The sequence below is a fragment of the Ylistrum balloti genome, unplaced genomic scaffold, assembly GCF_031769215.1.
Source record: "Ylistrum balloti isolate Yb309-2 unplaced genomic scaffold, AGI_CSIRO_Ybal_v1 Utg370122, whole genome shotgun sequence".
NCBI classification, from domain to species: Eukaryota; Metazoa; Mollusca; class Bivalvia; order Pectinida; family Pectinidae; genus Ylistrum; species Ylistrum balloti.
Genome location: NW_026782138.1, coordinates 41,727 through 102,674, shown reverse-complemented (window position 1 = coordinate 102,674; position 60,948 = coordinate 41,727). Strand labels below are relative to the sequence as shown.

The 60,948-nt window shown below is 34.5% G+C and overlaps 5 protein-coding genes and 1 pseudogene across 5 annotated transcripts in view; 3 read left to right on the top strand and 3 right to left on the bottom strand.

The window, feature by feature from the left end:
• Positions 1-8,577: 8,577 nt before the first annotated feature.
• LOC132550405 (sulfotransferase 1C2-like) lies at positions 8,578-20,571 on the bottom strand. The gene is made up of 7 exons (XM_060214467.1): positions 20,400-20,571; positions 17,424-17,735; positions 17,095-17,201; positions 16,727-16,913; positions 15,266-15,365; positions 13,629-13,662; positions 8,578-8,790 (listed from the first exon to the last, which is right to left on the bottom strand). The coding sequence occupies exons 1-7, from the start codon at positions 20,569-20,571 to the stop codon at positions 8,578-8,580; spliced, it is 1,125 nt and encodes a 374-aa protein (XP_060070450.1).
• Positions 20,572-21,797: 1,226 nt separating this feature from the next.
• Positions 21,798-29,283, bottom strand: LOC132550404 (sulfotransferase 1C2-like; annotated as a pseudogene).
• A 1,455-nt stretch (positions 29,284-30,738) lies between these two features.
• On the bottom strand, positions 30,739-34,447 carry LOC132550415 (sulfotransferase 4A1-like). Its single transcript, XM_060214476.1, has 5 exons — positions 34,276-34,447; positions 33,050-33,364; positions 31,551-31,642; positions 31,185-31,371; positions 30,739-30,854 (listed from the first exon to the last, which is right to left on the bottom strand). The coding sequence occupies exons 1-5, from the start codon at positions 34,445-34,447 to the stop codon at positions 30,739-30,741; spliced, it is 882 nt and encodes a 293-aa protein (XP_060070459.1).
• Positions 34,448-42,968: 8,521 nt separating this feature from the next.
• LOC132550417 (sulfotransferase 4A1-like) lies at positions 42,969-47,874 on the top strand. Its single transcript, XM_060214479.1, has 5 exons — positions 42,969-43,140; positions 44,135-44,446; positions 45,365-45,462; positions 47,129-47,315; positions 47,759-47,874. The coding sequence occupies exons 1-5, from the start codon at positions 42,969-42,971 to the stop codon at positions 47,872-47,874; spliced, it is 885 nt and encodes a 294-aa protein (XP_060070462.1).
• Positions 47,875-55,098: 7,224 nt separating this feature from the next.
• Positions 55,099-57,491, top strand: LOC132550416 (sulfotransferase 4A1-like). Its single transcript, XM_060214478.1, has 5 exons — positions 55,099-55,270; positions 55,608-55,919; positions 56,263-56,360; positions 57,048-57,234; positions 57,376-57,491. The coding sequence occupies exons 1-5, from the start codon at positions 55,099-55,101 to the stop codon at positions 57,489-57,491; spliced, it is 885 nt and encodes a 294-aa protein (XP_060070461.1).
• A 3,436-nt stretch (positions 57,492-60,927) lies between these two features.
• LOC132550399 (sulfotransferase 2A1-like) overlaps positions 60,928-60,948 on the top strand; it is a 3,874-nt gene continuing 3,853 nt past the window's right edge. The window contains exon 1 of the mRNA XM_060214462.1: positions 60,928-60,948. This exon is cut by the window's right edge and continues 151 nt beyond it. Within this exon, the coding sequence (XP_060070445.1) occupies positions 60,928-60,948 (21 nt within the window).

Here is a 60,948-nt window from a genome sequence, read left to right as displayed (position 1 = left end):
AGATTAAATGGACACATGCTGAATCACAGCCTGAGCTATTAGAAATGAGTTTACAAACATAGTAGCTTGTAAAGAAAATACATGATGCATGAATTGTATTATACAGCAAATATCGCAAGGATATTAATTAAACAAATATCAGCAACAGCATTAGAAGCAATTTTCAGATATGATGAATGTCTATTTAATTAGTTCGGTTCTCCCTGAATGGATCATTGACTCATTATAGAAATTGTTATTGGATGTTAGCGCCATAAAATGTCACCATGAATGTGGTAAATTATGAAAGATGGAAAGGAATATTTTCATTACATAACCATCACATGACATTGTCTTTGCATTGCTTTTACTATCAGAACTTAAGTTTGGTGATACATAATCCATGTAAACCGTAAATGATATTAGACAAACAGAAGACGCTGATTGGGTTTTGCTGAACACCTGAACTGATTCCCTTAATAGTTTAAAATTCTTTCCCTGTCTAATTAATCATACTCTATCAGAATTGCAAAAAGGGAAACAAAGATGCCTTATCTGTTTCCTTTATAAAAGACAGTGACTAGCACATTTTAACACAAATTCAGAGTTAGATAAAGTAGAGCCAAATAATGAATTAAACTTCATTTCCAATTCTGATGGGTATACCTGATAATAAATTTCTTGTAAAGTAAAGACAAGACGTCATCTATATATCTAAAAGTGAAATTAAACGACTTTGCAAGGTCTTTGTGACCTGTTTTGATAAGCTCTTCGATAAATTCAGCCTCGTATGAAAACAAAGACAAGTAAGCCAACAGAGGGGTACAGTTACTTCCCATATGTATGTTAGTAATCTGTTGGAAGATCCCTCTACCAAACGCTTTAGTATAGTTCACAACAATTAATTTGTACCACATTCGCCTTTTTTTGGGAAAAGTAAACCCTGATAACAAGAGAATGAATGTGTTCTTTCAGCTTAGCAAGGGATATGGTGATGTATAGAATGGAAAAATCAACTGTTCTAATAGAAAAAAACGGTTTATATAATATTTATTATTGGATAATTTGTCTTCTAGTCTGAAGTATAAAGAGTGAGGACTAAATCCTGATCTGTCTCGTTACATTGAGAGACCAGAGTTACTACTATTCTATAATTTTGAGGACAATTTCTGTCAGTCTGCCAGATAGAATCTGAGTAAAGATCATATCATTTTTTATGTTTTCCTGTAAAATCTTAACGTGACGTTGTTTTGGGATAATAAATTGAAATCGAATTTGATAACTTTCAAATTTAACGAAGACTAAGCTAACGGGACCTAGTTACATATATTATATTTTAGTGTCAAACATATACAGTGATGCTATGAGTACCTCACGATTAGCAGTATCTCATCTTAATTCATTATTCGGCTAACAATTACACATGTTTTAGTTTGGTTTCATTGCTTTGCGTCCCATCATCCACCCCATACATGCGAGATGAGTGCATATGTTGAGTACGTGGACCCGAATTCGGGAGCAGCTATAAACGCGAAACTGATTTCGACTTTAGATGCTATCTCAACGTAAAATACTATACAACCTCGCGTGAGATTTATTAAATATATGTCTACATGACGATATCTTGCTCTATAACCTCAAGTGAGACTTACCTCGCGTGTGATTTATCAAATCCACGGTCCTAGGACGGATACTTTCTCTATAACCCCGAGCGAGAGGTATGATATGCATCTTGTTAACAACGATATTTACCCCGCTCTTGTATTCCGGAGTCAATTTTATTACCAAATCGTTAGCATCTTTCATATTCATTGAAGATGGTTCGACTGACAATTGTCATTAAACTTTCACATCAGTTAAGGCGATGGATGAAAGGAACTTGTGAGTGAAGACAATGGCGGTGAAGTATATTAGACGTACCTGTGTATAAGTAATGAAAGCGTTGGCATCCCTCATTTCCACCGGAACGGCACCAGTAGTGACGCGATTTGATAGGCACTGCTGCTTGGTTTTGTCTTTTTGCATCTCTCAAGTGAAACCTACTGAATCACCAATGCACTCTTTCACCCGAGCGAAGTGTCGCCTGCTTGTCGCCTTTAATCCCTTGTTCAATACCAGAAACGTCTAGTGTCTGGTACCAGTGCTTTCCAAACTGAGATCCGTTCTACGTCACTGACAAACCAAATCAAACCAGGGCGCGTCCAGTATTAGCACATGTCAAACTGAACTAGGGTGCTTTCGCTACTAAAAGTCTACAAGGGACTGACTTCGGACCATTAGGTTGATGATATGAGTAAACATTTCTGACGCCGGTAGACCTAGCGAAGTCTCTGACTCTATCTCATCACACGTATTGTATATAAAGTATCCAGTACTTTCTCTTTCCGCAAACATCGTCTATCGTGTATGTATAGTATTATAAGTATACATATCTGAAGAGGATAGGTAAACTCATCGATTTTTTTGTCTTTGTTTTGCAGTGCTCAGTCCTCCATTATCCATCTGGTGTTATTAACACACAAAACATCCAGTGTATCTTGGTAATTAGGCAATAAAGACCATAGAGCACGGAACACACCACAGGACAGGTAGGTAAATACTGGATAGGTATTACCTACACCTGTCGACACCCAGGTTACGGTACGGGTGGGCTAAGTTTTATCTGTCCATGTTACCTGAAAGTGTTTTACCTAGCATATCAAACAACGTAAATGTTTCATTCTCACCTGGCAGCGTTGACTATGATTTTCACGTAAGCTATTCAGCACGATTCACTAAACATCATACAATGTACCATACTTCCTCAGTCTATGATTAATTATTGATACGATATTCCAGGTATCCCAGGACACAAAGAAACAGACGGTTCATAGTAATAAAACTAATAGACACATATATAACTATGTTGCATTATGGATAGGGCTGTGTATTAAAATAAACCATATGTGAAATTATGAATGTTTGAAATAAATTGGAAAAAGGGATGAAAGGCATCTGCTAATAGATATATTGTAAAATTATACAATCGCAATCATGAAGTTGAATTACAATGTAGTGGATCTATATTCTTCTGCAAACTTTGAGTTCAGCAGATCTATGAAGTCTAATAATATTTTCAGTGCACTCAAAAAAAATAATAATGATCACAACTACATAGTATTCAGTTTAATTTATTTTTAATTTATTTAGTCTATAAGAGTCAAAATGTAAAAATGACATTAGTATCATCTTGATCAAAGAGCGTGCTACTTCATTACATGTAATATAATCGCTAATTAAAGTATAATTAGGGTATATTTTTGTCATTTTCTAAGTAGAAACGGTCGATTTAATACACAGGATATCTTAATTAAATTTTCATAAGTTCAATCACCGATGGGTTTCTCGACAATATTGTAACATTTACATCCAGAGACATTCTGTTAATATAGACTTATCTACTTTTACATCATAGCCGCATTATACATTGAATGTTATTCACCATGGCATGCATTGCTGTATCATATATCGCGATGTCTAGTCGTTTTGTTTTATACACTGAAATATTTCATATTGTTCAGATAAAACTAGAGTGCTCTGCTCTTTGAAAGATCCTGTTTAAACCGTGACATTATACCCTTATGTTTTAATTACCTTCACATGCTGTTTTTGTAGGATTTTAAACCAGAAGTATCTTCTATTGTATTTATGAAATCAAACATTAACTCAATGTTTGAGAGAGAGGGGAGAGAGAGAGCGAATGAGAGAGAGAGAGAGAGAGAGAGAGAGAGACAGAGACAGAGACAGAGACAGAGAGAGACAGAGAGAGACAGACAGACAGAGAGAGAGACAGACAGACAGAGAGAGAGAGGGGGGGAGGGAGGGAGAGAGAGAGAGAGGGGGGGGGGGAGAGTGGGGGGGGGGGGAAGAGTGCCATCTAGGTAATTAAATTTCCGTAATACCACGGATACCACCCTCCATAGCCCCGAGCGACAGGTATATATGAGATGCGTTTGGCGAACAAATTACAAATAGCTATAGCAAACATTGCGGGGATGAATAAAATGTGGTGAAGTTTGATTCGACGAATCTCGGAAGAAAAGAGCAAAATGATTGAAGAAGTCAAGAAGGTGTGATAAGTATTGATTTCAAATTGAAATCAAACTTCACCAAATCTTAAAATGATAACTAGCTAAATAAGTATGCAGTGGCTGACTGGCCAGAACTTTCCACCGGTTGAACTCTGACCTTGTCTGAATCTATTGATCGGAAAAAAGGAATTCAGACCTAAAAACATCCCTTTAAACAATCTGTAGAAATTACAACTTACTAAATGATTTAAATAATTAATAGAAACGCGTTGAAATAAGTACATTAAAAGTTTTAAAACTTTTTACGCCAAAATCTTGTTCTAGAAAGTAGATTTCCTGTTGATCTACTTTCCAGATTAAAGCGTCGGACATACTTAAAGACGATACGATAGGGAACAAAACCATACTAAACACTGAAATCTATCACAGCTGGCGCCTGTGAGAATTACCACGAGCATCTTATACTGAATGTGGTGTCAAATGGACAAATATTGATGTATCGAAGGATGTCTCAAATTTAAGAAAATACAAATACGCCGTTAGCGGGGACGTCACGTCAGTTAGCTAAATTACTATCTCATAGATTGAACATATAGCACTCACTCTCAGGCTTGACAAATTCACATGACATTTATAGATAGATTTTCATATATACGTGTGTAACTTTCTCTTCATTGTTTATAAAAGGGTATCATTAATAATTTGAAAATAAAATATTATGTGATGGAGAGAAACAACTTTGATGAATCAAAACGATCATAAAACTGTGCAAATTCTATAATTACATACGGTTATCTACTTTGAATATGGAATGTAATCAAATACCTTAGTTATTAATATTATTCATCTGTTAGGAGATTAAAATGTGTATCAATTATGATTTTTACTCATCTGTTAGGAGATATATATATATAGATATATATATATTGGTTATGATTATCACTTATCTGTTAGGAGATTAACATATATATTAGTTGTAATTATTGCTTATCTGTTAGGAGATTTCTATTTATATATATTATTTATGATTATAACTTATCAGTTAGGTTACATATATATATATATATATATATATATATATATATAAGTTACAATTATTACTTATCTGCTTGGAGATTTATATATATATACATTAGTTATAAGCATGACTTACCTGCTTAGTGATCTGTATGTCTACTTCTGTAAGTTTAACGTAAGTTAAACAAATACATTGTATTTCCGGTAAATGTGTAATAATTAGATAATGTTATTTTATCGACAAGATCTCCGAGGCTTACATGCATGATAACTAACGGTTGCTAAGAGACAATGTAAGATATACCTATGAGAAATGATTAAATACAACCGCACACAGTATAGTTACAGCATTGTTTTTCTCACCTCCCCACGAGTCGCTAATGTGTGACACAAGAGTATTTAGAGCGGTGTGTTATGCTTGACAAATAGCAATAATGAACTTCATTACCAATTACTATGAAACATGAATACTTATCTTGTTTATCAAGCGAAACGTTTACATCTCAAAGTTGTATCATCGCAACGTTATCAACAAAATTTGGCGTTCAATTAAACATTAATACAACCTATTACACATAGTGGTCACCCTGTTCTTACGAGAATCACATTATGTGCACTGTAGGTGTGACACAGTCAGGTCGCAAAAGTTAAAAATTATGTTGCCTTTCATTTATTAATTAGCTACCAAATGTAATGTATCTGTGATTTAGAACCAACATTGATTTTCCTGGATATATAGATAGATAGATTAGTCCATAGTGTACTCCGAGTTGGGTGGTTCGACGACACGTGTTTTGTGCGGTTTGCGTTTTTAGTTTCAGGAAGTATAGAAATTATCGGTCTGTGCAATAGCTGTTGTGTTCTTTGGCAAGACGATTCGCTCTGGATGACATCCACACACAATGGTATATAAACAGTGAACACAAAGACCTAAATCACCTCATTCCCTTCTCACAGGAACTACCGCTCACTACACGTAGACATACATACTGACAAACAAAATAAACATACGAACAGACAGACAGAGTCATACAGACACACGCAGACGACAAATTTACTAACCTAAATCAAAACAAATAGACAAACAAACAGAGTCATACTAACCTAAATCAAGACAATAGACAGACATACACAGTCATACTAACCTTAATCTAGACAATAGACAGACATTCAGTCATACTAACCTAAATCTAGACAATAGACAGACAAACAGAGTCATACTAACCTAAATCAAGACAAACAGGCCGAATTCAGTCATACTAACCTAAATCTAGACAGACAAACAAAGCCATACTAACCTTAATCTAGACAATAGACAGACATACACTCATACTAACCTTAATCTAGACAATAGACAGACATACACTCATACTAACCTAAATCTAGACAATAGACAAACAGAGTCATACTAACCTAAATCTAGACAGATATACACTCATACTAACCTAAATCTAGACAATAGACAAACAGAGTCATACTAACCTAAATCTAGACAGATATACACTCATACTAACCTTAATCTAGACAATAGACAGACATACACAGTCATACTAACCTAAGTCTAGACAATAGACAGACCGACATTCAGTCATACTAACCTAAATCTAGATAGACAAACAAAGTCATACTAACCTAAATCTAGACAATAGACAGACCGACATTCAGTCATACTAACCTAAATCTAGACAGACAAACAAAGTCATACTAACCTTAATCTAGACAATAGACAGACATACAGTACCATACAGACATAGGCAGATGACAAACTTACTAACATAAATCAGTATCTAAAATTATTAAAAGAAAACGTTTATCCGATTTAATCATTTCAATGTGGTATCTGAATGTAAGAAACTCATTTCAATTGTTTCTTTCTCTAGATAGTGTATATCAAAAATATTTTATTTGTATACATAATTATGACGTTTATGAATACAGAGACATTTAAGTGTCTCTACAAATTATTGTCTCTAATTGGAAATCAACAACTTCGCTTTTTTTGTAATTTCTCTTTTATCCTTTTCCAGTACTTCAAAGACAAGAAGAGATGATTTGTATTTTTTTCTATCTGTACTCAGTCACAGAAAAGATGATCTGTATTTTCTATCTGTACTCAGTCACAGAAGAGATGATCTGTATTTTCTATCTTTACTCAGTCACAGAAGAGATGATCTGTATTTTCTATCTTTACTCAGTCACAGAAGAGAGGATCTATATTTTTATCTGTACTCAGTAACAGAAGAGATGATCTGTATTTTCTATCTGTACTCAGTCACAGAAGACGTGATCTGTATTTTCTATCTGTACTCAGTCACAGAAGAGATGATCTGTATTTTCTATCTGTACTCAGTCACAGAAGAGATGATCTGTATTTGATCTGTATTTTCTATCTGTACTCAGTCACAGAAGACGTGATCTGTATTTTCTATCTGTACTCAGTCACAGAAGACGTGATCTGTATTTTCTATCTGTACTCGGTCACAGAAGAGATGATCTGTATTTTCTATCTGTACTCAGTCACAGAAGACGTGATCTGTATTTTCTATCTGTACTCAGTCACAGAAAAGATGATCTGTATTTTCTATCTGTACTCAGTCACAGAAGAGATGATCTGTATTTTCTATCTGTACTCGGTCACAGAAGACGTGATCTGTATTTTCTATCTGTACTCGGTCACAGAAGACGTGATCTGTATTTTCTATCTGTACTCAGTCACAGAAGACGTGATCTGTATTTTCTATCTGTACTCAGTCACAGAAGAGATGATCTGTATTTTCTATCTGTACTCGGTCACAGAAGAGATGATCTGTATTTTCTATCTGTACTCGGTCACAGAAGAGATGATCTGTATTTTCTATCTGTACTCGGTCACAGAAGAGATGATCTGTATTTTCTATCTGTACTCAGTCACAGAAGACGTGATCTGTATTTTCTATCTGTACTCAGTCACAGAAGAGATGATCTGTATTTTCTATCTGTACTCAGTCACAGAAGAGATGATCTGTATTTTCTATCTGTACTCAGTCACAGAAGACGTGATCTGTATTTTCTATCTGTACTCAGTCACAGAAGACGTGATCTGTATTTTCTATCTGTACTCAGTCACAGAAGAGATGATCTGTATTTTCTATCTGTACTCAGTCACAGAAGACGTGATCTGTATTTTCTATCTGTACTCAGTCACAGAAGAGATGATCTGTAAGTCACAGAAGACGTGATCTATATTTTCTATTTATACTCGGTCACAGAAGAGATGATCTATATTTTCTATCTGTACTCGGTCACAGAAGAGATGATCTGTATTTTCTATCTGTACTCAGTAACAGAAGAGATGATCTGTATTTTCTATCTGTACTCAGTCACAGAAGAGATGATCTGTATTTTCTATCTGTACTCAGTCACAGAAGACGTGATCTGTATTTTCTATCTGTACTCAGTCACAGAAGAGATGATCTGTATTTTCTATCTGTACTCAGTCACAGAAGACGTGATCTGTATTTTCTATCTGTACTCAGTCACAGAAGAGATGATCTGTATTTTCTATCTGTACTCGGTCACAGAAGAGATGATCTGTATTTTCTATCTGTACTCGGTCACAGAAGAGATGATCTGTATTTTCTATCTGTACTCGGTCACAGAAGACGTGATCTGTATTTTCTATCTGTACTCGGTCACAGAAGAGATGATCTGTATTTTCTATCTGTACTCGGTCTGTATTTTCTATCTGTCACAGAAGAGATGATCTGTATTTTCACAGAAGAAGATGATCTGTATTTTCTATCTGTACTCAGTCACAGAAGAGATGATCTGTATTTTCTATCTTTACTCAGTCACAGAAGAGATGATCTGTATTTTCTATCTGTACTCGGTCACAGAAGAGATGATCTGTATTTTCTATCTGTACTCAGTCACAGAAGACGTGATCTGTATTTTCTATCTGTACTCGGTCACAGAAGAGATGATCTGTATTTTCTATCTGTACTCGGTCACAGAAGAGATGATCTGTATTTTCTATCTGTACTCAGTCACAGAAGAGATGATCTGTATTTTCTATCAATACTCGGTCACAGAAGACGTGATCTGTATTTTCTATCTGTACTCAGTCACAGAAGAGATGATCTGTATTTTCTATCTGTACTCAGTCATAGAAGAGATGATCTATATTTTCTATCTGTACTCGGTCACAGAAGAGATTGTCTGTATTTTCTATCTGTACTCAGTCACAGAAGACGTGATCTGTATTTTCTATCTGTACTCAGTCACATAAGTGTGATCTGTATTTTCTATCTGTACTCAGTCACAGAAGAGATGATCTGTATTTTCTATCTGTACTCGTTCACAGAAGAGATTGTCTGTATTTTCTATCTGTACACAGTCACATAAGTGTGATCTGTATTTTCTATCTGTACACAGTCACATAAGTGTGATCTGTATTTTCTATCTGTACACAGTCACATAAGTGTGATCTGTATTTTCTATCTGTACTCGGTCACAGAAGAGATGATCTGTATTTTCTATCTGTACTCAGTCACAGAAGAAATGATCTGTATTTTCTATCTGTACTCAGTCACAGAAGACGTGATCTGTATTTTCTATCTGTACTCAGTCACAGAAGAAATGATCTGTATTTTCTATTTGTACTCAGTCATTGATTGATCTAGTGTGTTCACCAACCTATCTTCCACTTAAAAAGCCAGTTTGTCTTTCTGAAATAATGTTATCATGAAAAATTTTAGTCTTTTGACTGTACATGCTGATGCTGGTTGGTTATTTGTAAAAATCCTGTACCTCAATAAAGATGGCATCTTGACTTGACATTTCACTATTGTCTTTTTCAATTTTAACTATGGCTTTATTAACATAATTGTAAGCAAAACTACTTTTGAACGAATCATGTGTCCTTTAATTTTGTCTTTTTTTTATTCAGATAGATCTAGATTCGATGCCAACGTATTGTTACCTTCAAGTTGTTCAAAATCTAATTTTAATTCCTCATCTATCACTGTCTCAGGGCAGCACCGCACATGCGTATAACCACGTCATGTTGAACTGATAATGGGATGGCTGTTCGTACTGCAATCAAATTTAAACCTGAATGTCAAGAGGATTACTGTAAGTAGTAAAGATTGAAAGGACTTTAACAAGGTCGGAATTCATAGACTTACTTAACAAATGTCGTGACATACGGTGTATTGATAAGACAGGTGTTAAGACAATAATGAGAGGGAACAACAAAATCCCACTGTCAATATCATGTGACCGGTTGGAGCCTCATGTTACAACTCCGTTTCAGTAACATTTGACATTTCAATGTGATCGCTCTTCAATAAAAACAGTCTGCTGCAGGATCTTCGGATCTTCTGTGGAATTTGTCAAATATCTTTTACTTGCAACTGAGTCAGCGGGTTCAAATACAGAATCATGCATGCACATTTTTCATGGTCTAGATGTTTCAAATCAAGTTTGTTAATAATTTAACCCGGTACAGGATTGAAAAAGAAGCTTAGATCTACAATTGAGATATTTTCCAGGGTATGATAATAGTTATTATACAAAAAATATCCGTTCTTCTTCTTCAGAAAATTAAAGTATATTTCACATATATCTCTGCAGCAAATCACTTCTAGATTGAGTGGAATACCTTCCGCAGTAGTAGTGGACAATGAAGAAATCACAAACATTATTTTTTATATATGCTTAGAATCAGAAAATGTATAATATAGGTATCTTCTTTGCACTTCAAATCACATATACTCCTAATAGGGTGTGTTTGTATTTGAAATATAAACAAGTCAATATTGCTGGTGTTATTTTGCCTGATTTTCACCAATGATAAATAACCCAACATCATTATAATGATACAGATTGATAAAACCCCTCCAAGGGAAAGACAAAATATGTTTATTATGAAACAATAACATTCAATTGTAGTAAACGAATGAAGGGAGTTAACTCCCAAATGTTCCAACGACTTTGATGCCGCATGTTAGTGTGATTGTTTTCAGTGCCTATGAAAAGTTCGTCTTTCGTTTATTCGTCTAGCAGTTTGAGATTTTATCCCCGATATTTCTAATGGAGAATAATTGACTCGACAACCTTTTGATGCCAATTATCATTAAACATCGACAAAGCTATTTCCTCTGTTACAAATGGTGATGTGCATTTACATATTAACATCGTGGCGATTCCACTTTTCTGGACACTGAAGGAACAATATTCACAATTTCCTATCCCAAAGCGTCTGTTGTATATATATGCTTTTCTGTCGGAGATATTGGCAGATTCTTCATTCATTAACACTGGCAAACAACAATTTTGTAATCTTAGACTTTGTCTTACTGTAAGAAATACGTTATTAGTATTTAGGAATTGTAACATATGAAGCCATCCGCATAGGTAGAAGAATTAACGAAAACCTCTTTCTCAAAAGGCAAAGTCCTTAAATATTTAGACCCATTTTCATTTTCATCAGGCACCTCCAAGGACGGAACAGCTGTACGTCTCTTATCGTTGTTTGACAACGCTGAATTTAGTTCCTACTTTGTAGTGAGCGTAACTATTCAATTGTATAGTTTGTACAATCTTTGCAGGATATCAAAATATTGACATTTTCTGTGACAAGTAGACGGCAGTGAGGTAGTGTCATTAGATCATCAGAAGGGAAAGGTCTTTGAAAGGGTGAGAAAATATGAAGATTCGGCTTGTACGAACATGCGACGGAGACATATTTTATTCGTTGTGTATATACATAAAAGAATAGAATTAACTAGATATCTCTGTGGAAGAGCGACATAGCCTTGCCAGGCAATGACAACACAATAGTACACTCTTTAGCATATATACATATATATTTACGCTACATATACATATAATGTACACCACAGCTTACTTAAAACATTCACACTCACGCCCTCACAGAACACTTATATATGATATACAGATTCTATAAATGTACCGTTTACTCTTTCGTCCTCTTTATAACCAACTCTTCCGGGTTGACTTTATATATCTCAATTTGTTACCTTCAGGGCTTCTCGGGTTTCCATGTTATCCATGCCCTTCAATTTATATTTATGTATTCTGGTTTTTTTTTTTTTTTTTATAATAAATCACCTCTAACCTCAATATGTGAGGGAACATCAATGGTCTCAGTATTAATACCAATGTCATAACTTGCTTGTTCAGAATTTAACTTCCTCCTAACAATCGAAATAAACTAGGAAATTATCGAAGAAACTAAATCAAAATGAACGCCTTTGTTAGTCTTTTACAAAGATTACAATTTTAAACAGCATCAAGTCGTATATCCATCTAATCACATAGTTTTCGTTTTAGGTAATCATACAATACATTTTAGTACATCAAACATCCTTTCCCCCCTGAAAATGTGTATGCACTCACACTCACACGCACACGCACACCCTCATATACACACTCACCCACCCATCCTACCACCCACCCACCCTACCACTCACCCACAGATTCAAACCCGACCAAGATTAAGATAAAATATTCCTACTATGTTTTATCCGTCGTCGTCCACTTCATAAACTTCTAATGAGGGATTCAGCTCAATCTTGTCTTGTTTGATTCTGAAATGATTTTGGCCATGTGCTGTTTTTGATTTGGTTCGAAATCCAATATGGCCACCATCATAAAAACATGTTTCAAAATTGTCGACCTTGTCAAAACTTCAATAAAGCTGTGATGACAGCTATGTTGTGTATTGATTGCGCAATTATGGTTTTCCTCAACACCACATTTTTTTTATTTCTCAAGCATCGCCAGTTATATTTAGTCCAAACTCCCTGAAATGACCCCGAGTCGGTCCTAACCAAATATTGTTATTTCGGGTCGGTCTGGCCTTCATCGTGAAATACACATTTTAGAATAAATTGTTTGCGTCTGCGATAATACCATTTACAGTTCTTTACAGTCAGATGATCGATGAAGCCCAAAGGCCTCATGTTAGCACTCAATACTGGGACATCGTACGGAAGTCGATATTATTTCATATTGTAACTTGTCTACAATACGGAAATAACCATTAAATTAAATGGATTTATGAGAAATTATTTTGCACTAAGCAATGTAATTGTAAACACAAGAGTTTTATGTGACGAATGAAATAATAAGATAGCGATAAAGACATTTATTTTAGTGTGATTCCACTTTAAAATGACCATTCAGGACAGTCTTATTGCAAAAACATATGAGCAAATCGATGTATCGATTTCCGCTATCTTCTTATTTGTTCTTTACTGCAGGCGTAGCACTTGTCGATCGAGGTCGGTGAGTTCACATATATGTTGCTTATTCACGCTAATTGAGTTCAATCTTCGATCTGTGATAAGTTCAAGCTGAATATAGAACTATCTAGCTAGGCAAAGATAGGGTCTTCTCAACTTCCAGCCACAACGGTCATTCAGCAGAGGTCACTATCTTAGGTGCCTTATGCTGACTTTGGTCTAATTCCCTTTCTGAACTGCAACTATCATGCAGACACATTTATTAACAAGAGATTGTTGCTCAATACAGCTCAGTTATATTTTATTATCTCACCTGTAATTTAAACTCAGAAAGGGACCTTTTTCCCCTATTAAAGAACAGTTCATTCAATTAATTTATAATTACTTGACCTTAAAATCCATAACCATATAAAGAATGCTTCACTTCTTCTATCTAATACATAATCTGTAACTGACCAATTGCTTCACGATCTTGGCTCAACCTCATCACCACATCACTCATTAAAATGTTGTTACACGGTGCCATAATACACCCCAAAAAGACTCCAGCTCTAGGACTGAACTTAATGCGCAGGGGCTCGCAATTATGGTGTCTGAGACAAGACTGTCTCTGTCCGCATCATTCAAACACATTCGCTTTAACCCCTTCAAATATGTCATTCTCTGTCTCACACCTTGTAAGACTGTCTAGATTTCACACGACCTAGCTGTACAGCCGCCAGTCATTCTCTGCCTCAGTCTGTCCGCCGGCGAGTTTCCATGACCCAACCAAGTTACCACAGACTTAAAGGAGGTCAACTTTGATCACAGGCAACCTTATTTTCTGCATGCTTGAATATAATTTCAGAAGTTTAATTGTATCGTTGCATTCTATTGGGTATTTTAATGAATCCGTGCTACAGCTCGGTACAAAAATTGAAGGAGGAGCTACAGAGTTAAGGTTTCATGGCTTGAATTTTACAGTGTGATATTTGTAAATGTTGACTATCTTCTTCTAAATTCATTGCACTTTTCACTAATTCTGTTCTCAAAAGCAAACTTTCTTCTCACCCCGGCCTGATTTTACCATATCACAAAATATTGTTGTATATTTTTCCAATAAAAGTTTAGCATCAACTGGTATAAATAAGCAAGAGCGAGTAGCAACGTACAAAACTTGTAATCATTTACTGTAGTACTTACTCCTGTATTAAAAATACATTAATCCCATTATCATTCAGTTTGAAGTTGCCAATGTATTGTTAAGCATTTCAGTAATTAAATAGGAATGAAAAAGTAACAGTTTAAGCGAATATTTACTACATGACTGAATAAAGTAAGATAAAAAAAATTACACGCGGTACTGAAAGCATGTTTTTCTATCCGAGTTGACACTGGAAAAGGGATCGTTGTCATATTCGAGGGAAATTCTTGAAGTTATCATTAACGAAAACAATAAATGATTAATATTCACCAAATCTGAAACCTTTTATATGCAGCGTTCGATTGACGTTATCAATTGTAAGTTTTGTTTTTGCTTTCGTTTATGTACTATACCTTAGAATAATGATGTTCCGATGAAGGAACCAACACTTGGGAAATCCAGTCTTCGTAAAGAATTATGAAGAAGCACGAGATTTATGTATTATCAAAACATTACTTAGACCTCACCACGTTGTATTCCAACGTACAAAACAATGCCAATGCATAGGTGCCTGATTTCATATTTAATGAATGTATTGTGATACCTGCGCCTCATTCACCGAGAGCACTTGCGAATTTAAGTTTTAATTACATGTATTATTTTTTCTGCATACATTTATAATTTCTATAACAATTCTGGTCAAGAAAAATTACCAACAGTATGTCGAGTGAACATATAATCACTGTACATATATTTTCATCAAGAGGTTAATACTCCCAGGCGTAACAGAGTCGTTCGTGTTTTGATGGCATCACATCTACTCGTACCTCAAATTTAAATTATATCCAGCAAGTTTTTCCTTGATCATTGAATCAATCAGTTCATTCTGTGCAACAGTCAGCTCGTTTTTCCAATCTCCGATCACACCTACAAAACAAATGTAAATGTTAAAGGGCCAGACCCACTCCATTATAGATATTTTTTCATATTTTATTGACTGGTGACCGGAAATGTTGTTGTATACCAATAGATAATATATAAATAAAGACTTGTATAAAGTTTCGAACTTGAAATTGAAAGGGTACGGGAGATATCGGTGCCGGAGTTAGTATCATTAATCAACATCAGGATATGAATATTGATGAGGAAAAGTCAATGCTTAGATATGACACAAAAACGTGCAGATTACGATGAAAACTACGATTAATTGCAAAGAGGCCCTCAAATGGGGGCTACGATACGGTAACGAACATACAGAACATCGCAAAAAGGATCTATCTAAAGCGAATATTCGATGATAAGAGTATTTATGAATATGATTTTAGAGTGATACTACACGAGAGAGCAAAACAGAGTGTGATACAGAGTATGAACCAGCTATCTTCCTTCTTTTCACCTCAGATTCCGTTAAAACACGTTTTCTTCCTCGCTTCCCTCAAACGCTTTCTGCCATGTTGGAGGACGGTAGATTTATTTACAGTTATTTGCGCATGTGTCAGTGGGTAGGACTTCCCGCATAATAATGAATTAGCACCGAGTCGTTTCGAATTCTTATTTAGAACTATTTATTGCGTTAGATTGGTAGCGATTTACTTTAAAATTGCGGTATTTCAGGATTAGTCAGAATTTTTGCTACCCGAGAAAGATAGAAAATCATGATTTTTTTATATGAAATAATATCGGTCGAGGAGTGGGTCTGGCTCTTTAAAGAATGCATGCTCGGCTGCAAGTACAGTAGCAAGCCATCCCATCCAGTACTATTGTCTTTCTGGTCTTTGTAGCTTACTAATTTTGCCCTATTTAGCAATGAACAACAATAGCAGTCCCATAAGGAGATAAATACAGGACATTTAAACTATCAAAAAAGAAAAACACACACTCGCTGATAACACTTTCACTAATCTCGCATACACTGATATGCAACCGTGAATGACTACAGCTGTTCATAGGACGTTGCATAATATTAAACCAAAGCAATCCACAAAACACGTACACTCTAGACATGCACGCACCTCGCATACAGCAGAAGGACTTTATCGAATTACTTAAGATGTTGATAGAACATTGATCAACATCAGTACGAAAGCAATTGCGACCAAAGTAGCTATGTGTGAATGTGAAAAGTGACATTTTCCACACAATAACGTTTTACTGGTAACGGCTTAATCGGTGTTTACCGGTATTAATTCAAAGTTGAAGCAAGTAATGTGGAACGTAATTTTTTGATGTCTTCATAATATAATTGGAAAAGAACTTATGACGTTCTTATACGATAACAAAATACTGACCTTTTCTATAAATGGGTAGACGTCCATCCTTACAAATGTCTTTCCACCGATCAACGGCTCCAGCGTCTGTTTCATGTGCAGTCTTTAAACTTTGAAAGGAGACAATGCTTTCTACTTCACGGAGAAACTTTTCATCATTGCGTGTGCCTAAAAACTTGGATATTTTGCTCACTTCACTGTAAAGATCCTGAAAAGATAACATATTTTGTGAACAATGCGACTTACTAGCGAAACCTACAATAACATCTGCGTCTTGTAACATAACAAAATATCGTTATATAGTTCCTATGTATTGGGCGAATTCAATTGTCGATGTTATAATGTACTTATTTGTTCTCTGTCTATGAGTATTCATCAAAGATATATACCGCTTTCAGATCTTCGTACCACACCGTATGGACTTGCATATTAGGATTGTTGGCTTTTCCGTCCGTCCATTCCTTTACATAGTTAAACCATGATGCGGACATGTAGACTGAAAAAAAATTGCTTTCTGTATTGTTTACATTGTAAATCATAATCATACATCATAACTATTTCAACAAATAATAGAACACGACATGGAATTATCTATTAAGATGACTATCGAAATCCAAATTGGTGTTTTCGAATTAATTGCCATTGTTAATTCCTCTTCACAAGTGTTGAATATTTACTATAACAATTTGTAGTAGACTTGCAGTAATTCTATTCTTACATTCATCCGACAAGAAAAATCGAAAAAATCCATCCATGTTTCCCGCATAGCCTATATTCACCATGGAACTAAAGAATTTCCAAGCAGAGACAAACGTATCTTTTGGATTTCTCAGCACGTTGATGACTTTTCCTGTCCCTGCCTTGACAGCTGCTGGGATGAAAGGGTAGGAGAGATGTGTGCAGATAATGCGTTGATTTTTATCCTCGTCGGCAGTCGTCAAGTCATGGAATTCCAGAGTTAAAGGTCCTTCCAAATATTTCGACGATTCAGTGATTAAAGCATTAATAATGTTCCCTACCCAGTGAGAGCCTGAAACACAAAAATATAATTATCTTAAGCACTTGTTCAGCAGTGTTACCGATTATAATTAACACATTTTGTCAGCATATATCAAACGTCAAATAATTTGAACAAATGATTCACAATTGTCTGAATAATACATCTTGCAACCCTCTAGTATGGATGTGTTAGAAAACGGTTCACTGTTTTCGTCCGTCTGTCATTTTGATTCCTAATGTTATATCTCATCAATTAACACATGTATCCTGTCGTGTTTTATTTCAAAAGTAATGCAATCCAATTATCGTTGTGTGGATATTGCTTATAATCCGTTTTTATCCCGTTCGAAAAGCATATTATTTTTTTTACTGTATGTTTATGGATTCGCAATAACGATTGATAACGATTGACAAAAGGGACACTCAAAATCCAACAATAAAACTCAAAGAAAAAAAAGAATTTGGGATTGAGTCGTATGTTTATCGCCCTATAACACGTAAGTTTTCATGTTAAATCTATTTGGTCAAGTGCTTTAGGATCTGCTCTGGTGACGTGGTCGAGTTGTGAAGAGCTCTGGTGTAAGGGAGATAACTTTGTCATCGAGGCGAAGTGACGTAAATGGGAAGTTGATTATTTTGACTTAAAATGTTATTTTTGTTTAAAATCATCACTTCAGCATAGAAAAAGATTTTTGTTTTGTTTAAATCATGCAAAATTGTAATGTTTACGACATAAGTCGCCCTGTGACTGGCAGACGATTAACGTAAACAAAACCACGCTAATGCTGTCAAACAACAGGGTAGCGTGACTAGATCAAGACATGTCCACAAGAATTATGTACACGCAAACTATAGCCGGGTTTTGGTTACTAACAACAGTTACTTTGTGCCTGTAATGCGAAGAAACTCGATGTGAAGAGGTTACACAGAGCTGAAAACTATCCTGTTTACTCGGTCTGAGATTCGTGATTGCCGGTCCAACGTCGGTTATTTGATTCCAATCATCATTGTTTATATATAGTTGATAATGACCATTTGTATACCAATTCATAATCAAGTCAATATAGTGACTATACAGAAGAAATCACAACCAAATGTACAAGACATGGGCAGAAAATAGATGCACTGTTGAGCTGGTGTAGATGTATGTTCATGTTTGCCCTCTAGATCCGACAGACATGCTGTCCTGTCTATATAAAGGTATGTGTCAGATAGATGTAAATCGTATGACATTTGACTTTTCATTCTAATCCCTCTACCTCAATAATAGTTCCTACTGAATCCCCCAAAATCACTGTAAAAATCACATGACACACTCGTGCATAAATGTAGGTCTACTGTTCAGTCATAAAGGTATACAAAATTATATCCACTACTACCTTTAACATATAGGAGTATGTTAGAATTTACTTTAGTCAAAACTATACATGTGGATTGAAAAGATAAATAAATACTTAGGAAAAATTAATATATATGCAATGTTGCAATGTACTCTCCAGTAGGCTCTGTGTTGGCTTGTTTTAGTTTATTATGTTTTTGACAATAGCAATGTCGAAATTATTTCATATATAACAAAGATTGGTACATTTGTATGTTATAATCTTGTACCTCAATGTATTGTTTACTTAGTTTCAGGTTCCATGTTAAAATAATTATACACTGTCAACATTAATGTTCACACACACAATCAAAAGACACAGCAGGATATGGGGTGCATCAGGTATTGTCACCAATTATGTAATTGTGTTTTTTGTGAATAAAACTGGTTTTACGTGACAATTTAAAGAAATTGAAATCTGGAATGTACGCTGTATATTAGAAAATAATTAAGATACAATAGAGATACAAGGAGCAATATTTCCTATTTTTTAAAAAAAAATCTTCAGGAAAATGACTAACAATTTTCATCTTTCAATATATGTTAAACTCGATAACGATTAAAGAAAGAAATTTCAAGACCAAATCAAATTCAAATTTTATCACTATATTTGAAGTGGTGAAAAATGCTAATACTCACAAAATAAACAAACGTTTATATGGTATATTGTTTTGAAAAGTACAACAGCGTATCCTACTTATGTACACGCACAATGTGTATCTACCACAAATATTTGATTAATATATTATATAAATCAGCAGTTCAAACTGCCTTAGAGTTAATTTTGATATTATAAAATACGTACTAACTATTCTCTCTGTATGTCTCTCTGTGTATATTATGTGTGCCTCATATGTATGTACTGTCATGACTATGTCACCGGTCAAAGCACGTGACAAGACCAAACTACGCAAATGAAATTTAATATTCATTAACCACTTATTTGATACATATTTTTAACAGGCAGACTGACCAAAGTAGTTTGTTTATTACAATAGTCGCTGTCTAACCATCGCTTATGAAATGATGAAAAAGCAGACATACAAGACCTCCTCCCTCCCTGCAGTGAGCTCACAATTAGCAGAAACTGATTATATTGTGTTGTACTCATGCAGCGAGATGCATTAACTAGAAAATAGACAGATGGGAATGTATGACAAAAGAACTTAATCTTTTAATGTTGAATACAAAAGCCAGACTTTAAAATTCATTCCATTAAGAAGGACTTTTTACCCAGTATTGTTTTGCAGCCATCTTTTCATACATGCATATTGACTACTTAAAATATTTCATTTTAACTACAAAAGTTTAACTTACCGGATTTTGGAAAGGTGCAGAGGAACACATCATCAGGTCGGACTTTGAAAGTATCCACCATTCGGAGCTGGTTTCCAACATCTCCGAACGTTTGCAAGTGAAATGCTCTTCCTTTGTATTTTTTGTATTTAATCTTGTTTCCTTCATAGTCTGTAGTCTCCACAATTTCCATGTTGCCCAGTATCTTACAGTGTTATGTGTGGAGTCACCGATAGCACTTTAAACCCTATCAGAAGGTTGATGTCTATATATCTTGTAAAAAAAATATACAAAAAAATCCTTAAGTTTAAAGTTCTATGCTATGTGTTATTATCGACAACGACGAGATGATACTGGAAGTTTGGGTTGTATCTCTCTCGTATATATATAGTAGTGACACACCTACACGTTCTAATCATAAGGTAAATTATCAAATCATATTAGTATTTATGGGTGTATGTGGAGGAATATATATATATCTTTGTGTGTGTGTATATCACGTAGTCCCAAATTGATCATGTGTCATAGTATTTGTAAACAAAGTCAAATTGTATAGGGCACATATATGCAATCTGTCAGCATTGTTATCAATCTATACTTCTTGATCGCGCTGGTGTTTAACCAGTAAACTCTATCATGGATGAAACTGTCCAGTAAATACATGATGTTGCTGGTACTGAAATACAATACATGAGGTAACTGAAGTAATAGGATGTGTTTGTATAGGTATTTGGGAGGGGCAGGCATGTATTGAGGGCGATGATGGAAAAGTTCTCCAAGTTGTATGATTTACACAAATTATGTATATGTCTATACAGGTACATACAAACAAATTATAAATATTGATAAATATAATGTATCAATAGTAGCAGGGAAATCTTTTTATCTTTCGTGAAACGCTTATGACAGTTAAATATGGGAACTAACTGTAGCTTGTCGAGGTTTATCAGAATGCATTAAAAGACACACCAATGAATAACCTTTTAATAGTAAAGTTAGATACAGCAGAGCCACACAATGAATATATTAAGTGATTCTTCATTGACAGCACAGCAGACTGATGACAAGGAATACAGCTTTTCACTGAAAGTGATGAACAACTGGATTTTTTTACCAGATGAAATTTTTGTGTGCTGAAACTTCTTCAAATCTGCAATCCACGAACATAGGAAAGAACTGAGTATGACATTTATGCTTTATTGCTTCTCGACTGAATACAGCTAACAAGAAATCAGCCAAAAGGCTCAGAGAAACTCCCCAGCCAACTCGGAAGAGCTCAACGACAAGTGAAAAGTAACATGGAAAGAAGAATACTTAGGTCAATATATATGTGTGTGTACAGTATGCTAGTGGATGGCGAATATCAACATTTGTTTAATATTTGCAGAAACGTCAGGACGAAATCTACCAACAAAAGCATCAATTGTCGACTTTTATCTTGATTGACATCACTTGTATTTTGTCTTCACAAATTTTATCGAACCATTCATTTTGAGCAACTGTAAAAGTATTTTTTCATTTTTCAATTTGGCCTGGAAAGAAAAGCAAAACATATGACTATTAATAATGAACGAAAAAAGTTTATTTGTGAAAGGATGCTGTATATCATTCAATATACGAGTTTTTTTATCACTGAAATATCAACTTTTTTCATTTTACTCCCGTAAAATAATTGAAACGTACTATTCCGATGTCGTTCTAAATACTTTTGAATAATTGATTTATTTCTTATCAAATAAGCTTTGTGTAATTAAACATGATGTGTGTTGTGTAAGTAGGCTGAACAACAGCTGTCACTATCACCGACGCTTGTGATCTTCGACACCATTTGGATGATTATTTGGGATTTAGATAGTCTGATGAAAAACCATTCGATCTATTTTCATCACAAATGATTGTCAATATACCTTTCCTGTAGATTGAAAGTCGACCATTCTGTTATCTCTTTCCATCGGACACTGGTCGGGTTTACAATATTGTGTTGCTCCTTTAATTTATCGAAGCTGATGTTTTGTTCTACCTTTCTCAGGACGTCTTCGTTGTGATCAAGCTCTAAAAACTTGGCTAACTTAACAACGTTTTCGTATGTGTTCTGAAGCAAACAGTTTGAATTTAAACATGAAGGACGGTCTGAATAACAAACTATCGGAAAACGAATTTAAATAATTTTAAAGTAATGATTGAACACATAATTACTTGAAGAATTGTTACAATGAATACTTATTAAATCGGACTTTGTTATTCATTATATATACATTTGTATTCAATTCAAAACAACATTACATTCTTGAAATCTTCATATGAAAACATAGCAGGTTTTGACTCTTCCATTCTTCCATGTCCTTGATCCAAGAAAATCATGATCCATTTCTCAGGAAGCCTAAATATATATAATCAATAAACAACAGATCGTACAATAAGGACAATTAAGTCGATCTCTTAGTGGCATTATCAGTTGAGGATCTGCACTCATTTACCATACGGTTTTCGTAAATTAATCGGAACGTTAGTTACAAAACTTTATAGACCTCAAGTTAATTCAACTCTTACAATCATGTAATGGATGCATGTTGGAAAAAAAGAAAATATTAACATCTCAACATAACCATTATCCATATTCAAATTTTAGAAAACTAAGGCAAAATATGAAGAAAAGAAAGATTTACACAGAGTCTCCTGAAAAATTACAAGGAGAATAAGGAAAGATGTTCCAGAAAAATAAACGTCTTCTGCTACATCGACCATGTAAATCCTGGTCAATCCCAGTAGGCTATGCTAATGTGGTATTAACAACGGAACCTTCAGGCAAACTAACATGCATCAAACACGTCCAGATTCATAGCTCAAAGAAATAGACTATTTCTTAATGAGATCACTATGACAAATGTATTTTTTTAAACATGTGTTTCTATAATGAAAGTCGTCTGGGCATTATTCTTAAAACTTTTCTCCTACTTCTTCCAAATTTTGCGAAAATATCCCTATCGCCAAGACAGGTTTCATACATCAATGCAATGCGAGTGCATGCGTCTGCGATATGTTTGTGTAGGCCTCCTTGTGATGGCGCGAAAACAGATGCCTTCACACTGTATTACACTACCGAAAGCACGACGCAAAAGGGACACCCATGCGGTCATACCATATTGGGCCAGCCGTTACAATAAGGCAATACTGAGTGATAAACACAAAAGAGACAACTACTATTTTGTTAGGCTCCAAATTAAGCCGCTTCTGACGAATCGTGAAATGGGGTACAACTCTACATAAGGGTTAGACAATGATGGAGTAATAATCTAGAAAAATGTATTTCGATTAAACAAGCCTCTGTTAAGACATAATATAGTGTAAAATATTTCTATACCCTTTTTCCATTGGTGTCCCCGCAACATCTTACCTCGTAGTGTTGCCAGGATATTAGGCCATAAACAAACAGGAGATTATAAGACATTCGTTGATTGACTGTGCAATTTCGTCTAAATCGATTTCCATAGGGCACATGTCCCATTCAAAATGCAATTACATAATTTGAGTTATTATAAAATACATACAAATGAAACACTGAGTAGAAGACATTTATGCACACAAAAATTAGATTTTGAACTGTACCGTTGTGATAGATTCAGTCAAGTAATAAATGCCACGTAACAGATAATATCAATATGTGAATAAAATACTGAAAGAAAATAATTAATACTTATATTCTTCTGAGACAAAACGTTTTAAAAACACGTCAAATGTTCCTTGGTACCAAATATCTTCCATGTCACGCATCATATGATAAACAGAAACCACCAAATTTTAAGGGTTGCGGATTGTGGTAACAACCTTCCCTGTACCAAGCTTCATTTCCTCGGGGAGAAACCGGAATCGAAGGAGAGAGCCAAATGTTCGCGGCGTCTGCATTTCTTCTACAATCGAAATCTCTTGAAACTGAAGCAGAGTTGTTGTGACGTGGTACTTCAAAGTACCGGAGCCCAACATCATCACCGTGTTATAGAGACAGTGAATGCCTAGAAAGATATTTTGCGTATTTTTTTAAAATTGTGAACATTCAACACTTGGATTCGCTCCCATTTTACGGTTCTCTGAGACAACTATGTAAAGAAACAAAGGAAAATAATTGTATAAATATTATAAAAATAGGCACAATATATTGAAAGATGCTTATGATTTGTGTCATCTGTACAATCCTCGGAGACAATCAGATTATGAAAAGCGTTACCTTTTCTGTATATTGGCAGTCGTCCTTCGTCGCAAATTTCTTTCCACCGGTCATTGGATGGTGTTGTTTCTATATGACTTTTTTTTCAGATTGAATATTTTGGGTGACAGATCGCAGAAAGTCTTCGTCACGATTCAATCCTAAAAAAATCGCTATTTTGACCACGTTATCAAATGTATTCTACAGCATATGAGGTTGTATGTAAATACCTATATAAGCAAATTAATGTTGATATAAATACATTAGTAAAGATTAAACATCTGTTTTTTCTTAATGAGATAAATGACGACAGGTTACCGTCTGTGAAGTTGCTTTGGCAACAGACCTTACATCACCTCTAACTCTATGTTTGATGTTTTGCAAAAACCACCTTTCCAAGATGGTTGTGCGAAAGGCGCAGCAATTAGGAGTTTTCCATTCCTCCATGTATTTTATCCAAGTAAACCACGATCCTGCAAAATCTAATTTGAGAGAAAAATGAATTTTGTCTGCATTTACATTAACCTTACGAAACGTTTTTTTTTTTTTTTTTTTTGCTGTTGTCGATTTTTCACATGTTAGAACCTTATTTGTACTGATTAAAATGTATAGCACCTCTCATAAGAAAAATAGATAAGAAGCTCATACGGCTTTCATCGTTCACCTATCTAGGGTCGGTCGCAATTGCTTTATCCACAATAAGGAGTAGAATTTTGGAAGTCGATCAAAATGTTAATGGACAATCAAGTTTTTACTCTATAAAAGTACTTAGCATGAAAGATGTGTGTGGTATTTCTAGGACAGGGGACAGTACCCAAGCAAAACATGGGCGGGAAAACTCAAATGACATACAACTAGGGCCAAATATACTCAACAAAAAAAGAAAGGTGAACATGTTTCCTTGGCGAATACCTGTAAATGAGTGAAAACAAAATGACGTTTGTGCAATATTAGGAAATGGTAATGTTTTACGTTACAAAATCCAAGGGGGTTACCAAAATCATTCAAGTCTGTATTAGCGAAAGAGCTGCACGAGGTTTTCTGCGACTAACTTGTATCTTCGCTTGAATTTCATAAACATTCAAACTGACAACTGTTCTTTAGATCCTTAGGACTTCGAAATCACCGAATCTTGCTATCTATCAACTTTATCATTATGCCCCGGCTGTCACAAGTACAGAGAGAAAGGGCTGTAGGCATGATCCAGGCTGGGGAGTCTCGCCGTCGAGTTGCACGGCATTTTGGTTGCAGTGTTAAGACAATTTGCCAGGTAGTAAGTCGTTTAAACCAAACTGGGTCAACATCCGATCGTCCCCGAAGCGGCCGACCCCGTAAAACGACCGCCAGGGATGACCGTCGTATACGATTGATACACTTGCGCTATCGATTCGTAACCGCAGTAGAGACTACAAGGACATTGTTTGAGCGTCGTGTGTCTCCCCAAACAGTCCGCAACAGGTTGAGGGCCTACCAATTGAAAGCGCGGCGTCCCTACACTGGACCCAATTTGTTGCGACGTCACCGTAATAATCGGCGTAACTGGACCCGTGTTCACCGTCGTTGGGCCTTACGACAATGGAACAATGTTCTGTTTTCAGATGAGTCCAGGTTTTTGTCTGCAACACGGTGACGGAAGGCGCAGAGTGTGGAGGCGACGAGGGGAGCGTTTTGCGAACTGCTGCATCGCAGAACGGGACCGCTTTGGCGGAAAAGTGTAATGGTTTGGGGTGGTATTTGTGGGTGGACTCGTACCAGGCTTGTTGTGTTAAATGGCAATTTAACCGGCATTCGATATCGGGACGAAATTTTAAGACCAGTGGTTCTGCCATTCTTTAGACGCCATGGCGTTGGCGCCATTTTTCAACAGGATAACGCATCAGCGCACACCAGTCGCGTCAGCAGAACTTTCTTGCAGCAGAATAACGTACAGGTGTTAGATTAGCCTTCTTAACCACCTGATTTGTCACCGATTGAGCATGTCTGGGACGTTCTTGGGCGACGCGTGAGAGAACGTCAAAAACAGCCGTCAAACTTTCAGGAGCTGGCCCAAGCCTTGATCGCTGAATGAAACAACATCTCTCCTCGAATTATCCGCCGGTTTACGAGTTCCATGCGACGACGCTGCAATGCTGTTTACTTCGCAAACAGTGGCCATACCCGTTACTAATGGTGTTACCTTTGAAATTGACCCCAAAGTCCTTTACAGTCGAATAAAATCAACTGAACGCAAAGTTTTATAATGAACCATGACTGCTGTTTTATCAGAATTGATAAATTACTTTATTCGTACATGATTGGTAAGGATTTATGAAGGGGTTAATTAATTAATCACAGAATAAAGTAGTGTTACCTTTCTTTTTTTGTTTAGTATATGTACAAAAGAAAGATTTACACGAAGATTTCTGAAAAAAAAGGTGTTCCGGAAGAGTAAGCGTCTTCTGCTTTATCGACGACACCCGCCATGTAAACATTAGTCAATCCAAGTAAGTAATGTCACGTTCTCAAATGAGAGCAAGGTATACAACAACGGAACCAACAGGCAAACTTACGAGCATTATGTGTTGTGTTTTCTTGTTTGCTTGTGTTGTGTTTGTCAGTCAATTGACGACTTCTTGCACGAAAATCGTAAAATAATATAAATGTCAAAAAATTTTATTGATTTTGTAAATATTATATGATTAATTGTAAGATTTAGAATTAATTATTAACAATAGTTTTCCAATGCTAAGTCTATATCACGATGACAGTTCAATTACTTTACATAAGAATCTCAGATATGTGTAAAAAAAAAAACATAAATAAACAGAAACGAAAAATAAAACTGTTTTCTTTAGCCTTATGGTGAAACCATGTTTTAGCATATCATATGTAGTTGTAGATTTCGTTACATACTTCATTTTACATCATATCACAGGGAACAAATGTTACTAAAATTATTTGGATAAATTCATTGTTATTTTATGGTTCTGATATGATCAGAAGTCATCAATTCCTTAAATTTAATTGCATTTGGACTTGTGTAATGACATATCATATTCTGATATTTTTCTTATGTCCGGGTGTAGACTGACATTAGCTTTCAGCTTGATCTATTCGGGACATCTATGTCGTTTGTATTACAATGTGAGCACTTTTATTTTAGTATCCTACATATATTTCAAAATTACAATCATTTTTTATATATGGCATAACAAACTGATGTTAAAGACTTACAACTAATTTTGTGAAAATTGATGATGTCACATCTGCTTAATAATTTTATCTTTTGTGGATTATTTTAAATTAAGGATTTTATGTACTTTAGACCATGTTCATTTGAATTATTTTGTTTTAAACTTTGAATTTCCTTAATCGCCCTTAGCATCACTGACATTTTTATTCATTGTTTGGCTCTGCTGTATCTCACTCTAAGTTATGAAATGGTGCTGTTCATTTGTGTATCTTTTACACAATCTTTGTATTAAACTTAAGTATGGAACAACTTTATTTTCATTTAATGATATGACAACGATTTATTGTGCAATTGCAATAGCTTGTAGTCTTTCTTAAGTTTAATATTTTTCGCTATTAATTTCACTCTTGTTATACCAATTAAAACGGAAATGTGAACTTGCTGGTGTACTGTTCACGATAAACATGTGATTTTTTTGAACTTGCAAAACTAAATTACAATAATAATAATAATAATAATAATAATTAAATATTGTTAGTCATCCCCTTTTTGCTGGCTATTACAATACATAGAAGTCTTGACACTTAATGTTATATGTATTAAGTGTTTGTAACCTACGTAATTATTAGGTGCGTTTCTCTTACTTTCTATTACTTGAGTCTCATTATTCCTGCAAAAAAATCAGTTTGTAGTATTTCTTTACGTTGTAAGGTGCTTAATCATCAGATACAATATTTTGTTTCTGTACATGTATATATAATAATATAATTCAGTACTGAATTGTCAAAGTAAATTATTCACTTTTCCCTATTGAAATTTCACGTATGTATCGCTTTAAATAACAGCATTTCAATGTCGTCAAAAATACCATTTATCTAATACGAAGAAATTACTTGGATGAAACATGGGTAAATCTTACGTGAAAATGAGAGGGAAAAAAGACAGCTTATATGAAACGGTATAAAATTAACTTGCCATTGTATCCTAAAACAACACAATTCGTTCGTCTGAGCTGATACAATGCGTCTCAAACTTAAGTTTTAAGCTGCTAATAATCATTCATCGACAATTGCCATGTAACTGTTGGTCAATACAAGTTAAAACAACGTCGCCAAAAAGCACATTAACGAGCTTCGAAGAGGTCCACCTTCATTTCGCACAAAGAAATTTCTCAATTTCGTAATTCCGAGTTACGAGTGTGTTTGTCACTTGACGACTTATTAAACTTGAAAATCGCGATAATGGGAAAAACCCCTTGAATATCAAATCAACTGCGACACGTAAACACCATAGGTTGGGCATGCAGGAATGTTGCTATCAAGAAACGGAATATTCAAAATAGGGAAACTGAAATCGTCGAGCTCATCATATAGTTTTGTGAAAAACTGTCCATGTTGTTTTCGTTTAAGGAAAACATCCAGATAAATGGTTGATGAAGAGAATATCGTCTGATTCTGATTCAGAGTTCATCACTGATACTGGCCGCCTTGTCTAATTTTATCTTACCTTGTCCTAGGAGATCCACTTTCCATCGTTGTTATCAAGCACAGAATTGTGTAAGTATGGACAGTTAGTAACTGTTTCTGTCTTCATCCTTAAACACAGCTGGACCCTACGTTGGGACAGCTGCATTACATTCATTATTACCTTTCTAATATGTAATATGATAACTGATGGCAATATTTCCTTTTTCTTTTTACATGTTTTTGTAGTAGTCAATCATGTGGATATTTCATTCATGTAATTTCCATACCTTTACTCTTATATGTACGTCAGTATACTTGTTCATATCTTTATGGGGAGCTTTTTTTATAGGTTTTACGTGTTGCCCAATTCCATTTGTCTATAAAAGACAATGAAATATTCTGGGGAAAACAATTAATACAATTTGGCGGAAAACTGTCCATGTTGGTTTCCATACGTCAACAATATACCTGAAAGTGAAAATAAACGATTATGCAGTGTCTTTGTGGCCTGTTCCGATAAATGCATGAAATCAAAATCAAGTCAGCCAGCCAACAGAGGGGCACCGTAAGTCTTCATATGTATGCCGATATTCTATTGAAAGGTTTTAACACCACACTCGACGACGGTGTAGACCAGAGCCTTGATAATGTTTTATGATTCAGTCTCCGCTCTCTGTCTTCTTTGACTTGGACGATTTTTTTTCGCTGCGGTTTAGTAAAATGCAATATATGTGTCTTCTCACAGCATGAAATAACACTTAAGTAAAGGCTAGAAAGTAAGGCAGTGACAAAGGCGTATTAAGAAAAAAGATAATGTCCTCACAACAAGTAGGGTCATATGAGGTTAGCACTAAATACGTAGTACGCCTATGTTGATACTACTGATAAACGCATATTTTCAAAAAACTAAAACAGGTTTTGCGTTATCGGAATGGCCTTGATAAAATTGATTGTTAATAAAAATGTAATGATCACGACGAATCAAAAACGGTAAGGTCCTCGGTGTGTTTTATATTTTATCAAATGTAATTACCTGTGTCACATGTGTTTGTAATCATTACATATCCATGATCATCAAAGAGTGTCAATATTTAGCTATAAAGCCAACCATGCCACATTTAATTTCCTTACAAATAACCCGTTTATCACATATTTTGGTTAACGTTTCCACATTTCACAGTTATTAAGTGTCATTCATACATCATTTTACTTAGATCTTCGGAAAGGTATTAGAGAAACATAAAGATAAAAAAAAACAACAGGTTTGTACGTGCTTGGGTGCGGTTTATTATTCTCCAGTCAAAACACTGAGTACATCTCCGATAAAGCCAGTGAAAGTATACTTTCATTTTTCCGTCTCAGCATGTTAAGCATCAGCGCTATATTTGCATTTTGAAGACTTCGTTATGTTTATCTTTAATAGAATAAATACACCAAGGCAAATAGGATCACCACAAAAACATGCTTACTTCTCTTACATGGACGTACATGTTAAGACTTCATAGATCCATATGAAATTGTTCATTCATACCCGAAGTTGATCTTCAGACCTAGTTCCACAACCTTCTTCGCGTATACTTGATCGAAGTGTTCACTTTGAGCAACAGTAAACATGTTTTTCCATTCTCCTGGTTGACCTACAATAAAAGCACAAAGATGCAAAAAACAAAAAAACAAAAAAAAGATTGCTCTATCAACAACGAACATTATCCATTCTCCGTGTCCTAAAACGTTGCTCAGGTCTGAGATCTGAAGTCTTACTATACTGCACACTGAGAAAGAAGATGTCTAGTATTATCATATTTTCGTCTTCTTGTTGAATGTGTAGACAAAAGCCAGACAGGCTAAGATGCCTCAAGGACAACTCTATAGTGCCATTACTATCATGAAACAAAAAAGACTCATTTTATTGAAAGATGCAAATAATTTGTGTCATCTGCACATTCCTTGGAGACAATCAGCTTTACCTTTTCTGTATATTGGCAGTCGTCCTTCGTCGCAAATTTCTTTCCACCGGTCATTGGATGGTGTTGTTTCTATATGACTTTCTTTCAATTTTTCAAATTGAATATTTTGGGTGACAGATCGCAGAAAATCTTCGTCACGATCCACTTCTAAAAACTTCGCCATCTTGACAACGTTCTCAAATGTATTCTGAAATATATGAGGTTATGTGTAAATATCTAAGCAAATTGATAATGATACGAGTATATTAGTAAAATTTAGATACCAGTTGTTCTTAATGAGATAAATGAAGACAGGTTACCGCCTGTGAATTAGCTTTGGCAACAAGCGTTTTATCACCTCTAGCACAATGTTAAAGCAAAAATTACCTTTCTAAAATCACTGTACGAAAGGCAAAGGCAATTAGGACTTTTCCATTCCTCCAAGTCCTTTATCGTAGAAAACCACGATCCGATAAAATCTGATTTGAGAGAAAAATGGAATCGTGTTTAAATTTGATAATCAATTCTGCTTGCATAGTCATTTCGAGGTAAATATGAAAGACTTCCCCTTACGAAACTTTTTTAGGCTGCGTTCGAGTTTTCAACAGAATCATTTGTATTGGTTGAAAAGTTTGGCACTGTCTCTCATAATAGATCCGAAGCTCATCGGGCCTGTATCGCTCATCTGACTAGGTTTGATTCCAATCGCTTTAACCAAACTAGGGAGTAAGATTTTGGAAGTCCATCCCCATTGTACGCCGCCTCTTCCAATTTGGTTCATTGTTTAATTGGTTCAGACCATGAGTCTTTAATAAACTGGCTCCCTAAATAAGATTATTGTTCATACTTAATACACGTTTTCAATATCCCTTCATTCTATTAGAATAATTTTAAGAATTTATTTCTATTTGATGTATCATATGGTTTGGTTTAAAGTCCTAACAATATTGAGAATAATTCATGGACATCCGATTGTGTTTGCAAAGTGACTGTATGTATAGTATTCATGTTTTCCTATTTTCAAATCAACTGGACAGACTCAGCCTTTGAAAATGCCAAAGTCAATCATCTCCAGAAATTTAATTTTTTAAAACATAATTTCGTCAAAATTGGTTCAACCCAACAGGAGGAGGATTTCAAAATATCAACTTTATTTCCCTATTGGGATCGGCCCCTTTTTAACAATAGGCTAATGCAAACCCATAAAATATACCTTCAAACCATGCAAGAGGGACAGTAGGTACAATTCTCGAGCCCCGCCCCTCAAGCCTCTGAGGTACTTCTTGCACGAAATCGTGATAATGGGAACAGGTCATTCAATATCAAAACATAGGCCAACTTTGAAGCAGTGTCAAAGGAAACATAAGGAAGAACACAGGTTTTCTTTAATAAAATGAAACGATCACATCACAAATTTTGTTGGCTTCGAACCATGCAATAGGATCTGCAGGTAAAATTTTCGAGACCCGTCCCTCAAGTCACCGAGTTCCTAAGAAATTCCATCTATACAAAATTGTTTCCGGTTCTCCAAAGGAGGCTTGTGATAAAAATTTCGTAAAAATCCAGAAATGGTAAGATGTCGATTAATATTATATAACTGACAACGAACGAAGCGCCACGCCATAAAAATGCCTTCGTTTGTAACGTCACTTTTGTTAATACTATATCAAGTTCTCGAAATGAAGTTACCAATAAGGGACGAAAAAAGATTTTTTTGCTTGTAAAATTGTTAAGGTTATTTGGACATACCTCAATTCCACAGTGTATGTTCTCTTCAGTAACTGCGACTCAGTAACTGCTTTATTTTTCATGCTTATAAATTGAATACGTTATTTGTGTATGTGATAGGGTGTGCAACAATGTAGAATCATGTTTATAAAACTTACAATCTTCCGAGAGGAAATATTTAATTAAACCCTCAAATGTTCCTTCATATCCAACGAACGTTTTCAGTTTTTGTATCATGTGATACATTGACACAACAAGGTCCTTCGGATGGCGAGTAATGGTGATCACTTTCCCTTTACCAAGCTTCATCTGTTCGGGAAGAAACCGAAACCGCAGGTGGGAGCCAAATGTTCTTGGAGATGGCATTTCCTCAATTAGATTAAAATCTTGGAATTCCATCATCGTAGGTGTCCCGTGATATGTCAAAGATCCCGATCGTAACATCATTACGGTATTGTAGAGCCAGTGTGTTCCTGAATTACACAAAACGAGATAGAACTTTTTTTTCGTCTGCCTAACGGTAGACTTCATCAATCGATGATATTAGGTTAAATAAAATCATCAATTGTGCACAATTGTTCTAATTATTTGGTCGATTTGACTTGATGAGAATTATAGAATATCAATTGATATTTGAGTTAATAACATCAATCGGACATAAAAGTGAGCCTTTTCGTTATCAGGTTTTTCTACATGTTCAGAAACCCAGCCCAATTCTATCCAGCATTTGGATGTAATATTATATAGAAAAATTGATTGGGAGAATGTTTAAATAGCAAAAACGCCGAAGAAAATATCGACACGTTACATGAATCTTAATACAAAAGCAAAATTTATGAAACTATTGTTAAATAGACAAAAGAAAGAGTAATACTCAGACCATTGAAAACATGCAAGGGCAATTAGACAAAGTCATCAGGAAGGGAAAGCTTTCTTTCAAAGCTTTTCTTAACCATGAATGTTTTTTTTATCAGAGCTGACATGAGATACTGCTAATAATCGTCAGTGTCGATGTCCTGGCCTGTATAATAACCATATCGATTTATTTATTTAGTTATAAATATTACGCAAGTTCTGTTGTTTATGTTGTTACATTATCGAAGAATAACTTTTAACATTTTTTGTTCATTATATTTTGTTTCATTCACATTTTTCTATATCATTCATTGTCATTGGTGGCTATCTTCTTGACCATAAGGCAAATTATGTCAATACTTATAATAATAATAATATCAACATTACTTTCCTGTCAGCCATTGTCGTGAATTTTTTTTCTAATCTGTGAGCATTTTTTCATATTTTAGAAAAAGTACCATCTTTAAAGGTTCCTATAATGAACCTTGTATATTGAAATATCTTGATCTAAAGAAAACAATATATTTACCAGATTTTGGAAATACGGCAACAAGAACATCATCCTGTTTGATTTCACGGTGTGCTATTTTATCAAGCTGGTCTCTTACATTTCCAACGACATCGATAGTAAACGGATAACCTTTGTAACGTTTAAAGGCATACTTGTTGTTATCTTCATCTACGATTGTAACCAGTTCCATGACGATGGTACAAATACAACTGAAACAAAATATTTAGAGTTATCAGCTAGAATTCTTAATAACTGTGTAACATTTATATAAAATAGTTCATGGAAAGAAATTTTATCGAAATGAATACAAACATCTATGGTCAAGTGACCTTTAAGGCTATAGAATATGGTTTGATGTCAGTGTATATGGCCTCCACCTATGATCTAGTGACCTTTATCTATATGTACGTATGTGCTGATACATTTTTATCTGTCCTCTATTTTCAATTAAAGTCACAAGCACAATAACAGAATGTTTAAACTAGTTCTATTTGTATGATCTCTTTGATACCTAGGTGTGAACAGATGATGAACAATAATTTTTAACCATCACTTTGACAACAGTGATATGTTTTCCCATTATCCCGATTGACCTGCAATAAAAACAACGTGTATTATCAGCCACCCCTTCTATTGTAATGCTTTTACCTATAACATTGTTACCCGAAATGTTGTGGTTTTACGTCGTTGCAATAGCTGTCATTCCGGTAGCAGATGCATTTGTTTTAAGAATTTTGTGATAAATCCCTAATTTGTGCCCCATGGTAAATTAAAACATTTCACTATTTTCTTACTTATTAACTTTTTTCGCAATGTTTTTCTAATTCGTTAAACTAAGTACATAAATAAAGTGAAAAAGGTTTATTACTAAGAAAATAGTGAAATGCTTCAATTTATCGTGGGTAGGAATGTATGTGACATTGGACAGGTGGGGCAAAGTAATAAGGATTACTCTTCTTTGTAACCCACTTAGAGGGCAAATTATACTGCTGCTATCTCTGTACAGATCACGAGAAAATAAAAATGCCTTTATTTTACTTCATGTTGTAAGAGGCTTCTAATATGGAACACCCTTTGCAGATCGGGAGGTTTTTTCAGATGTCATGTGTTTGAAAGGCAAAGGAGAACCCAATATAGGTTCTGACTAAGACTGGGTTGCACTTTTTATTCCTTGCTTTGCTATCGTGGCCTTTCTTTCTTGCTCGTATCACCGACACTGTGTGGTATACCGGGCATAGCTACTCTGAAGGGATAAAAATCTGCAACGACAGTAAAGCAGGATAAGAAAATCCATATCATTACTAATCCTTATTTATCCAAGACATACATTGGTCTATCGCTCATGCAGACACACGATGGTGTTGATGTGGTTGTATATATTCATGACCTGAACAAGAATAAACCCTTTATTTACAGTTCACTATAATCCTCAAAGTAGTATCAGTTAACTGTACTCCATATAGTAGACTAATATTGTAGATTATTATTAATATTATTGATGACGCTAGATATGCTTCGTCTCAGTGAATTTTGGCATGTGATTTTAACTGTACTGATGATAATTCTAAAGATAGAATTCCAGCACAAACTAAATTAGATATTGGTTATAGAGAGTTTATTACACTTGTAAACAATAACAATCTAGAAGACATATGCCGGTCACAACATATTAATAGCAAAACATTTACGTTTAAACGTGGATCTTCAGAGTCTAGAATTGAAATAATTTTCACACAAATGGTTTTGAATCATCTCTGTACTCATCCAAGTATCACATTTTGTCCTTATAGTGATTACAATATGGTATCAGTCAAAATGTTACCACGTGACATAGAACGGTTTCCGGGTAACTGGAAAAAAGTAATAAAGTAATAGAAAATCCATTATTCTCAAAAGCCTTTGAAAAGTGTTGGGAGAAATGGATATTAGATATACCAAACTACAGGAATATTTCAGAATGGTGGGAAATAGGAAAAATAAAAATTAAAGAATTTACTATGGAAATAGGCAAATATTAAATTCAAATCACAGAGTAATTAAGGAATTAGAAAAAACAATTAGAAATTTCATAAGAAAGAAAATAGGAGGAAAAGATAAAGGAACTGAACGGAAAACTTAAGGAGCATTATGATAACAGAAGTTATGCGGCAGGAGTGAGGTCAAGGGTACAACATTTTGAAGAAAATGAAAAAACTACAGCTTATTTTTCTCAATTTAGAGAAGAATAATGGTTAAAAATATATTATGGTATAAAATCAAAGCTTCAGATGGTAATTACAAAAGTGGCATACAAAATATATTAAAAGAACAAGTCAGATTTTATGAAAACCTTTTTCAAACTGAGAGATGGGACAAAGAAAAAGCTGAATAATTAATGCAGAAGAAAAAGAAAAAATATACAGAGAGGCTAGAGGCATTCCAGAAAAAGTATAAATCAGAAATAAACCTTTTAATATGGAATTTCGTATGGGATGGAAAAATAAATCTAGTAAACAGAAAAAAACATGCTGTAACAATAAACAAAATGGAGGTATATATATGGTTGATTTAGAGATGTTCATCTTAAGTAAATATATAGAGACTTACAGACTTATACACTCCAACCTAGAATGTTGGAATGCCTTTGGTAAGTTTTTTCTTCAAGAATTTGATATGAACTCTCACATAAAATATTTCATCTGTTCATGCTCTAATCTTGATAGTTTCAACTTGAATAGTATAACTTATTTTTACAAACAATGTCTTAAAGCCTGGTCAAGATTCTTAAGAAGACTACCAGTGAATAGTAAAGAAGAAATTAAGAATCAACATTTATTCGGAAATGTGTTATTTAAGGTCAAGGGAAATCACTCTTTTACACCTCCTTTTTGAAAAGTGAAATATCAACTATTAAAGACATCTGGAATGAAAGAGACAAAAATTGTATTGATAGTACATCCCTTGAGAAATTGAGAAGAAAAATCAATTGGATAGCTGAGTTTTCAAATGTCAAATTATCTATTCCACAGAGACTTATACAAATTATAAATGATCATGTTTGTAAAGAAAAAGAGTTATATATAGATAACAACTTGCTTTTAGTCATTAAGAATAATACCAAGAATAGAAAAGAAATGGTTTCGTACAATTTACTTAAAGTACTACTTCTGTAGGAATTTTGAATCCATTGAACACTTATTTTACCACTGCAATTTATGTACAGTAGTTCTTTTCGAAAATTGAATACAGAATGTCAGACAACTTTCCATGGAAAATGAACTTCTTGATGTCATTAGAACTGAAGATAAATTCATGGTAAATTGTGAAGATAAACACAAACACATTAATATGACAATAACTACTTGTATGAAATACACAATATGGAAGATAAGGAACATTTTGAAATATCAACACAAAAACATTTATACAGAGTCTGCATATATATTCCATTTCTCTGAAGGATAAAGATAGTTACATGTCACTACTTACTTCCTTTTAAATTTTCAACTTTGTAGGTAGAGTCCTGTTTACAGAATTTTTTCTTGATATGAACTGTTATTTTCCTAACTACTGTTTTATGCATTAATTGTAATAGCATTGAATTTTTTTTCAGTTTTCAAATTGATATGTTAACAACACTAAAAAACGTATCTTGTTTTGACAGTGTCCGGTTTGGTAGGGCTTCCCCAAACCATTTGACACGGCGAAGTGTTTGTTTTTGTAAATTTAATGTTTATATCAGACTTGGAGATTGACAGTTTTTATGGTCTCAAGGGAGATAACTCTAACTAGGAATGAAAGGAGTGTTTAAGAGGATGAAAGTTAACATATGTCGAGTGAAAGTCCTCTTGTATGAGGACATATTTTAGATTATACTATGATTGTATCATTTTAAGAATTATTGTTTATACTAGATTAAAGTCGTAACTTGTGACTGTGATAACGAGCTGGTTATAGTAGATCGGTACACATATGTGTAAGCATTTAATATGGTGTCCTATACAATATGTTATTTCGTTTAATACGATTGTATTTCAACCCGTAGACATATACATGAATTACTGAATGGAATAAATACGTTTTTGTAGGCATTGGGGAAACATTAGTAGACATAAGTGTTCATTTCATCAATATTTCAAAATGACCAGCTTATTTGAGCAATACAAATTTCAAAATACAAAGAGGTATCACAGTAGTGTATATGTAATTTTTCATTCTTTACATAAATTGAATTTTATTTGAGGTTTCGAAGTGCCAGACAAAATTTTACATCTGTAAGACTATTTTGTATTGATCTACCACATATATAAAAAATGCAGGCTGAAATTGGATTTACAAAGTTCAGTTTTCCAGTTACAGCAAATAATACATAATAGATTTCAAAACTGTACCAGATAAAAATAATAAGAAATTTCATTTTATCAAAGTTATTTGTTTGTGGTATATAGATTGTTTTAAATCCTTTGTTAGTACATGCAGCTATATATGTAAACACCTGTGTTGTTTGAATCAAAAGACATGTGTCATAGATCTAGATCCCTAACACTACATGTTGAACATGTATTATATAGATGGGAATCTGTATGTGCGTCATCCCTGATCAAATATATGACATTTTTTCTTCTAAGATTGTTAAATCTACTGCAGTTTTCTACCTGATTATGACATATGATAAATTATCAGAGGATGTTGTACATTTCTAAGCAAAAACCATGTTATGTATTTTTTTTTCTTCTGAATTAATATCAACTACTGTAAGAGATTGCGGTTCAAATTTAGTTAAACATGTGTTGAAATCATTAATTACACATTATTGTATAGAAAGTACAACATTATAAGGATCAGTTCCTATCGTTCTTCATCAGAAATGACAATTTATATCTATACATTATAGTTTGAAAGATCCACAAACCTCTATAATCTTGAATCATCTATAATTAGGAGAGTAATTTGATAAAAATAACATCACAATGATTGTGAACCTCTCAACCCCTACTTGCATGAATGTCTGCAAATTCTTGTCTTGTATAGTGTATTCATGTAAGATTTGAATTTTCTAAATTGCTATTCATAAAGGAACTGACTTCTAATTATACCTTGTGATAATATTCCTCAATAAATTATGTCAATGTATTTATTTGTATTACTGATATGATACTGCCTTTACGTTCTTTAATTTCAGAAGAGAGTATTATGCAAAATCAGATTTAATCTAAATTATTTGTTTTTAACTGCTAGTAAGTGCTACAGTTAAAACGCTTCAATCTGGTACAAATAACTAGTTTTGGAACATCATCATAGTTTAAGTAATACTACTATTACTATGAAAGGCAAAATGTTTCTAGGGAAATGTACATATCTTTTATCATTCGGTAAGATACGGACTACAAAAAGCATATTTTGAGTATTGTTGTGTCTAATCTTTAATAACATCTTTGAAAAAATACCAGTGTCTGTTATGATCATTTAATTTAAACAGAAAACGAAACCCCACAAATAAAGTTGAAATATCTAGACATTCAGTTGACCAACCAAGTTTGAACTTATCGGCCATCATGACAACTTAAACACGTACAGAATAAACATGTTGAAAAATTAATTCTATGTTTTTACTCAATGAAGTTGATGTCCATCTGATGAACAATATCATCACTGTCTATATCATTATTTGAAAAATACCAGAGCGGCTATAAATATAACAAGAGAAATAATTGAATACTGGAAGAAACAAATGAAATCAAAACTTCTGAAAATTCTTATGTTTTTTCAGAGTTATCTACCCTGGCATCTGAAAATAGATATTGAATAATGCTTGTAATTGCATTTAGAACACTTTTTCCATAAACCAGAACTTTCAAAATGTGTATAAAATAACTTTGTATTCAATGCTTCACAAGTTAAATTTTTTATAATCACAATATTAACGTTTTGCAAAAATTTCAAATTTCTGTTGCCGTGGCAACTATAAAATGAAAAAAGAATTGACTGCAAAGATTTAATACACAAGTTCTTTTTAGTTTCATATCATATATTCTGGTGGTTTACAAAACTGTTAATTCTGTTATTCAATCCTTTTCTTATGTAGTGAAAGCTAGAAGAGCTAGCAATAAAAGCATTGTTAATATGGATTCTTGTGAAGTTAAGGGATCCGATATAAATGGAGGAGGTTCTTATCCTTATGATTAATAGACGATCTAAATAATTCTAATACCGAAGCATTATTTGCTCGTAATTCGTCTTTTTAATATTACATGATAATCATGTGGAGTTTCCTTCGTTTCCAAGCAGGGTTAGTTCTTTTCGTATACAAGAAATGTAAATGTCTGTAGACAAAGATCAAATTATTGGATCCCATATCTGCGGGCGCAGTATCATACCAATCAGGTAAATCTTAAAGAGAGGGTTTAACATCAGGACCACTAAACTGTGTTTTGTTTTCATAGGAATGGTGGATCGAATAGAGTTAACACGCTTAGAAAGCTAATCCAACTCAGTCAACAGGTTTTTATTTCACCAGTTCTCTGGCATATTTTTCAACAGATTCCATAGGTATCGAGTATTTCATATTCCAATTAACAGGGGGAATTAACGACAATTAGGACCCTTCATGAGAATTTCTTGCAGCTTAACATTTTGAATAATGCTTAAAGTGCACTTATAGTCAGTTTGATTCCTTGTGGTTCTGCGGGATGGGGACCATATAAATATCAAATTTGGTTTAAATTGGGGTTTACATGTCAAGTTTAGTATTGCCTGGTATACGTCATATTAACAACTAGTGTCATTTAAGGACATACCAGATTTGGGTGGTTGAGGAAAGCCGGAGTTCCCGGAGAAAAACCACCGACCTGCGTCCAGTTCCTGGATACCTCTTTAAGTACGCCTCGAACCCGCGACCACGTTTTGGAGGGCTAATGATAAAGAAAGTCAGACATCTTAACCTCTCGACCACAACGTGTATGTAGGTTTCTGCAAAGTTTCATCGATACTGGTTTATAGAATTTTAAGGTAAAATCGAAAATGTCAGCTGTTTACGGACACACAACGGATAAGTTGGTTAGTGAAAAAATGGATGCCAAAATTAGTCGCATATCAGATCATGAAATGGAAGAAACAGGTACAATACTTAAACCTTATACGGCATGTCTGTGCACAAATATTATCTAGATAAGCTTAAATCAAATGTAGAAATCGATGGGGTGAAGAAATATTGTGAACAGGTGACAAGTCCACTAAGAGGGTTATGAAATATCATGAACTCATGCTTAACACGCCTTCGTAAGCCAATGCGCGCCTACAAAGGGATCGATACATGTTCCATTAGAGAGCTTATAATAATGTATTCACTCCTGTCAGAAGCCGCTTTTCTCCCTTGGAGTAATTATTCCGTTTATTTCAAGGTCTTGTCGTGATTCATATAGAAAATACCGGTATTGAAAACTGCAATGTCCTTTTCATGAAAAAAGAAGTCCAGTAGATTTTTATGATGTGCTGGTGTTCATATTTCAACGTTTATAGAAACCAAAATAGACTTTTGCTCAATTGTGACACAATGAATCGTAACAAACGGAACAATGGTCAGTTTAATGAATGTCTGGATATATACTCAAATGCAAGAGTAAATATAAGCATAGAACTTCAATCATGTTGTTCTTTTTTGTTTTCTTTGAAAAAAAAACATTTATTGACTGATAACATTTAAGAAAAGCAGAAAATGTTGTAGGTAATAAAAATGACAATTTACCGTTTTTAAATATATATTTCTATGGGTATATATGGGGATATTTTTGCACTGCGGTATACTCTGTCGAATTCTAATTGTGTACCGAGCGGTGATAAACACTACACTAGAGTGTCTTTTGTGCAGTATATGGTTGTAAAAAGAGATAAATTACCTTAGACGAGACAAAGTGTGCATTTGCCTTTAACTGTATGTACAACTGTATGCAACTATTGTACATAATGTTGAGATATAGCAAGTACATTATGTAATACATCAGCATTTTTTTGACCGATATGCACCTTGTATTTAAAATGTTACGGTATATGCTCATATTCTATATAACATAATACAGAACTTCTGATATATAACTTCGCTAGCTGGCGATTAAAAGCAGGTAAGTCAACAACGCGAATTCAGTATTTCACGATTCATCTCGTTTTGTATTTAAAAGCAAACTGAAGTGCTAAATAAGCAAGAGACTATTATAGTTTAATACTTGATATTCACTTATTAGTTGCTTTGATTATTCGTGTACGTTTTGAACAGTTACTTCCATTATCTTCTACATTGGTTACCTGATTAACACATTTTAAAGAAGGTAGGTTTTACAAACAATGACATGTAGTAGTTGCAGCTTTCATTGGACAATTATTGCTACATTTTAAGATTACCATTCACTTGATACTTAATGTGTTATATTTTAGTATGGGAAATGTATATATTATTTTGATAAAGTACGGGTCTAATACATAGAAGCCTATTATTTTGACGCCTGAAAAATTATAACTATATCAATGTTTCTATTCAGCCGTTACTAACTTTTATTTATATTCATAAAAGAACATAGTATCGTTTCAATAATCAAGGAATTCATTGGATTCTTTGAGAATTCGTCTTGAAAACGACTTTTCGTGCCACAATCCTGCTATGATAAAAAGATGATAGCCAAAATGTGCTGTTTATGTACAGCTCTAACAGTTTTTGTTTCGTGTTAGAAGGCAAGTCAGACATGGATCTTGTCAGCCTGACAGACGAAGAAAAGAACCAGTACAGTTACAAAAGGTATAGTGGTTATGCTTTCCTCAAGGAAGTAGTTGGCAACGTTGGAGACCAACTGCGGGCTATATCAAAACTAGAATGCAAGCCCGATGATGTTCTCATTGGTGTATTTCCGAAGTCAGGTGAGCATTGTTGAAACTTTTTTTTCAAATCAATAATCCAGGATTTGGTTTATTTTAGTTTTGCTTTGCTTGTCGTCCCAGCATACCAGCATGTGAACAGATTCATAATCTAAATCAAGAACAAAGGAAAGATTTGCACAGCGAATCCTGAAATGGTATAAAGATAATAAGATCAATTATTCCAGTAGCGTTAACATTTTCTCTGCTTCATCGACGACAAACACACCATGTGAATTTTTGTTAATCCAAGTAAGTAATGTCACTTTCTTAAAGGAAAGCAAGTATACAGCACCGCAACCAGTAGGCAAACTAACGAGAATGAAACACGTCCAGCTTCATATTGCACAAGGAAATTGAATATTTTTTATTGAGATTACTATAACCTACAGGTTTACGATTCACTGTGTTATGAGCTTGCCATCTGACATCTTACAAGAAAATCGTGATGTCGGGAACAGAATATTGAATATCAATTCTTAACAACAGGTCAAAACACCGTTCATATTTTCACTATTTACATATGTATGAGAGAGTTGGGATCTGTTTAAATCTGTTGATTGCCATGGTCATATCTTGTAGTGCAGACTGCCTGCTTTCAGTTAGTTTTGAGTTTATCAACGGTTCATTGGACGGTATGCACTTCCTGACCTTTGCTTTTAAGTTTATATGACTATAAACGACATGGGAGACTAAGAATCACGTCTTTGCAACAGACTATGCCATATGAAGGCGATGCTGGCCACTGTGTCCTCCCCTATCCAATGCTATGATAACAATATAGTGATACACTGTAAAAACACCATTGCGTGACTCAATCATCCGTGGAAAGGACTATAATAACTTTATATTATATGATTATGTTCAATATGATGTTGTTTTAATGTTTTTTGCAATAACTGTTGAAATATAATTAAGGTACATTGCGATCCTCTACAACTCTGATAAGCTGATAATAAACTGAACAAAATTCAATAACATTGATGTTTCTTTGTAGGCACACACTGGCTCTATAATACAGTCATGATGCTTCGTACCGGATCACTGAACTATCACGGCACCCCTGTCTTAATGGAATATCAAGACATTAGTAATGTAGAGAACATGCCGTCACCAAGGACATTCGGTTCCCACCTGCGGTTTCGATTCCTTCCGGAGCAGATGAAGCTTGGTACAGCGAAAGTTATCACAATTACTCGCAATCCTAAAGACGTGGTTGTTTCTGTGTACTATATGTTGCAGAGTTTAGGAGATGTCGGATACACGGGGACATTTGAAGGTCTCTTGAAGCGGTTTTTCTCTGAAGAAAGTAAGTTTCCAGATTGATAACTTGGCCGTAGCATTAGAAAATGGCATATCATATGGCAGATTGCTTTGTTTTAAATTGTATAGACAATGATTTTGATTTTCCTGAAAACTGATGAACGATGGAATAACCGGTTGTATTATCATCTATCGATGTTTCACCATTCAGTCGGTAAACACTACACATTGCTCGACGCTCTGCTTCATGTAATTCAAATCAAAAACAGGAAACTGGTTGCCATAATACCGTTACTAGCTAGATATTTGTTTAGTGAGGTTAACTTCGAAACCCAAATACTTTTTTATCGAGGCTAATGCTGGTTGGAAGAGTATTTTACATTGCATTATACTGAGTATTTGAGATGGAGAAATAGCATATGCAGATATGTTAACACCCTTTTAGCTATATCAATATTGCCTTCCTTCAAGCATGTTTTATCAAATGAGCAATCTCCTTTCATATAAGTCTCGTTAAAGTTTGCAAAATATTTGTTTATAGCTAGGTGTTTTCGAACCATCTTATATTAATTCATACTGAAGATAAAGATATATACAGACGTCATACTAAAACGACACGTTTGCAGGTCAGGAACCAATTAAGATTTGCTCGAGGCGATTGATGTGGGGATCCTAAGATATGTTAATAAGCCAAGATTTGGACAACATTAGTGCACGATTTCAAAAGTTTGCTGAAACTAAAATGATCAACTTTTACGAAATTGTGTATAAAAGAAAATCTGAAGTAGGTGATCGCGGACGTCCCGGTACCGATTTGCCGGTACCTAATATTCGTGTCGCTAGGTCAGGAGCTGCGAGGAAACCGACATATTTGAACTAATGAAAATGAGATTATCTACAGTATGCGCGTTTAGAAGAAACTTAATTACCTTTTCGAGATACCTTGATTATTGTTTATGTACAGGTTTTTGGGGAAACGGATCATGGTTTGCTTGGATGAAAGATGTGAAAGATTGGAAGATCAGTAATATACTGTGCATTTCATACGAAGATTTTAAGCAGGTAAATCATTATAACTTATAGTATAGCCCGGAAAAAAACACAACGTTGAAACAGGGTCATTCAAAACTATGACATTTTTCATTACAGCAACTGCTGTATGGACATCTACTTTGCCAAAATGCCTAGATTGGAAAAAGTTATTATTGTGCACAATCATAAAGTGTCGATGTGTTTAGGGATTGAGTTTGCGTTTGGGAGTTGGCAAGTCCGAATTAAGTTTTGCGATATACTAAGCAAGTAATACTTATTTAAATTTTCAGGCAAATGGAACAATCTTTACTACAAAACTTGAACAAAAGATTTTAAGATATAATCTACAAACAATTATCTTTGACAACCATTAGCTTACTCAATCATTTTCAAATCAGCAATTCTTTTTGTCGGTAATTTTCGATAACTCCTGGATATATTTTTCTCGTCTTTCATGTTGAGGTGTCCTTGGACCGTTGTTGTGCTCTTTGGACTATGTGACTAAAAATGTGGCCACATTAGCAGTTAATGATTATTTTCGTTATTCGATAGGAGATGTGTTTAAATTTTATAGGAGTAAGAGCAAAGAATATAAAAAGAGGGAAACAATGCAATGTTTAAAGATCATATTAAGATCAAACGATGGTAGGCACCAAGATCCATATGATAAATATACAGTTATTGAAATGATGTGTGAAGAACCCTCAGCATTTCCCAGATTTTGTTTCTTTAGTTCCGTATTTCCATACGCTATGAAGTAAAATTCTGTGATTGGTAGATATTGACAAATGGTGAGATATCAATTTCGCCGCTCTTTCATTGCCCGTCGTACGTCTATCTTTCAAAAACTCTAGATAAGATAACTTTTCAAGTTGTCAAATTAAAAAGAAAATCTCTCCGTCTGTAGCTGTGCAAATTCATATTTAGGATTGCATAATCAATAAAATGAAAATTTACTTCTTGCATTTTTACTGATATTATTCGCAAATTTCGCATATGTTCAGTTTTGGATTTGAAATGAAAAAAATTAACAACAACAACAAATGCAGATATGAAGATAAAAATCCATGACAGATAGTTCTTGGATATCATTCCAATTTGCCTTTTCGGTCCTTATGGTACATGTTAAATACATATCAATATACAGAGGGTTTGCACACATTTATGTACAATAAACATTGTTCAAATGAAAGGTATATTTTACTCCTACATATGTAACTTACATCTGGAGTGCAGAGTCACATGGAATCATCCCCCGAATCATCATTCAATCATCTTACTGTTAAGTCACACGTGGAAACACGTAAATATGATAATGTTATGATAAACATCACCGTCGTGATGGTGCTAGTGTTTTGGGCAACATGTGAATGCGAGAATCTCTAACGACCCCGCCCCTTCAAAACAAAAGAATAAAGCACGATATATCCGTTTGTATTCATTGCCAAATCACATACATATTACATTGTACAGCTATTAACCTAAAGGCACGGCATCTATTCTTTTGAATGGTTGAAAACTGTACGTAACTAAAAGATCTCTGTATGTGAGTCATGTAAACAGACAATGTAATTACCCCAAATCAGTGACTCCTACTTCTAAAAATCTACTATGGCGACTTTATATTGGTAGGTCTCAAACCTGCCTCATGTGACTCTAGTCTTACACTGTACTGATGTTCTTTTTCTCCTTTTAGGACACGTTTGGAAATATTGTCAAATTAGCTTCATTTCTTGAAGTTGACCACGATAATACCTGTCTGAAGAAGGTTGAACAGAAAATTAGTTTCGCTGAACTAAAAAAAAGTCACAACATTGTGTCCCCAGCCAGCGAGCGATGGAAAGACATTACGGAAGAGGGACATCTCCCAATATACAGGAAAGGTAGAGCGACTGAGAAAAAAAAAACCAATTATTGTACCCGTGAAAGTGATCAATGTTCACACTTCTTTGTTCCAATTAACTTCATTTGAAATCGCTTAACATATTTTTAGTGTTTCATTCGGGACCTAGTTTTGTTCCTTCAGCGTCAACCTACTGATCTACATAAAAGAAAACTTCCGATTCTGCAGGGGCTTACAATTAGTCGTTTTGTACGAACATGCAGTGTAATACAACATACCCTATTCTTGCACTCTTCTTTGTTACCTTAGTAGAAAACATGTAGAGACCACATTGATTTTGTAATTGGTGCCTCTTACCTCTTACCACATGTGGTTGTATTCAGCAGGAATATTTTCTCGTCACTTGCATAGATCTGTTCGGAAAGATTTACAGATATACACACGAATTACCAGCAATCTTAAGTTTTTATTTGATATTTTCAGGTGAAATTGGAGAGTGGAAAAACAAATTTACTGTAGCACAGAACGAATGGTATGAACAGATGTGTAAAGAAAAATCAGAGGAGTTTGATCTTAAAATGGATATTGTCTATGAATGAAGGACTCTCATCTTCTAAAATGGAAATAAGGCACAGTAGCTATATATTGTCTGGAGGATGGGAATATAGTTTTTACACGCGCTTAAATTTTAATGTGTAAAGGTAATGAGACGTTTGAGCAATGTTTTCAACCATAGTTTTATACATATACATCAAATGTAGTCATCTGTAATAACCAAGTTCACATATCTATTTTCTAATCAGAAATATGCACTCTATTGCATGTACAAAATGAAGATTAGAATGACATTGTTAAAATTGTTATATGTTTTTTGTGACCCATTGACGTAAAGGTCAAATTTAATATCTTAATAAATTGAGTTTAATTCAGTTTATTCTGTATTCTTTTAATTCTTTTTAATTCTTCAAATGTAGCAATCAATACAAAACACAGCAAGTGTGAATTGCTCGTTGCAAGTTAATCTGAACAGAAGAAAACTACGTTTTTATCGATATAATCTGTTCAAATGTTTTTCCCGACATGCCGGTAAAAATCATACTGTATTAAATATATAACCATCAACGATATATCATTAAAATATTTACCATATGTAAATACACTAACCTCTATGCGACATGAAATATGGGTGTCTTTGCCATTGAATTGCTGAAGATTTTCAGCTGTTCCTATATTGCTAGCGAAGTTAATCAAAACATTCACAGAATAACAAAATGATGTGATGATTCAGACAACCGTAAGTAACAGCTTGCTTTTGTCTATTCAGTCTTTTTATCCCTTATTTCTGAATAGATTTACCATAATTTGTATCCTTTTCATGAGTCAAGAGACGGCAGCATGTTCAGTTTGGAAAGGTCCTTGTCGACTATAGCACTTTTACACACAAAAAAAATTAACATGAGAAATATTCAGATATTTTTTACGTTTGTCGCCTAAGCCTGTGTAAAAGAATAGTGTAAATGCCTGTAACACACAAAACCAGTATGACAAACGTCTTTGATACGCCATGCCAAGGTTGAATGAAACTGAGAGGAACCGGAGCCGTCACCGTCTTCCTCATCCTGAACAATGTAAGTGTGCTGTTCTGGTATGCACCAGATGTGTCGCCTACAGAACACGTGTGGAATGAAATACAGCGACGCTTACGTCGCCTTGAAAATCAGCTGTTGACGTTACCTGACCTAGCTCGTGATTGTAAGAATACGGAATGGTATTCCCCGGGCTATTTAAGCAAACTCGTCGCATCAATGGGCGTCGTTGTCAAGCATGCATCGATTCGAATAGTGGACATACACAGTATTGATGAGCTGAACATTATTTTGAGAACGTCTGTAAAACTGATTTCTATCCACGACGCTGCCTAGTAAGCATGTGTTAAGTAAAGGTAAGATAAAACCTTGTTGAAAGCTGTTGTGCCATCAAAGTTGGTTCCCTTAGTTTTACATTTAATCCAAATAAATCGATAACGCACTTGCCCAATTAACTATATTACTAATTTATGATCGCCGAATATTTAGCATATATATAACGTTACCTCTTATCCTAAACCTACCCAAAGATCGAAACTTCACCTACTGTGCAAAGTGTTGAGTTTTGACCTTGATTTGTATCACCTCCAAAGACTTGTTGAACAATATTGAACACAAGAGACTATCTTGTTACACTCCAAACCTTCATGTACACGTGTGCCTTTCCTAATATATAACAATCCCTAGCACGCATACAAGTAAAGCCGACGTGGCCTTTAATTACTTTATCTGACAATTATAACTGAGATGTTAAAAACAAAATCTTATATGTCCGATAGTTACTATACAAAGCTTCCAACAATATATCATATATATCCCATATACCCAAACAGATTCTTAGACGAAGAAGACTTATTGGATTCCAGATTTGGTGGTTTAGCGTGTAAACCAAACTAAATATATCATTTAACATTCTTGCTAGAATACTGATTCAAACGGTTGTAAGAACATTGAATTTTTATGATTATCAGGGAACATCACGGGCGGGCCCACCAGGGGAAAGCTGAATGTGGATACGTAAATGAAGAGACCTTGTTTTGTATAAATGATGGACTTCACCCCCTTAAAGGGGAGAAATGCAGGTAGGTCAAAAGAGAAGTTGTTTTATTCCTTCAGTAGAGTTGAAGGAATTTTACCATATTAGATCAAACATCCAGAGAGAGAGAATCAATTTGCATAAATGATTTGTCAAGTTACCCTAGAGTCTTAAAATGGATTAGGATATATCACAATATTCTTAAAATAATGCATCTGATGACTGATCGAAACCTACAAATGAATTTCAGAGAACAATTCAGTACAGTTGGGAGAAAGCTGACATTGGTGTTTACTTCACTTGGTAGTGCATACGCAATGAACAAGATAGATTACTAAACAATACATTGCGATGTAATTCTGGTACACGTTCCAGGAACGACATTTATCTAAACATTTGATTTCAACAAGTGTAAGCATTTATGCAATATCTGATGATATTGACAGAAGTATAAATAACAAGGCTTAAATATTTTGGACTTTTTAAACTACAGCATAGTACACTGGATGGGTAAATATAGCTCAAATGGTATTCGTTATTTCTAATATATGGTTGTTTTCATCATAATGTATGGATTTCCATCCAATACAAAGCACATGCAATATACATTTAATACGTGATTTAGACAAAGCCTTCAGGATGGATACATTTATCTCACACTAACAGTATTGTACAATAGGATACACGACAAGGACAACAGGTGATTATCTCACACTAACAGTATTGTACAATAGGATACACGACAAGGACAACAGGTGATTATCTCACACTGACAGTATTGTACAATAGAATACACGACAAGGACAACAGGTGATTCTCTCACACTGACAGTATTGTACAAAAGGATTCACGACACAGACAACAGGTGATTATCTCACACTGACAGTATTGTACAATAGGATACACGAGAAGGACAACAGGTGATTATCTCACACTGACAGTATTGTACAATAGGATACACGAGAAGGACAACAGGTGATTATCTCACACTAACAGTATTGTACAATAGGATACACGACAAGGACAACAGGTGAGTATCTCACACTGACAGTATTTGTACAATAGGAAACACGAGAAAGGACAACAGGTGATACAAATCTAGTACTTTCCACCCCGAATCAGGATAGTGTGAAATCTAATAAAGCTATGGGACCTGACATCGTTATATTGTACAGATTCTATAGCAAATAGATTTAGTAAGAACATGTGAGATACGTGATCAGGCAACATCCCCATTTATTAAAACGCTGCTGGTATGTGCAGAAACTGGCTTCTCGAGTCGGCCCTTCATCATTTACATTAGTTAAGTGCAACACATTAAGGATTTCTTGTATCGAAAAGAATAAATATATTGAAACGAGAAAGCATACCATGGGAGATGTGTGGAAAGTGAAAGAAATCTCTATATTAAAGGGCTACAAAGAACGACGGGCAAAAACTTTTTGAAATATGGTTGAATCAAAATGCTATTCACGAGAACACAATCTCGAACGAAGAACGACAGCAAAATTTTATATTTGCACTTGAAAATGACGATCGGTAGGTCCGGACAGGTCGATAGTTCATTGTTAATATCATGGGCTATGTGGCAAAAACAGAGTGGGTTACTCACTTAGCATCAAATAGATATGCTTTATTACTGAGGTCCATATTTACCACTTACCTGTAATGGTTTCTTCTTTTTAATAGCAAAATTAGAATGAGAGAAATATTATTTATAAAGGGAAATGTATCTCTAGTTCCTCTGTAAACATTATTGAAACAACGAGAAGGAAACTGAAAATCAGTATTTACAAAATGTATTTATGGCTTATCAACAATAAGAAGACGACCAGGCCAGGGGGAGGGGGGATCTGTGTAAATAATTATTGTTCATCATCTGTTCACACCTAGGTATCAAAGACATCATTCAAATGGAATTTTAGTATTATACGTCAAGTGTTTGTTTAAAGGTACGGAGAATTTAACAGACTATCAATACACGGTAGTAGCCTAGATGAAAACACACAAAAAATACACATGTACATACTCATACTGTGATTGTAATCTTGAGATGATCGTGTGTTATCATGACAAACACATTAACCTCTTCAGATTAGGACTTGTTTTTATCGATTTTTTGTGTATTAGTACTAGGTTGACGACCTAGGAAATCCTTGTATTATATCTATCGTCCATTTCGCAAATGACAAAACCCTATGCGAATGGTTGACATTTTTCTTTCAAAAGTTACGCAGCGTTTATATTTCTATTGAGTTAAACAAGGTCCCATGCATTTTTTTCTTATTCTCTTTTCCGAACAAATGAATGAGATCGGTCAAAGCTTGTGGCAGTACATGCAACTTCCTCACAGTTGCCATTTTTTAAGGTTATGGAAAGTACTTCAATAATCGTGACACTGTCCCTGTATCGATTTCCTTTTCGGAACATCAATTATAACGATATATTTTCCATGGAAGGACGACTCGCTATGACAATGTTGTCTTAACTTCAACTAGTATGTAATTACTCCGCGTATATAACTCATAAAACACCGATAACTTTTCCGGAACAAATTAAGTTTGTTACTGAGTAAATTCAATCACTCTTTATTTCTGGCTTCAGGACTGTTCCTCCTATCCCCATGGTATTTTACATCTTTTCAATAGAGACTGACGGAGCATGCCACCATCTTGTTTTCCTATGTTGAAAATACTGTAAAACACCTTTTAAAGCCAATTTTCATACGTATTAATCAAAGGAAAATGATAATTTTTTACTATTCACAAAACATGACCTAAAACTATATCATCGTATAGATTAAACAAGAATACTATCGATAAAGGAATCAATTGGACCAAACCGACATGATATAAGTCTTGTATTTCTCTATATTAATCATCGTATGATATAGTAAAGCCAGTTGCTTGCCAAAATAAAGAGTTGCTAATTTTGTAAACATCATGACTCTATTCTTTTTCTTTAACTTAGGGTGTCTGTCTTAGCAACAACTCGGGTCATGGACAACTTTCTCCACGAATAAAGAAATGTATTAAAATGTTTAAAATGATTGTGCATCTTTTGAGAAATTTGCACTGCAATACATCGTTGTCTTTTTTTTTTTAAATATTTAAAATATTTCCGAGTCAATTATTATTCCATTTCACAGACTAGCTTGAATGTCAAAGTTAAACAAACAGTTATACAAATAGTTTAAACATTTTGTTCATGTCACTGAATTAATCACAGAAGGCAGATAAAAATTGTAAACACATACTAGAATACATGTATGGATCTTACTCGCTTACATCAAACCGGAGGACGCCAAACGTAATGGTTTTGATATTGTCTTTATTACGCTTTCAATATTGTAACTTCAGAATTGCATACAGAATAAAGCCAGTTCATTTGTAAAGCTGAATTATACAGTTGCTCTGTCCTTGTATGACTCATCTGGTCTGTGATGACAGAGACATGTGTTGTAATATATATACGAGTAGTAATGTCGATTTTTTCGGACAGTATTTATAGACATGGAGATGCGCTTACCCCATCCTGGATGATTATAAATTAAAAAAACACATGGACATGTGTTAAGTATGTGTTGAAAACAGGATAATAACTCTAAGAGGGACAGATCATTTGCTTACAAACCTTGTATTTAAGACATCTCATACCATCAAAGGAATTCATATTTACATCTTTTCATCACACCATATACCTCCTCCGTTTGGTGTTATCGGTGAATGGTACCTACTGTCCATCAGGTGTACCGTACAGACATTAGAATGGTACCTCCTGTCCATCAGGTGTACCGTACAGATATTAGAATGGTACCTCCTGTCCATCAGGTGTACCGTACAGACATTAGAATAGTACCTCCTGTCCATCAAGTGTACCGTACAGACATTAGAATAGTACCTCCTGTCCATCAGGTGTACCGTACAGACATTAGAATAGTACCTCCTGTCCATCAGGTGTACCGTACAGACATTAGAATAGTACCTCCTGTCCATCAGGTGTACTGTGCAGACATTAGAATAGTACCTCCTGTCCATCAAGTGTACTGTACAGACATTAGAATGGTACCTCCTGCCCATCAGGTGTACTGTACAGACATCCGAATGGTACCTCCTGCCCATCAGGTGTACCGTACAGACATCCGAATAGCACCCACTGCACCAGACCTATGATAAGAGCCAGAGACGTTATCTTTTCTTTCTAAATAACTTTTTTATCATACGGCTTACCTGTTGCAATCGCATTTTTGTCTGTCGTCGTGTGGCCGTTAAAAATTGACATTTTCGACTTTTCTAAAATCTCTGAGTCAATAGTCAAAGACGAAGTGAAATTACATATTAAGTATCCCCATTGCTCTTTTCTTCATATATTTCTTGCTCCTAATGTCCACTTTGACACTGGCTCACTTTCCGCTTTTAGCTGAGCTTTCTCCCTTTCAAGGAAAGCTTTGGTTTCTGTCCGCTGGTAATTAATTCCTGCTTTAAGTTCGGCGTTGTGGGTTTTTCCATTGTAAATAAAAGGCGACCAGACGGGATGTAAGCATTTTAATGACGGCTTGTACGAACATAAAATAGTCTTTCAAACACACGCGCTCGAAACACATATACTCATATTGCATACATCAAGATACAATCTTTCTATGACCATAATTTTTTTCTGACGTTAAAAATATAAAACCAATCAATCTCTTTAAGTTGGAAAATATCATTCGATATCTGTAGCACCACAAATATTGGAGTTTATCGTCACGATCACTGTTTTCATATTTTTGTGTATTTGTGCTTCTTCCCATATCGAAACTAGCTTCATTTACAACCATTTTCGTTCGTCATACAAAGATTTTCATGATGAAGTATACCCTCAAGTAAACTATCGCTACTCTGCTTCATAAGATCGTTATCGCAGGCTTACCCGACAACCCATTCAGATAACATACATATGTGAATCCTGTATTCTCACATCAACGACAAGCCGGAAAACACACAGATCCGTTGTATAACAAGGTATACCTTTTATTTTTACTATAGAGTCCTTTTAATTTATATCTTAAATTCAACTTTCCAACTTATCATCAAAGTCACCAAAACGTTTTTTAAAATTGATGTTTCGTGTATAAGTACATGTGTATCTTTTTGATGGCTAATACCTTTTTACTAGAAGGAATCGTCTTTTCATTTCTTACAGCTGTCATATTATTCATCATGGAACTTGTTAGCATTGTTGATGAACAGAACAACAAGTACAGGTTTAAACGGTACAAGGGTTATCCTTTCAACGTAGAAGCAATTGGAAATGTAAGAGACCAACTTGAGAAAATAGCACACTTTGACGTCAAGCCGGACGATGTTATTGTTAGTGTGTTCCCCAAGTCTGGTAAATATTTCTTTGAAATGTATCTATTGCTTAATACAGTCAACTTTTCGATGTTTTGAAATACAATGAAATATTATCGTTTATTTCTGATGTGACAATTTGATATTGAACTGAAAATATTTTACTGAATTGCTGTGACTTTCTATTATTTTTGCGTTGTTTTACACAAACATGTCATCTAGTTACGGTCAGATTGTTGATTGTACGGAAGACACATAAGAGAATAACACATTTAATACAAATTAAGACCTAGTTACCGTAGAGCCAAATTATGAATATCAACGGTAAAAATTGGTATGTTATCATCAGTCGTATTAAAGACTTTCTTATAACTCAGGTACCCACTGGCTCTACAACACAGTAATGATGTTACGATCTGGATCTCTTAAGTACTCTGGAACACCTACATTTCTAGAGTTCCAAGAGTTCAAACTTATAGAGGAAAAGGAATCACCTAGAACATTCGGCTCCCACATGCGGTTCCGGTTTCTTCCAGAGCAGATGAAGCTCGGTAGAGGAAAAGTGGTCACCGTTACCAGAAATCCTAAAGACACTGTAGTATCGATGTACAAAATGCTTCAAGCAATGGGCGATATTGGGTACCAGGGATCATTTGAAGGTTTTTTGAAAATTTTCGTCACCGAAGAATGTAAGTAACTATATACAGGATACATAAAATATTACTGAAACAATTACAAACACTTTGAGAAGTGGTTACTAACTACAAATGGATAGATCATTCATAACGAGTGTTAGTGGCGATAAATAACGTATCTTTAACGATATCCTAACGTTGTAAATTGTACGAACTACAATCCTAAGATTTGAAATCATTCATGTTCGAATATTTTTATCCCGTGTATGATTTGTTGCCTGCATACCATGTTATATTTTACACAGCCTAAAATATGTCATATTCATACAAGAAAAAAAGTAAAAGCTTGGTAACAAAGTTCATATCCTCAATCATTTCATTTCTGTTTTATAATAAGGTTTTATGGGGAATGGCTCGTGGTTTTCCTGGATAAAGGACATGGAGGAATGGAAATCTCCGAATTGCTTGAGTCTTTCGTACAAAGATTTCAAACAGGTTTATTGAAATAAGTACCATACCGTAACGTAACTTCACCTTGTCACATTTTTTAAAAACTATCCTTGATTGGTTCCTTCGAATCTTGTTGCCAATAATATAACATAATGTATTTCGTGTTTTGAGGATCCAAAGAGATAACAATTCATAAACAGTTAACAGAAATCTTCAGAAATATTAAGATAACATTTGGAATTAAATGTATGTACTCAACGGCTTACTTTTAAAACGAGACATCTAAATAAAACAGTTACCATTAAGTCATATAACGAGATTTTCGTCCTTTTGGTTTAAAGCAATAGAAAGATGCTCTTACTTGTCGATACCTGGCGAATTAGCTCATTATAAGTCTTGTAGGACAAAACCAAGATCATTTCTTATATATCATTAAGTTGTACGTCCTCCACATGGATGGCGTTGATATTCCACATGGGTCAACTTTAAGTAGTGTATTACAGTACACAAACATTCTCCAGTGATTCAGCACAAATTTTCGTTGATAGCGTGAGTGAAATTTGCAATGTTGGATTTATTTTATTGTTGTTGAAGGTAAACATAATTTAAAATTGCTTTCAGGAATAATTTTGGAATTTTCGATTTTTGATATAGTTTGTCAACTTCTTAACTATTTCGCTTTTTTAACAGTTAAGTATGTATTATTTTTAAAAAGAATCATGTGCGTTACAGAATACATTTGAAAACGTCGTGAAATTGGCAAAGTTTCTAGAAGTTGATCATGATGAGGATTTCTTACGATCAGTCTCAGACAGTATACAATTTAACAAGTTGAAAGAGAGTCACAACCTTACGACCCCGCCCAGTGACCGATGGAAAGACATTTCTGAGGATGGACGACTGCCTATATATAGGAAAGGTACACATATTGATATTTTAAGAAAATATTATGTACTTACGTTATCAATAATAATAACGTAATAACCAATATAAGCTCTTTAGTGATACATTGACTTATGATTCGTTAAAGTGCTAAAGTATTATTATTTTCCTTTTTTAGGCGAAGTTGGAGAATGGAAAAAAGTAATCACGGTTGCTCAAAGCGAACAGTTTGATAAATTATTTAAGGAAAAGGTAGAAGAGTTCGGCCTCAAAATAAAAACGAGCTTCGAGTAAAGTGTAAATGATGTGGCTTTATGCAGTTACTCGACCTCGGAATGGGCTGTCATGATTGGTTGACGACAAGTTAGCACGGAAAAGGACAAATAAAAAGTGCACGGAACAATTGTTAAAAGAACATTATCACAAAAAAGAAAATTATAAAATTCATTCTTTAACAACAATAGATAAACGGAGTGTGTATAAAACAAAATTACATATGACGAGAAATACTATCAGATGGACGGTATACCAATGGTTGAAATGATGTTTACCTAGTGTATATATGTGAACGGTGTATATGAATATGTTATGCACTGATATTAGTCTTTGTATGTCAGCTAGGAACGGGTAGTGTATATATAACCTATTCAGTGACTGGACAGCCTCGTCCCGATGCTTTAAATTATAGCTAAGGATATCATTACCAAGTCTAAGGTTCAATAGTGTTAAAAGCATTTATCGTACCTATCTTAATAAGTAATGTTAAGGTAAATCATATATAAATACGTATTATTATGCATGTTATTCATGTACACAGTAGTGATGGCTAAATGAACACGAATTGTAATATTATAGATTGTATATCTACTCATACATTAATAAATGATGCTTATAAAAATTACTGTTGTGCTTTAAATGCTATTGGTTGAGACTTCATTACGGTATATCGTAATTCTGATGCAACAACAATTGCTATTACGAATATCACAACCGTTAAGATATGAATGAGAATGTGGTGCAGCTTGAAGAATGAAGTCGTTTCGTTCACCGTGTGGATTTGCTACATCATATTTATTCTAAATTTGTATTGAAGGTGCTATTTACTTTTGTGTCTTTTGTACCATTTTTTGTTAGGTAACTTGGATATTGAGGCTAACATTCATAAATGAAGAAAATGAACGACTGGCACGTAATTTGAAATGGTTTAGAAACGGAAATCTAATACTTGGAAAATATAAAGAAATTGCACAGCAGGTCATCATTCATGAAAATTAGGTTCTATAGATAACAGATGTGGTATAGGCAAGGTGTGAAAACAACTTCCTCTTGGCAATATGCTGTGGTACATTATATTGTGTTTATATGAAAAAAAAAGTATAAACTTTATACATCGTTAGTGTTATACTGAGTAATTGTAGAGCGAGGTCCTGAGATCAGACATATTGAGAGTGGTCTTGAATATAAAGATATACTTCTCCCCAAGCCTCTTTTCCCATTTTAACGATTTTCATGCAAGAAGTCGTCAATTGGCGGATAAATTCGTAACACAGGATTTCAAAAGATGCAGATTGATGAGAGTGGAAGTTTTATGGTTGCCACAGTGATCTCATTGAGAAATATTCTACTTCTTTGTGTGATATGAAGCTGGAAGTGTTTGATCCTCGTAAGTTTTACTGTTAGTTCCGTTGTTGTATTCCTTGTTGTTTGAGAACGTGACATTACTTACTTGGGTTGACCACAGTTGGCATGGTGGGTGTCGTAGACGTAGCAGACTGGAACACTTGATCTTATTCTCCATGTATTTTTATTAAGGTATCCCCGTATGAAGCTTTCTTTTGTTCATATTTTGCTGTGGTTTTATTGAATTTGAGTTTGAATTATGATTATGGTGACAGGTTGCTGTTTTCCTGTTGTATCAACAACATTTACAATCAAGTGAGTGTGAAATCAGATCAATTATAAATCAATTATCAACTTATTGTAGTATAATGATACCATAAAACACATCATCCATGGGCACTTTCATTATATGATGTTAGTTTTATAATAGCGAGGGATATTTATGAAACAATAGGATTTTAACATTCAGTTGAGGCACAATTCATATTTTTTCACTTCCTTTCCCTAAAATTAAGTCATTGGCATTTAGTATTTTCTATGACACGAGCTAAAAAAAACTTCTGCAACCCCGTTGAAGGAAGAAATCAGTTTTACCAGCATGAACTAAAATGGCAAGATCATTTCAGAACAATATCAAGAATATTGAAAGAACACGAAAAACATCGAAACATTAACTCGATAGTGAGACGACATCAAGAGAATAACTAAATCAAGTGTTTTGAAAGAGCTCTTCAGCACATTCATTCTGCACGGTTTCATGCAGTTTTGTTGTCGTGTTGAGATTTGTAAGATTTGGAGCAATATAGAAAATCGGTTTCCAAAATTTGCCCTGTTTACACCATTTCTTCAGCTTTTATTTATCCAACAAAGTACTATGCCCTAAAGTTTTTTTCTTGTCAATCTCATCAATAAATACATCGAGTCATATATTCCCGAGGATTCTCGCCTAAATCAATTTCTTTTCAGTTAATACAAAAATAAAACATACTTTTCCGAAGAATACCAACTGATGAACTGCGACAAAGTTGGAATGTATACTAACAAGTAAATCTGTTCCTATGATACGTGTTTGAAAATTACTTCGGTTTTTCAGTACTTTGATACTTACAAAAAATTAGGTGGTAGGGGAAATTGGCATATTTGGTTAATCATCGACATGTCCTAGCGTTTCACACTGATAGAAAATCAACGAAAATTGTCAAAATCAATTTCTGAATTCTTCAAAACAAACTTTAAAAGTATCTAAATATGTACAATGCAAGTTCTGTCGAGAAAATGGTAAAACTCGTAGTCGACAGTTATATAAAACGGAAATATTATGGAATATACGATTTAACAGTTAATATTATGTTGAAATTGTTTATGCCAAAAGAATCACTCCGAAATACCTGAGGCAGATGAAAGAGTCTATTTTGCGAAAACTATTTTTCCAATGTGTAATTCACAAGAATTGATAAAGTTATACTGGAACTACTACAAGTCTTCGTTGGCCGTCATGCGACATTTTAAAGTAGGCTTCAGTTCCACACTTTCACAAAGAGGGTCACAATCATCTCGCATATATAGAGCTGTCATCGTTACTTCAGTAATCAGTAAATGACTTCAGCTGTTCATACACAGTCATATGACCCTGGCAATTACAGTAGGTCATCTCTGTAGTCCCAGTTAAATGAAACAAGTATATGCATTGGGTAACTCCGGGTTTATGTGATAACGAGGGTCAGATAAAATAGTGTGTTCGACAAAGGGATGTAGAGGGCATTGTTGCTTAAAAGGTACGCTGATTAAATCATCTATTCAGTTATGTTAAAGAAAGCAAGGAAAGGTTGCTAGCAATTTTTCACATGACTGGTTTTCAATGTGTAAATGATAACGTTTCACTGGGTTTCATACCCAAGTTATATTCGACGTCATTGTCAACAGATATTAACCAAAAGTTGAACGTTGAATTATTTAAAATAATAGCCAGCAGCTCCACATATTTTGCACTGATCACGAAAAATCTACACTCAAAGAGAACATGTTAAAATCTTTATATACAATTGTAGTAATACGATAATATCTTTCCCGTATTTAATTATCTTCCCACAGGCTATCATTATCGTTCGCCATGGAGATGGTTAAAATCGTC

Bases quoted from the DNA above. Each gene is read 5' to 3' on its own strand.
- LOC132550405 (XM_060214467.1), bottom strand. From the start codon at position 20,571: ATGGAAATTGTGGAGACTACAGACTATGAAGGAAACAAGATTAAATAC. The intron at 17,736-20,399 runs GTAAGTTAAACT...TTTGTGTTTCAG, and splicing joins CTGCACCTTTCCAAAATCCG to GCTCTCACTGGGTAGGGAAC. The intron at 13,663-15,265 runs GTACGAGTAGAT...GTTCTTTAATAG, and splicing joins GGATATAATTTAAATTTGAG to GGGAAAAAGGTCCCTTTCTG.
- LOC132550416 (XM_060214478.1), top strand. From the start codon at position 55,099: ATGGAACTTGTTAGCATTGTTGATGAACAGAACAACAAGTACAGGTTT. The intron at 55,271-55,607 runs GTAAATATTTCT...CTTATAACTCAG, and splicing joins TAGTGTGTTCCCCAAGTCTG to GTACCCACTGGCTCTACAAC. The intron at 56,361-57,047 runs GTTTATTGAAAT...TGTGCGTTACAG, and splicing joins CGTACAAAGATTTCAAACAG to AATACATTTGAAAACGTCGT.
- LOC132550417 (XM_060214479.1), top strand. From the start codon at position 42,969: ATGGATCTTGTCAGCCTGACAGACGAAGAAAAGAACCAGTACAGTTAC. The intron at 44,447-45,364 runs GTAAGTTTCCAG...GTTTATGTACAG, and splicing joins GCGGTTTTTCTCTGAAGAAA to GTTTTTGGGGAAACGGATCA. The intron at 47,316-47,758 runs GTAGAGCGACTG...TGATATTTTCAG, and splicing joins TCTCCCAATATACAGGAAAG to GTGAAATTGGAGAGTGGAAA.
- LOC132550415 (XM_060214476.1), bottom strand. From the start codon at position 34,447: ATGGAACTGGTTACAATCGTAGATGAAGATAACAACAAGTATGCCTTT. The intron at 33,365-34,275 runs GTAAATATATTG...TGTGTAATTCAG, and splicing joins TGCCGTATTTCCAAAATCTG to GAACACACTGGCTCTACAAT. The intron at 30,855-31,184 runs GTAAAGCTGATT...CTTTTATTGTAG, and splicing joins ACTGCCAATATACAGAAAAG to GTCAACCAGGAGAATGGAAA.